Source organism: Chaetodon auriga, chromosome 5 (assembly GCF_051107435.1).
Source record: "Chaetodon auriga isolate fChaAug3 chromosome 5, fChaAug3.hap1, whole genome shotgun sequence".
NCBI lineage: Eukaryota > Metazoa > Chordata > Actinopteri > Chaetodontiformes > Chaetodontidae > Chaetodon > Chaetodon auriga.
This window is the reverse complement of record NC_135078.1, coordinates 21,450,426-21,522,514: the sequence shown is the minus strand read 5'-3', so window position 1 is coordinate 21,522,514 and position 72,089 is coordinate 21,450,426. Positions and strand designations below refer to the sequence as shown.

The 72,089-nt window shown below is 41.7% G+C and overlaps 3 protein-coding genes across 7 annotated transcripts in view; 1 reads left to right on the top strand and 2 right to left on the bottom strand.

Moving 5' to 3' along the window:
* The first annotated feature begins 8,002 nt into the window (after positions 1-8,002).
* Positions 8,003-10,419, top strand: cmklr1 (chemokine-like receptor 1). Its single transcript, XM_076729877.1, has 2 exons — positions 8,003-8,075; positions 8,213-10,419. Exon 2 carries the CDS (start codon positions 8,247-8,249, stop codon positions 9,291-9,293), a length of 1,047 nt encoding a protein of 348 aa, XP_076585992.1. The 5' UTR covers positions 8,003-8,075; positions 8,213-8,246; the 3' UTR covers positions 9,294-10,419.
* A 1,922-nt stretch (positions 10,420-12,341) lies between these two features.
* Positions 12,342-54,138, bottom strand: wscd2 (WSC domain containing 2). Of its 3 annotated transcripts, XM_076731359.1 has the most exons (10): positions 48,907-49,433; positions 46,348-46,436; positions 27,770-28,694; positions 23,943-24,057; positions 20,909-21,093; positions 18,641-18,762; positions 18,384-18,558; positions 17,440-17,604; positions 17,145-17,345; positions 12,342-14,209 (listed from the first exon to the last, which is right to left on the bottom strand). In XM_076731359.1, the coding sequence occupies exons 3-10, from the start codon at positions 28,155-28,157 to the stop codon at positions 13,857-13,859; spliced, it is 1,704 nt and encodes a 567-aa protein (XP_076587474.1). In that variant the 5' UTR covers positions 28,158-28,694; positions 46,348-46,436; positions 48,907-49,433; the 3' UTR covers positions 12,342-13,856. The 3 variants fall into 3 exon arrangements, with proteins under 3 accessions (XP_076587474.1, XP_076587475.1, XP_076587473.1); XM_076731360.1 differs by lacking the exons at positions 46,348-46,436; positions 48,907-49,433 and adding an exon at positions 54,048-54,138; XM_076731358.1 differs by lacking the exon at positions 46,348-46,436.
* An 11,855-nt stretch (positions 54,139-65,993) lies between these two features.
* Positions 65,994-72,089, bottom strand: part of LOC143321401 (sodium- and chloride-dependent GABA transporter 1) — a 17,658-nt gene continuing 11,562 nt past the window's right edge. For all 3 annotated transcript variants that reach the window (XM_076731712.1, XM_076731713.1, XM_076731714.1), the window contains 7 exons: positions 70,932-71,056; positions 69,551-69,663; positions 68,440-68,580; positions 68,186-68,285; positions 67,904-68,004; positions 67,621-67,788; positions 65,994-66,317 (listed from right to left, as the gene is read on the bottom strand). In XM_076731712.1, the coding sequence (XP_076587827.1) occupies positions 66,204-66,317; positions 67,621-67,788; positions 67,904-68,004; positions 68,186-68,285; positions 68,440-68,580; positions 69,551-69,663; positions 70,932-71,056 (862 nt within the window). In that variant the 3' untranslated portion in view covers positions 65,994-66,203. The remainder of the gene's footprint in view (positions 66,318-67,620; positions 67,789-67,903; positions 68,005-68,185; positions 68,286-68,439; positions 68,581-69,550; positions 69,664-70,931; positions 71,057-72,089) is intronic.

Sequence of the window (72,089 nt, the reverse complement as noted above, 5' to 3'; positions counted from 1 at the left end):
AATTCTGATTGTTAACAGTTGACACAGCGTTTATCTTTGTAAACACAGACTAATTAAACAGACATGCTAGCACACCTGAGCTAAATGCTACAGCTAAGATTAATGGGAAAATCAATAGTTCTGCAGATATTTGAAAGCGAAGTTTCAGGCAAATTGAAATGGAGACCTGATGATGGTGCTAAATGAAAGGTCAGGGGATTAAAGTCTTTACAATTCATCCTCTGCAGACCATGAATGTTATTTCCAAATTTGACAACACTCCAGCCAGTAGTTCAGATGTGAGTGCTGTGGAGAGGTGTGGGCTTTGTTTCCTGTGTGTCCTTATTTGGCAGAGGCTGGGCGTGGTTCTCCAGGTGGCTGGGAGCTGGCACCTCCACAGCTGGGACTCATCACCATCAAGCACAGCATGTCCCAATTCAGGGGCTGCATCCTTCGGAGGATGGATTTGAAGGCCGATTACGTCATAACGTTGCGCGAAGGCTGTCCCAATTCGTCCAAATTGGAAGGATCCTCCAAATGCAGCCGACAAATGCGTCCTCCTTTTCCCTGTATTTGGAGGATGCGTCGCTACTATCCTTCACGGTTATTTATCACAAGGGCAAGACAGTAGACAACATGAGTGATTTTATAGTTTCCTTTAACCACATTTAATGATCAGAGTGAATGGTGGATAATATTTCTTGCAATAAAAATGATTTAGGAAACTATCTGTGGACTTTGAGTCTTTGAAACAAAATTTGGCATCATCCTCTGGACACACACAAGCGGTAAGAGGTGCACTTGCCCTCTGAAATGATACTTTGTATCACGTAACATAACGTTAAGCAATCATGTGACTTCCCTCCACTGATTGGTCTAATATAACAGTTGCGCCGACCGAGCTGCAGGTTCTGTGGCCAGAGCCGGTTACCTTGGCAACGGGTCACAACGAGCGATATTAAATAGTCCACTCAGCGGCCTCTTGTTAAAAACTTACGATGTTAACGGTAAAAAAAAAACAACATTAACGTATTAATAATTGATTTCATATTTATTTCTTTTGTAAGTGACCATGGTATAAGCGGGATAATGCCCTTCGAGGTGTCCATTATCAGAAATGAATGGACGACGCGGAGGCGTGAACCGTCCGACGCGAAGCTGTGAAGATATTCACATCAGGTAAATTTGTAAGTTGTATAATAAGCTACATTTCGCGCGTCTCTGCACCCCGTACGTGTGTTTTTCCCGGGTTAGGAGGGAAGAAGTTATGACGTCGTGACGCAATCAGGACACGCTCGGAAGGCTAGACCGTCTCATTTACCGATAGTTGATGCGGCCGACGGAGGATCCTCCGCAGGACCCAGCCTCCAGAGACCGCGTAGGCTGGGTCCTCCGAAGGATGCAGCCCCTGAATTGGGACACACCTAAAGACTGTGGACTGCAGAGGACTCGTTGCCACATTGTTTCTGCTGCTCAGTGGCATTGTTGGCTGTTTACCTGTGTTACAAGTTGTAGTTATTATCTAGTTTTGTGTTCTCTTGCTATTGTTTTTTTTTTTTCTTATAGTGAGCATAAGAGCTGCAAAACTTTAGGGGCTTTTTTGCACAATATCAAAGTAGCAGCCACTTTCCAAGAAGCAGGAGAAATCAATAATTCTGCAGTCAGTAGTGAGCTGGGATCTGGTGATTGACTTGCCCACTGAACCTGCAGCTGTGTTGATGACAGGCTCCAATTAGTCACTGGGGCAGTCAGTCAGACATGAGTGCAATAATATATGTGTGCACATAAATCTCAACATTTGTTTGTCCTCAGTTGGAGTGACCGAAAGGTGGCAAACACATCAGGGAAATTCATATACTGTCAATTACAAGAAAAAGAAATAAAAAGACTTTCAGAAACTTTCCTGTGAGTCTCTGAATTCTCTGTCACTCCTTTAACACTGATAAGGAAGCTAAAACGAGCCACAGTAGACTTAAAGTAAACACAGTAGACTTAAAGTACGTGCCAATTTCAAGTGAAAGAAACTCAAATATTGAACAAAATTACTTGATGCGGGCAAGAAAATATTGCATGCTACATTTATTTTCATGCCATTTCATTCCTCATTCAGGCAAACGAAAACTCCAAAGATCTGATACACGTAGTTGCTGTTTTCCCTGTTGCTGTAGTGGCTGTTATTTGCCTTGTGCCTTAATTTCATTGCACAGTTATTAACTCCGCTCTGCTGCAGGCCGCCACGACCCTCTCCCTTACGATGAACTCCACAGCAGACATTTCAACTTGTCATAGCACGAAAAGCACAAATTTCATGAACGGTGGTTCAGTTCCACCAAGTGTCCCAGTGAGCCATGACAGTGTGACAGCCTCCACCACGACCCTGGAACAAGCTCATCTAAATATAACAAAGTCGCTTTTAATGTCGTCAATTACATCTGCGCAATGACAAGGCAAAATGTCCGCCGTGGAAAAGGTCTGTTATTGCCCAGCTGCTGTACATGTCCAAACATGCAGCTTGTAGCTTCGCCTCACACAAAAATCCTGCGAAATCATTGTGATTCTAATAATAACTGGCGTATGATTTGAGGCGTATGAAGTTACAACACGACTTCCTGAGGTTAATGCCACTGCTCTGTTCCACAGATCATTTCAACACAATTGCTATCTCTTTCTGATATTGTGACTCAAAAACTCACTCCATTTTAATCCTGATTGTGGAGGTAAACAGATTTACGCTGCTGCCGCTCTGCTACACTCTAATCTATATAATGGGTTTCAAGCAGAAGATACTAATGTAGAGATGAAGTTACTTTAAAATGCGATTTCAAGAAGCACACTGGCTGGCAGGAGAGGAACGTGATACTGCAGGGCACAGGACCCTCCATCAACCTGCAGGGGAGGAGGGGGAGACCAGTCCTGATTGCAGGGATAAATATAAATTCAACGGCTTGTTGCAGCATTTGAAGAACATGGCCGTGGCTGACTGGCATCCAGAGGGAATTTACACAGGACAGCTCCATAAATGAGGACATCTCGTGTATGCTGCTGGCTTTCATGGCCAAGCTTGAGGACAAATTATTCAAAGCAGAAATTCTGCCTATAGATGACTAATGTAGTCTTCAAACTGTGTCCATTCATCGGTGGGCCTGAGTAACTGGATTAGTGTTAGTATTATTGTAAACCATGATGGCACGGATGCCATGGAAACAGCAGATTTAATGCCATGATGTCAGCAGTTGTAAAATAGAAATAGTCACTTTCATTTCCTGAAAATGTTTAAAGCCAAGATTCATCATATGACTCTTACAATGATGCAAGACTGAACTCATCATCTGTGGTGAAATGTTTTTACAAACTTGATGCGTAACAGTTTAAGTGCACTGAGGCACAAAATGAACATAACCTGTGAAAGACTGATCGGACCGTTCATGACTTTTCAGGTGCATTTCATGGAAGGCATTTCCAGTTGTGGCTTACTGCTGATGATAAACATCAACAGTTTGTTCCCACGTCAGCAGTATGTGTTGTGGTATCCTGCCAAAGTGTCATTGGACCACATCAGCTGAAAGCCTGAACACATACTCAGTTCCCTTTTAGACAAAAGATGTTTCAGAAAACCTGTGCATGTATTTCACAAACCGTGAGAGGCGTTCAGTAAAGTGACTTGTGAAAAATCCTATTAAAATTCTATTTTCATGGATATTTATTAACTTTTATTTCAGACGCGAAACTCATTAAAATCCTGGAATGCAAGGTTTGTACGCAACAAAAAATGACAAATCCTTCATTTTTACTTTCTTTATGGGAATGTAGAAATATCTTAAATTGCAGGGAACAGTGAAAAAGAATAAATGTAAATGACAGAGACTGTTTTTTCTTGTTGTTCTTTTAATTGGACAGACTTTGCAAGAAAGGTCAAAATGGGGCACATCTATAAATAACGATAATGACAAAATTTGCTGTAAAAAAATACAAGAAGGATTCTGTGCTCAAAAGTTTGCATTTGGAGAATTTGACTCAAGGATTTAAGACAACTTGAAGCTGAATTTTGGATGTTACAATACCTTTGGATTTTCTCAAGATAGACATTTATCGCCACAAGGTTCTTCTCTGTGCGAAAGGGAAAAGTCATGTAATTTTCTGTGTATTGAATCTTTTTCTAAACAACCCATTTCAAAACTGAAAAATCCTCCAGTCCCTTGTGGCTTTGATGACAGCAAGGTCATCTTACACCTCTTTACACTGAATCTTTGCAGGAATACTGCAAATAATCAAATAAAGAAATGCTTTGGGGGAGTTTTCTCCACAGCTTCTCTCCTCTATAGAGGAGTCAGATCGCAGCACAGCTGGAGCCTCTCAAGGACGCTCCATCAGGATGCAGAAGGTGCTTGAACTGAAGTCATCTGTTGGGCGACTGTCTCCTTACTTTTCTGTGCCGCCCTGCTGACCCTTGGGTGTCACTGGTGCATTCAGTGTAGACACAGCGGACAAAAAGCCGCCTGTGTGTATTTTATAATGCAGAATGGATGAAGATGAATGTGAATTGAATGCCAGTATTAATTGCTCTACACTCCAGTTGTTGTTCATTGTTAAAGAACCCCCATTGCAGGTGAGAATGAATAGTCATGCTCTTTCTTCAAGTACCGGGACGCACAAATGATGCACGGTTAATTTGTGGCTTGTTTCACTAAACCTTTGCAAACAATAGTAAACAGAGTGTTTAGCCAATGTGCTGACTGCATTCTTGCCTCTCTGTAGTATCACATGGTGTTTCCCTGTCAGTCATAGCAACTAAAGGGGAGATGACACCATTGACAGGCAGTGACTGAGATTATGGATATCTCTGGGTCTGAACATTGCTGGAAACATTTGAGGTAATGTGACACACAACTCAACAAAATATATAACATGGATATAGTTGTTTTTAGACACTTTCGGACCTTAAATCACCCTCATCCTAACGACCTCTTAACTCCTTAAATATTTTCCTGTATGCTGAGTAGAAGCAGTGAGTGAAATCCCCTGTAGTTGAAACATTACATGTTACATGTTTCTTCCACAGGACCTGCAGTGCATTTAGCAGAGAGAGACTTAATCTGGTTATTGTGTACATTTGATTATTTATAACCTCAGCCTTCATTAGGAAATCTAATCTACAGGGCTACAGCAGGTCTGTGTGTCCTCTGCAGTGAAATTGATTTTGCTGAAATGGATCTAATTTGGGTCAGGCATGCTGCACGCAATTAAATATTTCCTAATTTACCAGAGAGCCGCATGCGGTTCAGGATTACACGCTTAAGCTCGTTTCCCGAACATGTGAAATACGCTTGCTCATTGTAATAATCAAGAGAACATGAAGACGGGAAACTCAAAAGAAATGTTTTTCTCCACTGAACATGTGAGGTGAAATGAGGCGCCTTGTTATTTCCTCCTTTTAATGTGTTTTCATGTGTAGAAAATCAGTTACTTTAGAAGTTAATTTGAAAAACAATATTCATGTTTAGAGCAAGGTTGTGTTCATCATAGAGGAGTAAAAATGTAATTACCTTGTTGTTAGATGACCCAGTGTTACACTTAATCTGGTCTTGTTGGACACTAAGTTCACTACATTCAGGGTATTTAAAACACACTGGGAGCCGTTTGTAGAAGTATTCACTTTGTTTCTCAGTAATCACGGAAACACTCCAACAAACATGTTATTTCAGTCAACAAAATCTCTTGATTCTGTTTATGTTTGTAGCTGCAACTTCCTAAATTAGATTTACAGCTTTCCCTCGTCTCACTGATTTGAAAGACGGCTGTGACAGAAGAGAATATACTGTGGAAGGAAAAGACAAAACACAACCCTGATTGTCATTCTGCTCAGGAGAAAGTAGGCGGTGGTAGGCTAGAAATGATGTGAAATTAACAACACCAGACTCCATCTACTAATAAGAAGGACGAAGGTGTCTCTGCTTCCAAGCGCAAGAATGCTAATGTCTGTCGTCTGTACATACAGCTGAGGTGGGGGGACAATAAAGGTTCCATCTCAAACTACACTTTCATGCTGTAAATAGTCCACAAACTCATGCACAACAGGACTTCCACATTTCTTACAAGCAAAAAACAGAAATGACTGTGCATCTTTTAGATACTAATAAAGTCGTTTTCAGTTAAGTGAAACCTACAGTCACATCAAATCACAGGAAGAAATAGAAAGTGAAGGTCAACAGGAAAACTGGAAAACTAGCTCTCAAACAAATTCTTCATTTCAAGATATTCCTGTTTTATCATTTCTGCCTCTGATAGCAAGCCTTCATCCCTCTAAACCTCATCGGTTTATTATTCTCTAGAGATGTGGGAGTTCAAGATAACGTCAGGAATCCAGTGTTATTTCTGATCCTCTTCCCTCATTATAACATTTTTAACCTGAGGAACGCTGCCAGCTGTGCTTCATCTTCCTGCTTTCTCTTCCTCCTCGTGTTCAGGAGAAACACTGAGCGTCACGTACGGATGCGTCTGCCTCGATGATCATGACTCCGTGAAGCTGGAGAGCCACAGAGAGCCGATCCAGTGGTCGTGTTGGCAGCGATGTTCTGTGGCCTGTATTTACAACAGCTGTTGCTTTTCATGCGTCTTTTTTTCCACAAACATCTGCATCAAAAGCTGAGGCTGAAATATCAAATTAAAATCAGCTTGTTTATAGCCTGAGAGTGTTGTCTCACCCAGTGCTTAATGTTTTATGAATACTGTGGCCTGGCACGCTTTCCTCCTCTGAGTGCTTTGAATAGTTGCATCTGGCAAATTACATGCAGGGTTACATCTGGCAAGTGACATGCAGAGAAAAGGGAAACATCAGAGCCATATCACAAAGCTGTGACAGAGGGGAGTTCATGAATACTTCTCTGTTTCACACACCAGAGGAGGAACATGAAGGTTCAATACTGTACAATTAAAATAATTGAAAGCCTTACTGACCAACAACAGTTCAAGAAATTAATGCTTTTGATAACTCAGTGTTTATTTATTCCCTGGGAATATGGCTAAATAGGGAGAGTTTAAGAGTTTAGGTTTGGTGTTTGAAGCAGTGGTGTAGGAAGTATTCAGATACTGTGTTTAAGTTTAAGTACAAAAACCACCCTCTAAAAATACACTGAAAATGTCGTCACTCCTGTATTAATATGAAAGTAGGTTTTACTGTTGTAGTTGGTTGAGGGGGAGCTCCTTTTGAACATTTGTATGTTTATTCCCTCAATTAATAGATTGATTGGTTTGTAAAAAAATATATTTAAAATAAACCGGAAAGCTGGGACCATTAACTTTTTTTTCATTAAAAATGATTATCAAAATAAAAAATCAATTAATTTTTTGTCTGCTGAGTAATCATTAAATCAACCACTCATTTCAGCTCCTGTAAATACTGTTGGGCAGTTAAATTTACAAGGCATCCTGTTTTAGAAACTCGGTATCACGCAACAGTCATGAAAATTACTCTGTATCTTCATGTACATGGACATAAATTTTCTTTTCATTTTGTGACACTCAGCAGGACTTTCAGACGGATGAGAGACAAAGTCCACACAGGACGTTCACACAGGAGACCTTTGGGTTTGATTCGCATGATTCTCCAAATCAAATACTTTAGTTAGAAAGTCTTGCTGAGACACAGAAAGACACAGAAAAATACGGAAAATTCGTATCCATGTACACAAATCCTATAGATTAAATTTGGAGACTATTTCACAAACGGCCATGAAACGATATTGCTGCATGTTTTCTGTTCAAAACTGTCTGATAACTGTAGTAAAAAGTAAATGCGGTGGAGCAGAAGCAGGGAGAGGCATGAAAAGAAAAGAATCAAATAAAATACAAGTATCTCAAACGTGTACTTGAGTACAGCTCCTGAGTAGATGTTATACAACAAATGTTCTTCATGACCTGAAAATGCAGTACTGAAACTATTCGGGGGATGGAAGTGTTGAGAAACCACTCGGTCAGCTGATTGTGAAGCTGATGGGTTGAGTGGTGTCTCTAACGTGTTTAAAGGAAACAGCACAGCTCTGTTGACACTCAGCTCTGGACACCGTCAGGTCAACAGCAGTGGAAGGTCTGCGCTGCAGGTAAGGCATTAATCACCGAATATCAGAGGGGCGTTGATTTAGATTCAAATGTGTTTTCATTTAATAACTTTGATGAAAATTCATATCGAATTTAATAAAATACAGATCATTTCAAATGTTTTCCTTTGTTCCCACAGAAATCTCTAAGACTGTTCTGTGCTCCCAGGCAAAATGGATGATTATTCGGATTATTATCTGTATCATCAAGACTATAACTACAGCTACGATGGCAATTTGACTCCAGCTGAGGAGCCAGTTTTTCAGCACAAAGCGACGTGTTTAAAGGAAGTCTTGTGCGTGGTTTTACTTGTGGTCACCGTGGTCATTTTTCTGTTGGGCTTCTGCGGAAATGCTTTGGTCATCTGGATTTCTGGCTTCAAGATGAAGAAGACGGTCAACACCACCTGGTACCTGAGCCTCGCGATCTCTGACTTCGTCTTCTGCGCCTTCCTCCCGTTCAGCATCACCAACATGGTGATGGAGGAGTGGATCTTTGGCCTCTTCATGTGTAAATTCGCCTCCTGCGTTATGTTTCTCAACATGTTCAGCAGCATCTTCCTCCTGGTCATCATTAGCGTCGACCGCTTTGTGTCAGTCGTGTTTCCAGTTTGGGCCCAGAACCATCGCAGTATTAAAATGGCCTCCGTTGTTGTTTTGCTGGCTTGGGTTCTCGCCATCGGACTGAGCGTTCCCTCCATGATCTTCCGGGATGTTGGCACTCACTTGGGGAGGACCGTATGCTTCAACAATTACACATTAAACCAATTCAGTCACAAGATAGTTGCCGTGAGCCGCCTTGTCGCAGGGTTTGTCGTCCCTTTCATCATCATCATCATCTGCTACTCTATCATCATCCTCAAACTTCGAACCAGCAGGATGGCCAAATCCTCCAAACCCTTCAGGGTCATGACTGCGCTCGTCGCTGCTTTCTTCATCTGCTGGCTGCCCTACCATGTGTTCGTCCTGCTGGAGCTGAGCCACCAAGACTATGACCACAGCATCTTAATCACCGGACTCAAAGTTGGCACTTCTATGGCTGCGGCGAACAGCTTCCTCAATCCAGTGTTGTATGTTTTCATGGGCAATGACTTCAAGCAGAAGTTCAAGAGCTCTGTGCTCTCAAAGATGGAGAACGCGATGGCAGATGAAGGTCGCACCACCAGCCGATACCTGTCCAGGTCCAGCTCCATGGACGGCAGAGCTTCCACACACATCTAGAGGTGTCACGTTACTCCAAAACTGTTGCACTCAGCAAAAATACTGTTTTCAAACATGCAGTCAATTCCCATAAGATATGAGTCAAGTCCATATAGATTCATAGTATGGATCGTTGCACCTTTCAACTGTTGGCAGCGTCAAGAAAGCTGTTGCCAATTTATGCTCAGAAACACATAATGTGGTTGAAGAATCAGCGAGCTTGAGCCAAAGTCTAAACATGTACTGAACTCATGTTGCACTGCAGGGTGACGTCAGTCTCATCCAGAAGAAGGATTGTTCTCAGGGCAGTGTTTTGGAAGGTTTTAGGCATTTGTGACTGTAAAATACAAGGACTGTAAATTATGAGGTACATTTTCTGATAATAAACATAAAAATGTATAATCATCACATTAACCATTGTCTGAAATGATATTAAGCTAAATGAACACTGGAGGGACTCCTCGCAGCATCACGTTTCACAAACATTTGTTGGTTTCAAATTGCAGAGAAACGTCAAAATTAAGGAGCGGAAATAATCACAGCTTGTATGTTGCAGATTTGGAGGAGCGGGATCCAGGAGCATTTACTCATTAGCTGTAAAATTAATTGTTGTACACTTTTAATTTGCTGTTTTGCCCTCCGAACCGAAACATAAGCACAATCCCACATGATGGGAAATAAAAAGAGAAGACAATGAATGCACTCAGTGATGGACAAGAGCCAAGATTTGATTCTGGGTATTTCTTTTCGACGAACACAAAACCTCAAATGTTCTTCCACATATAGCAATGTTCTGGGTTTTTTTTTACTGACACCTACTATGTTCGTATTTCCGCATATATGTGTGCTGCATCAGACTGACCTGAATACCGTGTGCAGATGGGTGGAGGACTGCTGCTGAGGTATGCACTGTGCCTTTAGTTGTCATGAATCAGAGAAGTAGAGAAATAGCTTCTGTCCTCTGCATTCATCTGTTTATTGTGTGAGGTGAATGCATCTCTCTAACAACATGATGCAGTACAAATGAAAGACTGCCAGCTGTCCTTTCCTTTTGACAAACAGCGTGTTGAATAGGCCTGTGCTTTTCTTATTTCATGTATGGGAGCTGTACGGTCAATGTGGTTTGTGCAATAAATGTTTATTTTTCTCCTTGTTTCTGTTTTCTGAAATAAAGCAGTAACTATTCCAATAAACTCTGATGTATTAATCTCTCAATCTTGAGCTGTGACTTGCATTTTTAAGTTAGTTCCCTGAAAGCAACAACTTCTTGAAAATTAATTCATTTATAATTTATGCACAGCGATAGAACGATCACGTTCACAGAAGAGCTGATATTTGTTAAAAGACTGAAGTGAAATTGGGTGAATTTGACTATTTCATTTGTTGTTATTTGCATTCAAAAAGTGTCAACAAGCATCAGCATTTTATTGACAGCATCTATTATTTCATTGATGCAACATTTCCAGGATCAAAATTGCTCTTCTCCTGAAGATGTACAAAAAGACACGATTAACGTGTATCTGCTGTGAAGAATGAACCTTTGAATGGAATCTCTGTAAAGTAAATCACTTCCTGCTCAGTAACATATGAGGAATCATAACAAGAAGAAGAGCAACTGGTGATTTTTTTTGATGTTGAAACAGTGGAAGGCAACAGGAAGAACCACATTGCAAAGGTTAGATGAGACACTAGCAGTGAGTCACATTGAAACTCTGGTCAGGGTTTAATTTGAAGCTTTATTAATGGATGTTTTCACAGTAAACACTGGATCACGTGTCAGTGTGAAAGGGCTCAGCTGAAGTGACGAACCAACAGATCACTCAGATCTGCAGAGCATTTTAGTATTTTTCAGCACCAAATAGCGGACAAAGTTTGCTGTGTAGCTGGTGAACAGTGACTAAAGAGACAGATATTTCCATCGTTGGTGGAGACAAAAACTGAGCTAAAAGGCGAATGACGAACAGATTCACATGACTCCAAATGAATGCTGATGTTGCTCCATAAGTGCTGCTTGTATAGACAGACAACTGCATACTAACATGCTCTCCATATCAACTTTTAAGATGTTATGTTTACGGCTTGTTTCACTGCCCTCAAAGAATCCAGTCCTGTTTGTGCATCAGGATGAACTGTGGTAACTTTGGTGATCCTGACTTTTCATTTCACACCATCAGGTCCAAGTTATAATTTGTCCAGTACTTTGCTTTACAGCCAAATGCCTGCAAAGCAAATGACATTTCCATCAGCCTCAGCTGCACTTTGTGTTTAGTGCTAATAATAAATCAAGCCAACAACAATGATTAAATTCATCATGTTTATTGTGCTTCCCACAATAAAGGAAGTGCTATTCAAACATCTGCATTAACCCTCCATGAAATCATTTCATTTACAGACACAGCACACATACTTCCTGATTTCTGACAGAATATTAACTGTTATCAAAAATACAGATTCAATAACTCCTCTAACCAGAAAAACAAAGTGAGAGGTATCCTTTGTCATCCCTGTGTTGTGTCTGCAGGTCTGCAAAAAGGACCCACAACACCACCCGCTGCTGCTGATCTGAGGGCACAGTAATAAAGAATAAGGTGACTCAGATAAAAGTATCACCACTTTGATCAGCTCAGATCTCTTATCTGGACAGTGTTGGCTGGACAGTACGAGAAGATTGTATTAAGAGAACTAACGTGAAATATTAAAAATGAGGGGGACATGTCCACCCCACCCCAGGTGGAAATTACGCTCTTGATCTCCTGGCTGCTGATGTCTGGAACAGGAAATCCTTCACAGGGTTTAAAGGTTTACAGGAAATCCCGGTCTCGCACACTGGACCATTAAACCACTGCATGTGGTGATAACTTTACTTGTAACTGAGTATATTTACAACTGTTTGGCCATATTGAGGATAAGAAGCAAACTTAGCTATTATGGCTTAATAATGGAGGAGCCTGGAGAGACTGTAGTGAAATCTACAGCACATTTTCTTTGATGTCCACAAAGACACAGTCACCTTCTTAAATCAAACTTTTCTTCAGACACAGTTCATAAAAAACAGTCGACCACATCCCATCAATTAATGTACTCATTTATTGGGCCATTTCACATTACATTCATTCCATAGAAAATACATTCAAATGTGACACCTATGTTCAGAAAGTGCCGGCTTGTCAATGAAAGCAACAGCCAATAAAGTTTAAAGCATGTGTTAAAAATAGAAACAGCTTTTCCCATTTGCTCGTTGCAATACAAATATTGTTGATGTGTGAGCGCACACTATAAAAATATATTTATATCATACTGAAAATGGAAGTCAGTTCATGTTTTCTGGCTCTCAGTCACCAGTCTGTCATGTATTTATTTATTTCTGTCTATATTCATGTATTCATTTATTTATATATTTGTTTATCTTTAAGCATATGGCATAGCTCATTGAGTACCGTTATAAGACGTGCTGTTTAAGTCTGATTTTTTTTTTTTTTAATCATGAAGAGTAAAATGATCAACAGCTTTATCCGTTTCGTAGCTCTTCTTACAACAAAGCAATTTAAAAAAAAAAAAAACAGTTTTCACATTCAGTATGATAAACTGTCCTAAAATAAATCTAGAACGATCACTACTGCTAAAGGTAACCTCCAATCTACAACACATGTAATGTCTAATTCCTCAGTGATCTTTGGGGCAAGTGTTGCACGGCGAAGTGCTTTTTGGATTTCTGCATCGAGTCCAGTGTTAAGAAAACATACTCACAACCAAATTAGTCAACATGTGCACTGCACACCAGAGATAAATAAATGCTGTCGAGATAAATCCTCTTCTCTCCTTGAGTCAGTGCCTTCAAGAGGGATTATTAATCTCCTTGAATACGAGGAGCTGAGAGTTCTTTACCTCGTCATCATTGAAAACAGGATTTCTCTTACATACAGTAAGTTGAATAACTTACAAAAACTTGGAAACACACAGTATCATCGTCAGGTAGTTAAAGCCTGCATATTGCATTTTTCCCTCTGACATCGGACCGAATGTTTTAAAGTTCTCAGTGAAGTTCATGTATAAAATAGTACTGTTTTGTATCTGTGATAGCAGCAGCAGATTCATACATTTTAATGTTTTTATTTCTCATAATCGTTATATCTCTTTTGCAAAAAATAAGCTCGTACAACACATTTTGCAGTATTGTGTAGTATCTTTTAGGTCAAAGGTGTGTTCACTGGCATCAAATCAATAGTCACAGCTATTGTACCTTCTTAGTGTTAAGGCATGTGCACATGCCCACAGAGCACATGTGCATAGAGCAGGATAAGAAGTGCTTTTCATTCAACGAAAGAGGAAAAACAAGCCTCCACAGTTCAAACTGCCTCTTTGATTAATGCGTGAAGCTGCTGAAGTTCAACAGAAAATGAAAAAATGAAAACAGGTGGTTAAAGAAACTGATTTCTTCTCACTACAGCGTCAACCTACCGTGTGTGACTTCACAGAAAAATCATTGAAAAAACTATATAAGTCACGTTATGCTATAAAATCTGTCTGTTGACAGAGGAGTCCAATTAAAGAAGGGAAAAAAGGGAAATTAAGAGTTGACATTTATCATCTTGGCATATACTCCTCTGGAACTCCAGACATCCGCCCCTTCTTCAAGGCGGCGTCTACTGTTCTGATCAGTTCGTTGATGTTCGCTCGCATTTCGGGAGTGTAGGGGTCGTATTCAAGCTTTCGTAGCCCCGATCGCTTGAAGTTTCCATCCTTCTGGCCCTCGACGCAGAGCAGGCGGTCCTCGGAAACCTTCAAACCCAGAAACTGGACCATCGCCTTCAGCTTGGAGAACAGGTCCCTCTTCAGGTCCTCAAAGTGGACCACATGGACGTTCTTCCCATAATTCAGCCAGTCCAAAGTGTGGGATGCCCACCAAGGGGCATAGTTCCTCACAAACTCGGGCCACTCTGCAGGACAAACGAGAGGACAGGAAATAAATAAGGACTTGACGGTGCCAATGTACTAAATAAAGTCCATTATATTATGCAAATTGAAACACAGGAGACAACAACAACCACTCAGCTGAACTCAGCATTACACTTTAAAGTTCTTCTCCTGGCAGATTAAACCCTAAAAACTCAACTCTCTTCATCAAAATTACATATTTTGAAGACTTTGAAGATTTCAAGCACCTGGCTTTTACTTAAGTCTAAAGTTTCCCGTCTATATATATATCTCAGTATAGCAAGCTATAAAGTCAGTGTGGGGGCTGCATGAAGAGGAAGGGACAGACATGACGGCCAAACGCTGATGTCACTGAACTCAAGAGGTCTGTTGCAATTCATGGCAGGGTACATTAAGTCATAAGTCATTCCTGAAATGTTTGGACAGTAAAGTGGACATTCTTGGTTGTCAGTCAAACTGTGGAGGTACTGCAGGAAAATCCTTTGCTTGCATCTTTTACTCATTGATATTCCACTGGCCCATAAAAGCAGCGGCTGGCAGGAGGTGTGCTGCATTGGCATGTCTCTCTCCTGTTAGGAGAGGCTGTTAAGGTTTAAAGCCTGCTAAGTTCGAAGGCAACTTTAGCACCACAGTGGACAGAATATTATACACTGCATATAAAAACACCACCAGCTGCACAGAAACGCTGAGGAACTGCATCTCTGACCACACTGGGTCTGTTCTCCTTATTAGGCTTTCAAAAGAAAACTGAGCTTCAAATAAGAAGAAGCAACTGCAGCTTGAACATCCTGTCCTGCTAATGATTCGCTGAATATCAAATTAAGTTAAGATACTTATGATTTTGTTATCATAGGCCAAAATACAGAGGTTTATCTCGGAGCCTTTAACAGACGACACTGTGCTTTATGAAATGACACGCCCTTCAAAGTAAGTTACATCTGCCCCTGAGCTGACTTTACGGGGTCGCACTGGAAGGCAGCGTCTGCAGCATCATCTGAGCCCCACAGTCTCCCTCTGCAGAGGTGAGCGCATCACATGGTACCCGTGGCGCCCCGAACACAATGTCACGCCGACTCTCAAACTGGATCCTCTGTCTGTATTCGAAGTGGCAGCTGTCATAAAGCCTCTCTGCTCATGATGTCACTGCATCATTTCCCCAACAACACGAGGAACAAACATTCATCGGAGACGGCAGGCCGAATGTGCTGATGTTTTCACAAAGAGAGACAACTGCTGGGTCGGCAACTCTCCAGCCTCTGGAAAATCGATTAAACCTCACAGAAAGTCAGAGAGACGATACGCAGACGAGACAAAACCAGTTGCCATGGTTACTGAGACCCACTTTGGTGTACTGACAAAAGCAGAATATGCATGAAATGTAATGATGTGTTGGCAAAGGGCATGCAGTTTTACAGACAAAAAGTTATTGGACCAAAAGGATTCATTTCTTTAATTACTCCATTAACGATGACCTTATTAACTACCTTAATAATCAAGCAGACTTAAGAGGAATCCTACTTTGACCAAGCTGTGCTGACACAGTACCAAATGGTTGCACAATGCAGGGCGTCAGACAAAATGTCCAAATCTATCATAAAATCTATCAAAAACGGAGAGATTAAGTTTGTAAAAGTGGCTTAATATAATATATTAACATCAACTTTATAAATCAAGCAGCTAATTGTTACATAAACCAGAAGATGATTTTTTTGTGACTTCTTCAACGTAATCTTAGAGCAAGTTCCTTGGATGCACATAACAAGCTGTAACATGAAGGATCCCTGACAAGACTTAAAAATGTCACAGCTTCTTTAAAGGAACATTTTGTGAAACACGCTTATTCGAGTCAGATGAGAAATTAGAGCCAACAGCTAATTAGCTTAGCTCAGCACAGAGACCAAAAACAAGGGGAACCAGCTAGCTTAGCGCACTACCAGCACCTCGAAAGCTTAGTATCTCATTTGTTCAATCCCTTTAAGAAATAAACATGACAATTACAAGGTGTGTAGCTGTTTCCGGTCTTTGTGCTAAGCTAAGCTAACTAGCTGCTGAATGTATTATTCATCATACATTCCATTGTATGAACATGTGGCTGGTATCAATCTTCTCGTCCAATTGTCCATCAGAGAGCCAATAAATGTATTTCCTCAGATGAAGCTGAAGTTTCCAATCATTGCAACCGGGAAGAATAAAATGAAATAATGGACATATTTCAATACAAACAGTCCACACACACATGCATTTCCTAATTAAATGGGGCACAAGTGTCTGAGGAACCAGCTGGTTTTATCTGGCGGCTCGACTCATGATCTGACCAACCGGACTTACTGTGGTTATGGTTGGTTGGCTGTTTCATTTCTCATTTTTAAGAACAGTGTGCCTGATATCATGTACGAAATGTCTTCCAATCAAAACTTTGCTCAGCCACATTGGTTTATAAGGTCACAACCACTGACACAGCTCTGGGCTTACTGGCCCATTTCCTAACCATTCTACTCAGCACCATTTCCCAGTTCATTGAATAATACCACAAACTCTCTGTGAGGCCAATGGTAACAAATTTAGTTTTCAGTTTAATTTTATTCGGGGTGGGGGAAGTTTTTTTTTTTAATGCTGTCTCGTATGGGTTGCGAGTCCATCTGTGACATTTAAAGGATGGTGGCTTGTTTCGAAGGACTGAGGCTCAGCAAACCTTCAGTCATGAGTCATTTGTCCTTCAGCTGATGATAGATTTTGGCCATATGCTCACACATTCTTACATTTTGCCCCTTAACTAAACTGAAAAAAGTCTACTTCCTATTTTAAGTGTCTTGCTTTGAGTTACCAAAAGTTGCTTGGTTCAGTATTTTAGTTTTAAAAAGTTTTTTTTTTGCTTACATGACTATGCACGATGCATTCTTACAAATTCTGTACAATACAGAGGCCACAGCATCTCACCTTTCCCTCTCCAGTGGGCCTGGGAGGCAAATCCAATATGGCCACCATATTTTCTGTTAAATTCTGCCATGAGGGCTTTGTAGGGGTTTCGGATCATGAGGATGCTGGAGTCAAAGGCTTCGATCTCCTTCCTTCCACTCTCATGTGTCTTAATGCAGATCGTCCTCCCACTCCGCCAGTGGTCCCGCTCTCCTTTAAATCCTGTGATGACATCCCACAGTGAATATATTTAATCCACAGGTGCACTCGTGAATGGATATGTTATGAATCAGGCCAGATAAACGGCGATGCCTACCTTTGTTGTAAAGGGAGCCATCAAAGTAATAGCTGCCGGTGTAGAAGCCAGTGGCGAGCTCTATCAGGTGGCGAGCCCAGGTGTTGCCGGCTCCAGGGAAACTGGCGAGCGCCACCAGCTGCTTGGCTCGAGTGGGGAGGAAGTGCCGGTCCATGCAGCGGTTATCTGATAAAACACAGAGACCAACAGGCTATACTATTGATTTTTTTGTTAAAAAAAAAAAAAAAAAGAAATCTACAGTGATGTACAGTGATAAACACAGCCATGACGTAGGTGATAGACAGTCAGACTACAAAATGCTGGACAAGTTACTCAACACAAAGACCTGAAGTTAGTCACTTCCTGCTTATTAATTAAGTTTTGCAATAATACAGGCAAAAGGAAAATAAATATTATGTTGAAACATCGGAAGTTTGCGGTAAAGACATTTAACACACTGGAGAAAGGTCAAAAAAGTTTTAAAACAGAGATACAGACACGTTATGGTGCGATTTCTGTGTTGTGTGGGGGTTAGCTTGACTCCTCTTCATAACAAATTGCCTAATAATTCCCACTCGCTGACGTCAACGTGCTGCTGACGTCAGTTAAAAAAAAAGAAACAATGGGTGCAGATTTCTGAGTTGTCCTGACTATTTTCATGAAGTTCACTTCCTGCTGTGGCTTGTTTTTGTTTTTTGCTTCACAGTATTAAACCTCCTTTTCTGTTTATTGGGCTCAGCTGTTTGGTGCATTGAGGAAACACAACAACTTAGAACGAGACTAAAAAACAAAGGCATTTTTTGCAAAGACGCCTGAAATTTGATTATCAAAGTGTGTGATAAAGGTATGTGAAGTGCGTGTTTATATTTCCTGCATGCACAGCAAGTTTCCTCGAGTTTCCTCACATGACTTCCCACAGTGCACTGCTGCGACTGTGCTGCCAGGTGTTAGCCTCTGAGCTTTACCTTGAACCTGCGTCTGGTACACCACAAAGTACTCGTCGTTCCCGCAGCTCTCAAACTCTTCCCCGTGGCAGCGGTGGAGACACATCTCCTCGTTCTCCGGCTCATGGAGGGAGAAGAGAGGAGTCGGGAAGCCGCAGTAACATCGATCTCCAGCCAGGACGGCCAGCGATTTCTCCTGAAATACATCAGCCGTTACACACCGAAGACACGCTCACGCCCTCAAACTTACAATGCATGAACACACACATCCCCCTCACCCTCTCCGTGCACATGTCCACACACTTGTCCACAGACATGTTTTGGATGACCGCGCTGAAAGGAAGTGCCAGAGTGACATTGTCTGGCCTGTGGAAACACCCTTTGAAAATGGCGCTGCCATCTGAAACAGACAGAACCAAAATGTTACACCCCAACAGGAAAAAGAACCATAATATACTCCAGTTTTATGGTTACTGAGCACAGCTTCCATCAGATTGGCCTCTGTTCACTGACCCCTGATGAAGAGATCCCACAGAGACTCTCCCCGAGTCTACCGAGGCCCTGACATGCCAGCAGACTCGACCAATAGCAGCACTTACATCCCTGCAGTGTGTTGATGACCTTTAACCTCAGGTCCTCACTCTGGTCTGATGGATTGACCAAATATCACAATAGAGAGGAGCTGCTGCCTTATCACACAGGGTGTTTTTAGTTTATCTGCCAGATGTTTCATGTTTTGGATGTTTGATTTGCTGCTTCTGCACACGCATCCTACCTTAATTACAGAATGATTGGACAGTTATTACTTTTGAGCCTGAAGACTTTTTGGAATGATTAATCGATGAAAACGTTATGAGAAGAGAAAGTGGACTTAAATAATGGTTGAGCTGTTTATCATATGCAGCCTGTGACAGGAAGGTCGTGAGCAGCACCAATTTAATAAGAGAAAAAATCTGAACATCCATTTCACATTTACGTCAGGCTGTCAACATGTCAGCCACGCTGATACACATATAAGACCGTCTCTGCTGTCTCTCTGCATATGAAGCACTGATAACAGAGGAGGGAAACCAAACACTTGAAGCTTTTTACTCTGATAGATGCCACGATGAAGACAGCTTGCTTACTCAAACATCACTGAATAAAACATGCAAATGCTTCTGCTGCATTTCTTCCTTTTTTATGTTTACGCTACCAAAACCAGCCACTCACCAAGACTGCTGAGCTAATCTATCAGTGCTGTGAGGCTTGTAGCACCGCTTGCAAAGCCACATGTGGGTATCTAATGTTTTATTAATTTTTTGACCCTTTTCTCTAACTGAAGTTGCATTTTTAATGTCATGTCCATGTTCTCTTTATTCCACTGCAGTATGAGTGCATCGTCCTTCCGTTTCCCTCCTTTGCCCTCGCATGTGCCACAGCTTTTCAGATCAAATGCTTTTTTAATCCGGTTGACTCACACATATGCAGCATTCAAAGATATATCACACACAAAGCCTTGAGGAGCAAACAATAGATCATCGATTTTAACAGCCAGCTGAGGGAAATCTTCATGCTTTGCTTACGAATGATTGTATATCAATGAGGCAAAGGCAGAACAACATCTCTGCAGGATCATAGCTGTTAACTTTTACTGAAAACACTCAATCGTGTGACCGTGATGGTCTCTAAGTGGCAAAAACCGCAAAACAGCCACCTCAACACATTTCCTGCATTTCCTCTTTGATGCCCTGTGCATGGCTCACATGATAGAGATCAGGGTCAGAGGTGAAAACACAAACATGAAGAGCTTACTCAGCAGTCTGATGGACAGCAAAGGGAGGGGGGAAAAGCAGAAATGAAAATAATAACAATAAACTTGAAAAAAATAAACAAACAACATTGAACTGGACTGGGAAAGCGAGATTTAGATTCAAGAGTTGCTCAGATATTCGCCACAGATGTGTGAGCTAAAGCCCTTCGTATAAGCAGATAAATTCGTATAAGCAGTGGGCAGATGAGAAAAGGGAAGAACAAGCAGGGCGTGAAACGTTACCTCACCATGTGGCCGGGACTTTTTAAAATCTCACAGCAGAAAGTACCAAAGAAAGGAACCCGCATCTTGCAACAATTTTTTCAGTAAACTACCTCAGCACACAGTTCTTTTTCACTTCTGATAATCAGCTCTTCCCTCACTTCACTTCAGCTTTCCAGCAGCAGGCAGCGAGTGTTTATGATGCAGACCACGGCTGGCTGGGCTACGTAGGTAGCACAGCTCTCCGGGGGAAAGAGGTAAACACAACAGAGCAGCCCGCTCCCAACTGTGGCATCAACCCAAAATAAAACAAATATTTTCCCTCAAAATAGCATCTCTGTGCCTCAGCGGAGACTGTCGGTATGCCCGGCTATTCTTTTTTTTTTATATAAAATTCAGTTTTTTATTGAAAGAAATGATTCAAATTTGAAATGTGACACCGCTCTCTGGTGTTTACTTGATAGCCCCAGTGTGCAGCGGCTTCCTATGAACCCAGGGGAGTTTTGTTGTTGGTGCAGAGCGTCAGACTCACAGCGGCGCGCTGACTCCTGGCTCAGCTCCAGCCTATAGATGGACAGCCGGTTGGCTCCTCCGCACAGGTTGCTCTTCTCTCCTTTACACTCCATGTTGCATTCGCTCTCTGAGGCGTTGGGCGCCTGGATCTTGTGGCCACAGTAGCACTCTGCTCCGAACTCCAGACCCGCGTACATGTAACCTCTGGAGGATAGAGAAAAGAAAAAGGATTGGCATCGTTAGCAAAGGAAGACAGCTTGAGTGATTGCTCCATTATGTGTCTTAATCCTTCACCGGCCAATAGAGATTATCAATCAGAGCAAACCAGATAAGCAGAACCAAACACATGATGCACAGAAGATGCTGAGAGCACATCCAAACATTACTCTGGAATAACACGAAGATGAGAGAAATTACACTTGCTGTGAAGCTTTAAGGCAAAACCAATTATAAATATACTTGACAACTGAATCCATCACACAAGGTCTCTTCTCTGCTTTCTGTTTCTTCTCAGAGGATTTGACTCCCAGGAGGCCTTTCGGATGCAATTAGACGTCTAACACACCCCTCACACAGGACAAATCCCCTGGGCTGTCAATCAAACCCAAACCTCCATGTGCTGCTATGTGCTGTTGCCCCTCATTTGTTTGTCTGTTTTTATTAACTGGCTGCTCTGGGAGAAGCAAGAAGCAAGAGGAGGAAGGAGGCTGAAAACAAGCATATCTCTCCGTTCCTATCCTCCGCTCTGAGAATCAGTGATGGGTGTAATTCAATGCATTCGATAGTGCCGTTCCCGGGATTCCACGGGGAGGAGGAAGAGGTGAGAGAAAGATGGGTGAGGCAGCAGAGAGAGGGAGACGGGATGTGAGGAAACAGGAGACAAATGGAGGAGAGGAAAAGAGAGATAAATGCTGGAGCAGTCATGACATGTTTTTTATGGGCACTGGACACTTACACCGATACAGACATCAATAAGCAAAAAAATTGGATTCTAGAGTATCAGCTGACATTTTTTATGCACATATAAGTAACGTAATAGTAAAATTAATTAATTATGAAAGTGTTCTACTTGACTAAATATATGACTAAGTGTATGTGGACCCCGGAATATTACACACATATGGGACTCCCGGTCTGCAGGTATTTGCTCCCATTAAGCCTCAAAAGCATAACCGAGCTTGAACACTGACGTTTGGCGATGAGACCTGGCTCACAGACGGTTCTCCAACTCATCCCAAAGGTGTTGGATGCAAAGCCGGACTTTCAACCAGGCAAAGCCGGCAATTACCACAGAGCGAGAAAAAAAGGGTTTGTGCTCTTGACTCCTGGCTTTTCAGAGTACAATGTCAGGTGTGTGTGGCCAGGATCCACGGTCCCATTTCACAGAAGAATTGCACAAAAGAAAAGTGGTTCTTGAGATGCAAAACGAATCAGTTTATTTCATGTGTGAAAGTTTGACACATGTGTCACTCTGTGGACATGGAGTAAACTGATTCTCTTTGCATCTCAGGAGTCTCTGCTATGTTTTTTCTGTCAGTGTGCGGCACATTTTTCTATGAAATGGATCTACCACAGGGCCCCAGAGCTCCGGGCTCCAGGATTACTGTGTGTCAACTGGTTTATTCTAGTTTAATCAACAATTTGTTTGGGAATATTCAGCACAATTTCAGCTGACATGATGTCGGCCTTAAAGTGTGCCCTCCTTTATTACACAGGCCCTGTCGGTCGAGCTTATGATTTCAGTTTTGTGCGCTCATGTCGCATATTTCAAAGTTAATGTGTTTAGTCAAGTTATGACACAGAGAGGCTGGAGCCAGTCAGTTTTCCAGCACAGAAAAACAGCTCACACTGGACAGACAGCAGGAGAGAATGGGGGGTTAATAGGAGTCCAGCAGCTCATTTTTTCTCCTGAACAGGTTGATCTGGTCATGGTTGGACGGAGTTCAAACAGGGACTCGGCAGGCCAGTCGAGTTCCTCCACAGCAAACTCAAAAAGCGATTTCTTCATGGGCCACAGGGGCATTGTTGTGTTGAAATATAAAAAGGGCCTTCTCCGAACTGAATTGGAAACACATGTCTAAAATATCATTGAATGCTGTAACAGTGAGATTTACTTTTGTTGATACAAAGAGACCAAACCCAAACCCAGAAAAACTGCCCCCACAAAACAGGCGTGTCCACATACTTTTAGCCATATAGTGTATTTTAGCTGTATAGTTATGTAGTGTAGTGTATGATACAACCAATGATCGACAGAATCTCACCTTGAAGTGTCTTTAATAGCTGTTCTGGAGGTTTCGATCATATCACATGATCTTCATCAGCACATGTATTCTGCCCAGTTGCCATAATAATATGTCATATATACAGTAGATGGTCCAATTTCCGTTTTAAGTGGAAAAGAAAGCAGGACATGTCCCTTGAATCGGGTTGTGGGTTGCCAGGTTGTGGCGACAGATGGATTGAAATTGTATGTAGTGAGCAGATTGTGTGTGTAGATAATGTTTCATACACGTTTTGGAAACTTGGATGATGTCAGACAAACATACAAAATTTATGGATCTGTGTATGATGATTACTGATAATGAAGTTTGAGGGCCATGCATCGTTTGTGACTTTCCTGGGAGAAACAACAAATGCATGGCCTTAAAATATGAGGGGAACCCAGAAAAAATGCAAGTGTTGGCAGGTTCGCTCGAGAATATTAATGAGTGATAATATGACATGATGAAAAACTGAAGCTGTTTCCTCAACTGCAATTGCTTCTTTGCTTTCTCCAGAATCTGAGTTTCTCTTTCATTATTTTGTACAACAAGATATATGTCGACGTTAATATCTGTGACAAGCCTGCGTTGGTGAAGAATCGGCCGCCAGATCTTTGATCACTCTGGTTCTATGAAATACCACAAACGAGGAGGTACCGTTTAATCACTGTCAGCATTTTTAATATTCATATCAGCTCTCCTGCTCGTCTACTTTATTTCTGCCAGCAGAGATAAAAAGGAGAGAGAAGTGAGGGATGTCTAATGGATGTTTTTTTGTTGCTGTCGTACCTTTCTGCACAGTTGTCTTGGCAACGGAATACAGTCATTTTTTTGTAGTCAAAAAAGGAAACTCCTCTCAGTGCTCTTTTCTGCGTGTCGTCAACGTAGCAGCCGATATACTTTGCTGAAAAAGAGGAAAAATGTAAGTTAGTCATGTACACAGACAGAGAGACACATTTTTAACATAAAACACAGAGTTTATTAATAAATACAGTGTTTGTGGCAGAACAATTGACTTCAGCTCACTGTCAAAAGAATATGTGAAACAGCTGTTTGACAAGCAGTATCGTCTTTATGCCGGCACAGTGTAGTAACAGAGCACATGAGGAGTCCAAACTGGGGCAGAGTCTTTATTTATTTATAAAGACACACATCCCCTTCTAGTGGCATGTAACTGTAGTGGCAGTCATCGCTGCATTATTTCAGAAGTGAGTGGGGGTTGGGCTTCAGTGAACCTCTGCAGAGGCAGAAACCCTTCATCGGCTTCCTCCCTCCCGTTAAAACTCGGCTCCCCTGTCTAACCGAGCTGCACAGGCTCTACTGTACCTTTAACAAACAAACCTCTCGCCATCTGTGCTGTGCCATTACCCCTCTGAGCCTCTGTTAATAGCTAAATGAGTCCTAGTCCGCTGCATTACTTTAATTGTTATGGTCTCAAGGCCTGCATTTCAGCAGCATGTGGTGTGCTGCAGGATTCCACTGTAATCTTCCTCCTAACTATTGTTTAGCTGGAAAATAATCTGCTTTATGATGAAGGGAAACGATTTAAATGAAGCTGGAACCTCTTAGCTGAATAGTATATTCCTGCCTAGTATGACATCAGGGTAAAGGATGAAACTCGTGTGTCCATATTACTGTCAGCTGCTCTGCTTTGACACACAAAACCTCCCCGTACCCGGAGGAGCATATTAACTAATGTCAACAGTGTTCCAGCTAGATTCTTTCCCCAGTCTACTCCTGTTTGGCCTTCAGTACAATATGCTTCTGTGCAGACTGCAGCATACAGTACAACTGTGTACATGTGCTGCAGTCTGCACCTTATGCTGCAATATTTTGTCCACATTAAATTCATATCCCAGTGAGACGGAGTGCATCTGCAGTGAGAGGAGAGGAAGGAAAAATATATAATAGGGTTTTGGAGATGGTTTAGACTGCAGAGTAATGAGTGGTGCTGGATGTATGCGAGCAAACAAATGCTTTGAAGCTACTAATTACTCTACGATCACTTCCGCTGCAGTCTTGCAATGTTAGCGTTTCAGAGAAGGGAAAGGATGGGAGGAGAGGAGGAGAGGAGGAGAGGAGAGGACCGAGCCAGACTGAGAGACCCTCATTTGATCAGCTTGGATTTATATTGTTAACATGTTTGCTTTGCCGACCTTGAATTGGAAAAAAAAAAAAAAAAAAAAAAAAAAACCTAGCTTGAGACTGTTCTTGCAAATCATTGTCCTTTAATATTGTACACTGTACTGTGCAGCAGGGTACTGCGTTGCACTGTGACTCAGAGATTTCATAATAAAATCACTTATTTATTTTCTCTTCGGGCTCCCAGAGGCTGGCGTCTGTCCCGGGGCAGAGGGAGTTAAAAATCAGCAGCCTCCACATTTTGTCACAGCGCTAACACAGACAGAGCAGCAGTCACTCACACTTATGTTTCATATTTATGGGCAGTTTAGATTCTTCACCTGCCTGTACTGCACTCTGGAGGGAAACCAGAAGCCCGCACAACCATAACAGAGTCATCGTAAAAATCCTGCAGATATTTATGTCTATTCAGTGTCATTTTTAAGGTGTCATGGAGATGAATAAATAGAAACATCCATATGGAACGAGCTGGTTTCCAGTCGTCTCCCTGCCAGCCGTATATAGACAAGTTTATAACTGCTGAACTGAATATTTCCCATAATACCTACTTAATAATAACCACTACTCACTACTTTAGATTTCTTCTCCACTGCACTTACATTGTACTACATTTAATTGACAACTTAAGATTTAGATTTTACCTAGACAAGGTGATCAGTTTTTAAAATATGATCCATTATTATAGATTAAACTGCCCAAATGAACATCAAGTAGTTAAGCTTAGCTCCACTTCTATCAGCTACATAACAAAATGCTTACTGTCTAAATCATTAGAATAAAATTGCACTGTACAACTTCAATGTTGGACTTTGGATATATTCATTTCATGTTACTTTATACTTCCTTTTCATCACATTTCAGAGAAAATTTTGTGCCTTTTACTCGACTACATGTATCAACAGCTATAGTTACTTTGCAGATTAAGATTTAAATGCAAAAAACACAATCAGTTTATTAAATGAGACTGCCAAACTGTATGCAACTTGTTTAAATTAACTTTAGCTACAATATCAAATGCTACTTAACATGTGAATGCATCAGTAATAATAATCCAACAGTAAAAAAGATGTATATAGTATTTCACTCTGAAAGGAGCTTTTCTGTATGAGTTATTTTGCAGTTTTGAATGAAGGACATTTCTTGGTATATTTTTTTATTCATTTAGACAGTGACAGCTGGAGAGAGACAGGAAAGGCAGGGGACAGAGAGGAGAGGACATGCAGCAAAGGGTCCAGGCTGGAACTGAACCCGACCCGCTACGATAAGCACTCGCTCTGCCGGGCGAAGGACATTTGCTTGTTACAGAGTATTTTCACATTACTACGTTTCCTTAACAACAACAACTGCTTCTATTTTCTATTGTGTTTCATTGGAAGGTTTGGACTAACAATCAGCTGTTTCCTTGAATACATGTTAGAGATATCCAGTGTTGGCTGCGTTTTTAATAATTTATACTTCATCCAGGAGTGCAGAGAGTGTTTGACAGGCTAAGAAAAGCAGAGAGGAGGAAGAGAGAAGTGTTGCCATGCAAGTAAATGATATCCTCTAATCAGCTAATTTGATCGTGTTTCATTTGAAGAGAAATAAGTGCAAAGGAAATTCATGCCATCCAAGGTCAGAGACATCGGCTCTGGACACAGACTTCCTGTCCTCGCGCTGGTGTTATCAAAACATGGTGTGATTTGATAGGACGTCAGATAACAACGAGGAGTTTACATGTAAACGTCCTCCGACAGGACTGAGCAGTCGCACAGTTTACAAACCGAGCAGATAAAAGCGTAAAGGCAGCGATTATGATGTTGAGATGTTGTGCCTGTGTTGCAGCTCGAGCGTGGCTGAACATGTGCCGAGCAGCACAAAGCCAAGCTGCAGCTGCAGCACTGTGGGTGAGACCCTCACTCTGAGACAAGACAGAGGGCTTAATCATAATCACCATCTCTCTCCACTCTCGAGAGATTCCTACATGACCAATTACAACCAGAAATTCTGAGTCATTAACATGATGCAGTTTGTAATCAGAGACTACTTTGAATCAATTTCATATTAACATGAAGTGTTGGGATAAGTGCTGCCTGTGTGTTTGCCAGTAGATGTGCATTATAAATCAGCCTGCACTAAAAAGTTTTAATTTCTAACAATTTGTTGAATATTTTATTCTGACAAAAACAATGATATAACAATTGTTCTGATAATATTTTACACAAGAATCCAGTCTTGCAGACAGAGTGATCATTAATATTTCAACGATGCAATTATTCTTGCAATGGCGGGCACGTATTGTTATTATTCCCTCATTTAAAATTAATTTATTGTGCCAGTAAATTTTATTTATATGTTTGCTGATCTGCACAAATGCACACTGCAGCTTTATTATGTGGGAGAAGCTGATGGTCACCACAGACTATAAGGTCAAATCTCATCTTTTATAATTTACCATAATTTTTCTTTTTGAATTTTGAGATCAGTGTACCCACCTCTTCCATCGTCCATGTCTTTGGCATTGCGTCCTTTAAGTGCACGGTTCCAGTTGCTGGTGTAGTCTCCCCCCCTGCTCACCGTCCCACGGCCCTCCTGTCTGACCTTTTTCATCCACGGAGGGCCATACCTCCGTCCAGACCTGCGCGTCTCCTTAAACACTCGACTCATGATGCCAAGCCCCCGAGCGTCTGACAAAGTCCGGCTGCCCATCTCCGAAGCTACCACAGAGTCCCGGCCCCCCCTGGCTCCGGGGCCGCTGTCCCCGACGAAGCCAGAGTGCAGGAAGACGAGGCTCCCGGCGGTCAGGTAGAGGAGGATGAGGGAAAAGAATCGGACAGGTTTCCTGCGGAAATAGCGCTGTATCTTCAGCAGAGGCTTGGCCATGCTGGCTCCCCCTGCCACTCAGACACAATCTTCCAGTAAAGAAAACTCATAAAGCAGAAGAATCAAGACCAGCTCTCAATCTTTCCACCACACAGCCCCACAGGGCCCCAAAAAAAATGAAGAAAAAGTCAGTTAGAGTGTCTTAATCCTGAATGAAGGTCATCCAAACAATAGCATGACTCTTCCCTCATGTATGCCTCTTCAGTCTCATGAGGATGCTGCTCAGTTTACACCTTTGCACTGTGCAGCTCTGCAGACTGTGTCCACACGAGAGTCTCTCTGCGTTCCCTCTGACAGTTCTGCCCTGAGAGCCGGCTCCGGGGCCACGGCATGAAAGGTGAGCGGCTCAGAGGGAAAGATGATCACCCAACACTGCTTTCACTCCAATTATCAGCCTGTAGAGATGCCACACCAGCGCAGCAGTGGCACTTTCTCCCACACTGTGCAGAACGAAGAGGGTTTTATTTAGTAGCTTCGTCTTTGTGCGGCTGGCTATTCACTGAGACGATCCGGGAGAGAGGGGGTGTGACTCACCATCTGCAGTAAAGACACACACACACACAAAAAGGAGAAACAAGTGTACACCTGAGTAAGCTTTATCGCACATGGAGGAGGAGAAACAACATGAGCAGGTTACAAAAGGACGAAGTCAGTGCATCACCTGCAAGGGAGTACATGTCAAACTTCCTGCTGAGCTTTAACACCATCCAAGAAGAAACTGACTGTTATAAGTTAAACCATCCTCGTTCTTTTTTCTGTAAAACTCACATTAATGAGAACATAAACTTAGAGCAAAGATTAGCAAAGGCATAAATCTAGGATTAAAAGCAACTATCTGGGAAACTTATCTGTTGTTATCTGTTGTTAGTTTGTGCACCAGTCAGAAAAGCTTCACTGCAACAAGCTCAGAGCTCCACATTATCTTTAATAAATTAGGTTAAGCCGGAAGGGGAAAAACAGAAACAAAGCTCTGCCCTGCGGCATTTTCACTGATGTCTTTTGGAACGAATGTGTGTGGGAATAGAGGGGAATTAAAAACATTATTCAGGATGATTGGAGGTGGTGATAATTTGCAAGAATGTGTGACAGGGAAAGAGCAAACAGCCTCACTTGATTTTTTTTTTTACTGAGGTGAAAAAACTGCGAGTTGCGTCTACTCATCCATTAAATTCAGAGCTTATGCTGTAATGGGTTGTCTTTTTCTTATCATAATTCTCTTCAAGATTTTACACTGATTACTGCGGTTTCTTTGGGATCCTGACTTCCCAATTCCTCTGCAGCATCTCTCAAAGGAGTCTCTGTTCTGGGACGAGCCCGGGAGGCTACAATTGGAAGGTGTAATGCAACACTCCTCAGGGTCAGGGAATTTTCCAGAACATTCGAGGGGACACTCGCCCTTGTGGCTCTCTGTCTGCCCCGGGACTAATCCGCAGAATGCTTGTCACCTGAAACCTCAATGGCACCGCAGACCCCCCTTTGGCTTCCCGCCCCTCTACTTTCCCTCCGGTAGTCTGGGAAGAGTCTGGGCCTGCAAGGAGAAATGGATCACATTCTGCTCATGAGCTTCAGTCTGCAGCGTGTGAGCACAAAGACAATACTCATCCTGTCTCACTTCTCAAAACTTTGCCTCAGCGTCCTGTTCGGGAACTTCTAAATATCTGCAAGGACAGGTTTCATTACAGACGTCTTTGTCTGCTCTTTAATTATTCAGTGTTTTGCTCATTTTAAGATCAAATCTCTTTTCCTGAGTCAAGTTCAAATCATAAGCACTAAATGTTCTGAGGTATAAATGAAGGGTGTTGCAGCTGATGAGTCAAAGTTAATAAAGACACAAAGTGAATCATATTAGTGGGGTTCATACTCAGGACATAAAAGACATCATTTGTTCAGGCTTCACTGTTTCAAAATAATGAGAAAATACTGTCCTAGAAATAAATCTGTTCTGCTGTCTAATTGCTGGAATAAGGCTAAAGCTACAGTTCAGAGCATGCACAGATAAATCTGCTTGATTTTGTTTGAGATTTTGAGAAATATTTGTTCACTTTCTTGCAGCGAGTCAGATGAAAAAAATGTATAACATTGTCATGTCTACACACTTAATATGAAACTACAGCCAGTGGCCAGAGGAAACAGCTGGCTAAAAAACCTCTACAGCTCACAAATGAACACATTATATCCTGTTTTTTTAATCCAAACACAAACAGAAATGTAGATGTTTTACTGGGTGTTAGTCTATGTACCTGACTAATTCTTGGCAGTCTTTATGCTAAAGTAAGCTAAGCTAATCAGCCGCTGGCTTTACCTTTATATTTAGGGCAGAGGCTGGAATCAATCTTGTCATCGAAATCTCCACAAGAAAGCAAATATTTAAACAAACCATGCCTTTAAACATTTGTGTGTGAAAAGTCAGATAATATCAGTGATTCCCATGAACAGCCTGTATTCAACAGGGAAAGCAGTTACACAGTGTAATAATTCCTTAGATTCATTTCCTCGGTGCAACAGCTGCATAAACAATACTGAAATATTGAAATAGTGAAAAGAGACTCCTACGGTATCCATAAGCACAGAGATTTTTCAGTCCATTTTCAGTATTTTGCTCCATGACGATGGAGAAACGATTCATCTTTCAGGATGAACAAGATGCAATAACTCTTTAACAAGCAGGTCTGTGTTTCAAACTGAATAATTTGTTTGCCTTAGAGAAATTAATCATATCTAGGTTAAGATCCCTACAGGGTTTCGAGGTCTACATAGAAAAATACAACTGTGTATTTCAACCCGCCTCTGACTCCGAGCTCACTGTGGAGGGAAACACTATCCTGAAAATGTGTTGTGGCCTCTTGATGGGACTGACAGAAAAGATGTACAGGAGAGCATTGTTTTAGGGCTGTGTGTGTGTGTGTGTGTGTGTGTGTGTGTGTGATGTCATGGTGGCTACAGCTAAAAAGCAGCACGGTGCTTCTGTTCTGATAACCCAGTAAACAGATTTATGAAGGTGGACAGATGGAGAAAATGACATAAGGATACAGTGCATGTGACACCCACCCAGGCTGTCTCACAACAGGGCCACACACAGGTTGATTACTGGTGTTAATAATTCAAACCCCCCCATCATTACAAAAATGAAGTTGACCTAGTGGCTATTTTGCAGGTTCAAATGACAAAGAACAGTGTGGATGGAGTCTGGCTGCACCTGTATGGATCCTTCATATTGTATGACTGGGGGTGTACACTGTCACACAGGCGGCTCTGTGACACTGTGCTTGAAGGCACAGCAGTGCACAACATGCTCACGATGACAATGCTAACATGCTGATGCTTCAAAGGTATAATGTTTAACATGTTTGCCGAGTGAGTTAAGTGTGCAACTATGCTAAAATTTGTTAATTAGCAATACACAAAGTACAGCTGAGGCTGATTGGAATGAGATTAGATCTACAGGTAATAAACCAAAGTTTTGCATGAATTAAAATCTTCACTTGACACAAAAATGGAAAGAGGGAGGAAAGAGGAAAAGTTGGGGGGTTATCCATCATGAATGTGTGTAAAAAAAAACTTAAAGGCAATCCATGGAACAGTTCACATTGGATCATAGTGGTGGACCATGTGACTGGTAGAGCCATCCCTCAAGCCGTGCTGCTAATGTGGATAAAAGTCACACCATCACATAACAGCTTCATATACTGTAAATTTCTGCAATTAAGAGCCACAGCAGGTGAATTTCATTCACAAGTGGGTAAAATTCAGATGTGACACTTGTAAACAGAGGAAAACGAAATGCAACAGATGACAGATAGGAGGTGCTGCAGAGGTCTTTTTGCCAAATCATGGCAATTACTCATGTGGAGCGGACATGAACTCACTGACTGACCATTAATTCACATTCATATTAAATGAGCCAGCAAATATTTAATCACAGCGGATTTAGAGGAGGAAACGTCAAAGTTAATCTTTGGCGAGCAGGCTGACAGCCAGCTCAGCTTGTGCTGCAGGCAAATGGCTCCACAAGTCAGTCCATAAATATTCTTCATATCTGTCCTGGGACACATTGACCAGAGAGAGGGTTGAGCAAGACGGAGCTGTGGTCAACACTGTGACACCTCTCGAGTTCAGGAACAACACTTAACTGTCAGCCAGCAGGGACAACTGGTGGGTTCGACAAACACGGAGTCACCTTGATGCAAGAGAGACCTGCTGTAACGTGATACCAGCAGCGGAAAGCTAACAGAGTGACTATGTATTACTTTTTTGTGGTTTGAAGGAAAGAAACTGCTAAGAAATAATACAAAAAAGAAAACTTTGTGCAAGATGTAAAAAGACAATATATCCTCAGATTTCAATCGAAGAGGTTGGATATTTAGGAGCTGGATATTTTCACGATAGAAGCAGATGAAATCTTCAGTGTTGTTACTCGGTTCTGCAGATGTAATCAATTTCCATTCCCCCGTCTCTCGATTGCCAAAAAGCATTCATTTCGCTCAAACGTGGGTGAGGCTTTTTAACTGCCAGACCTCAAATCTCCACTGCAAATCACACCAGCTGAATCAAATTAGTTGTGATATCCTCCCACAGTTTAAAATGGGCTTTTCTTGCTGTGTTTTCACTGTGGTAAAAGTTAGAAAAATACAGGAAACCAACTGTATGGCCAGCGAGCTTATCTTTGGTGCACAGTAGAAGCAACACTGATAGTCATGAACGGTGGGCTTTTACAGGGAAGAAACACTCATTATTGTGACAGAAATGGTCCGCGTTAACAGTGGCAGGAAGAAGAGGTTATCCGGTGCACGGCCACCAGCGTTGGTGGGAAAGGAAGCCATCTGAGTCTTCTCTCATTGTCCTTGTTTTCTAACCCGTATTACGTGCATGCACGTTCGACTTTAAGCCCCATCCTGTAAAAGTACTGTACTGTACTGTAACATGCCCCCAGTTCTTCGGCAGCAGAAGGGTTAACGGCGTTAGCTGCAGCAGCCCTGACCCTCCCCTCACCCTGGGGCCTGTCTTTCCGCTCTCCTAGTGTGTTTGGCCTGCCAGTGCGCATTAGCCATGTTTGTCAAATCAAATCAAACGAAAGATCACATTCCTCCCCCGGTGATAACACTGGCCATGCTTGCGTTCAACTTTACAGAGATTGCTCCACGGCATCCTACTCACAAAGTTCTGTCATTACAGGTCGGGGGAAAACTCAAGACCCCCAGAACGCAGCAAGGTTGTTGAGAACACGCCTGAATGACGACTTAATACATAACACGTCTACATGAGTGCAAAAGTGTGTTGCAATGCCAAATTGATGTAAATTATGATTCAGGTGTAACAATAAGATAACATTAATAACTATAATATTTGTAGACATTTACAGCCTAGAAAAAGACTGCAATTTATATGTAAAACTCAGACAGCTCAAATAATCCAGTTGGATGCTTCTCTTGCTGCTCTTCAAGCGGCTCGCTCAGCGCAGATGGGAACTCGTAGGAGCGCGTGACCCCTGAAAACTGGAGTGTGAACATGGCTGCTTCCAATAACAACAGGATCGCACCGCCAAATCCGTTTTCTTTGCTTAGTGTTTGGCAAAAGTTACCACGGTACGCGCTACAGTTTTGGCTGCCCGTTTTGGCTTCAGCCATTTTAATTAGACCTGTTTTTGATCTCAGTGTGTGCCTGCATTAGCGATTGGCTGAATGCCCAATATGCTTAATTACTGGTGGCTGCTGAAAAGAAAGCTCATCAGCAGAGATGACTGCAAGAATCTGAAATGTGCAGTGACAGATTATATGAAGCTAAGACAGCAGCAAGGAAGCAACAAGACACCTCCACCTCTGCTTCTGTGCTGACAGTTAAAAGACTCTCTTCACATACCTTTTGATAAAGTTTCCAAAAATAAAGTTCCACTGCACACCTTTACTGTACCTTATTTATCACTAGATTAACTGTTTCTAAAAGCTTTGTCTGCAATCTGTCACGAAGCCTCGAACATGTGGAACAAATGTGATGGAAGTAAACACATCTGTGCTGGAACAACTGTAGACAACCTGCAGACTGGTGGCAAATAAGATATCCAGTGCTCTCACTCTGCTTTCATTAACCTCTCATTAGTGGCCTGCTGAGAGGTTAATGACACAAGATGTTAATGAAAACGTCTTATGTTTCATTTTAGATTTGTTTTAGATGGCCCGTGTGGTTTTATTTTATGGGATCCCTCAAGCTCAGCCACTGAAACTGTGTGTAATTTAAATGCACATAACGCAACTGAACAGTAGTTTGTATGCACATTAGCACACAAAGTGGTAGATGTACTGTGAAGCTCTATTTTACTGGTCTAAGTGTAAATCCTGCCAGTTCTGGTCTGGACAGAAAATAAAGGAAAAATAGCCCAACTGCTGACTGTAAAAACAAAGCACGCAGACGTATTTTTCCACCTCCGAATGGTTTGACAGAGCATGTAACTTACAAAATATGGGGTTTTTAAGCCGAAATCCATCAAAGGTTTTCACCACCTTTTCCATGACACAGTCAAAGCATTTGGATGGTTTCTTTATTCTCCGTATTTTCTTTCAGCAGTTGAGGAGCCAATCACGACTCTCGGTCGAGACGGGAATGAAAATGGATCGGACAACTTGCATCATGTACGTAAGATGCCCAAACACTGCAGGAGCGCTGCACATCTGAGTTCACCTCTTGTCATATGTAGTAAGGGAGTACACAAGCGGCCTTTCTATATTAATTTTAGAAAAGGTCAACACACACCGAGCAGCGATTTCATCACCGTATGTCAACCAAAACTTCAGTATGCTTGATAGTATTGTCTGATTTAACCTTTATTTATTCAGGAAGTTTCACTCCGAGATAGCCTCTCTTTCGCTGGAACACCCTGATCACGTTCACACCTGGAAGCTGCCCAGTGCAGCCACAGTCTCATCTGCCGGCCAGTGAGCAGCTTCACTGGAGCGCCTGCGGTTAAGGGCCTTGCTGAAGAGCACCTCAGTGGTGGTAATGAGGGAAGGACAAGTGCAGCTTTTTCACTTTTGACACCCAGATTTATCCTGCCAGTCCACAGGGGATTGAACCAACGACTTTGGGGTCACAAGCTCACCTCTCTAACCTCAGAGCAGCAGTGGCAGATAAATCACAGATATATGAGTCAGCAGTAAGTAAGAACTGCAGTTCAGACACTGCAAAGATATAATTGAGTTAATCAGCGACAAATTTGCACTTCACTTCCAAAATGTCCCCCCTGAACTAAACCTGACTTCACTAACATACGAATAGAAATGCAGCATGACAATAAGAAACTGATCAGTGGTGACGGTGCAGTGATTTCACAACAAACCAACCATTTGTCAACAGGCAGATTTCAGATCCTGTTCTCATTTTTTAGGGGCATATTTTGAAACAGGCACTTACTGCAGAGATTCGCTGTCTATTGCTGTCGTGATATGATTGCTGTGTTTAACCCTGCTGGTTACGCCCTCCCAAAGCCTTTGGGTAATTAGAAATACTAGTGCATTTGGCATTGGAGAGATTGAACTGACCAATCACTGGAAGAGTTTTTAAGCACACCCTATGAAGCTTAAAATTAAGCCCTGGATGGCAGGGAAAAAGCTCATTGTAATCCTGATGATACTCAATGGTCCATTAAGCTCAGTGGTGACCTTTTACTCTGAAAGAGAAGAGGTAAATTAAAGGGTCTAAAAATAATGTAATCCTTTTCTTTGACTGGTGCACAGTAGCATTAAGCTGCAGCACTGTAATCGAGTGACTGATGATCGTGACCATTTCCACCAGCGTACGGTGATAAGCAACTGACACAGTCGAAAAGCAAATGGGAGTGAAGCAATAATAGCTCCATTGTGATTGTGGACACAAAGAAGCAGAGTTCAATTAGGCATGAGCAAAAACACAAAAACTGAACAAATCATTTGCACAAAATCTGAATTAGCACTGATTCTTCTACTTGTGCACTCGCTTGTCATGCAGTGTGGAGTCTGTTTGTAAATCCGAAGACATGAGGGAACGGAAGAAATGAAAGGAGAGAGAACTTCTACTATTTTGGGTAGAGAGGTGCAGAAAAAAGCTTTGATGCCAACAGGAAAGAGAGTCCTCTCGCTAATGATGTGTCACAAAGCTCTAAACAGAGAGAAATATCCCAGATTCCCGTTGTGGGAGTTTCAGACCGACCCTCAGTAGCAGCCACTCCCAGATCCCAGTTGGCCACATAGATGGACATTTGAGAAACAATCACTTGAGTCGGCCCCCTCTAATGGCTTCATAAAAGAAGTAATTATTCTGCAGCGGGGAGGCGCTGTCAATGGGAGATCAAATGATGTCTTCCACTATCCAACCTTAACAAAGCTCCTCTTTCACGGCCTTACAGAATATCTGCAGCTCAGTTTTTTTCAAGGAGGAAAGGAGCTTTTTCTCCCTTTTCTTCTCCCACCTCCACTAAGCACAGAAGATCTCTCTGCTTTAATTAAAAGTGAATTCTCCCAGCTCAGTTCTGCTGTGAATCTCAGTCCTCTCTGCTTGAATAGACTTAAGAGGGGATTGCGGTGGGTTTCAGCAAATGTTTAGTTGGTGAGGAGGAGGAGGGGGAGGAGTGATGGGGGAAATAGGAAATGCCTCTGTATGGATCTTGAGGCAATTTTCAACAACACATCAAGTTAAACTGTGAAAGCCCGACGCAGGCAAACACATCTTACCCACATGTATCTAAGAAATGTAGTTATCTATTAACTGAGAACAAGGCGCTTTCTTTTTCCATGTTGGACAAGTGCTCTCAACAGCAAAGAGTGGGCGTTTGGCTCGGCTTTATTTGAAACCACGCACTATCAAACCGTATTTTTAATATTAATGTGACTCAGTATTTTCTATTTGTGAGCTCATGCAATATTTCCATGAAGAAAGAGGCCAGAAAAACATAACTTCAATCTGTGATGTCGATGTGAGACCAGATCATGTCCAAATCTGAAAAATCATACACACATGCTGAGGGTTCACATCCTCAGTCACACGTGTTTGCCAGCAATTAGTTGTGGCACATTTTTCTTGAAACCACACATCAATGTTTTTACATTTCTGTTTGTGTACAGATGGAACGAATGAATATGTTAATTAGTAGAAGTGTCTGAACTTTGGAGAGAGCCGGGCTCGCTGTGTCCCCCACCTCTTCAGTCTTTATGCTAAGCTATGCTAACCACATCCAGCTCTGTACTGGACAAGATTAATATTAATCTTCTCACTCGCTGAAAGAAAGCAAAAAAAAAAACAAAAACATATTTACTGAAATGCTGAATTATCCTTGCAAAACAGCCTTACCTGACTTCAGGTCAGCAGAAACAATGATCACCTTTATAAAGTTGATATGGTGAATTTGCTAGCAAAAGTTGCGTATTTACACATCCAGCATCATTGAAGCAACATTCATTTGGGGTGATGCTTCTGGCCAGCTGGCAAATGTAAGTCCAATACTGTGATTATACACGAATGAAAAAATACTTATGAATATCATGTTCCATCTCTGCCGATAGATCCCTCTAAATCTTTCACACTGGTCCTGTAAATCCTGATACCACAAAAAAACTGTTTTAGTCCTGCGTTTTTGGCCAACACCAAAAATGAATACACTTGTATCTTATAATTTTCACGTGTTGTTGGGGGAACTTATTCACAGAGGAAGATGTTGACACAACCGTCCCCCTGTATCACACAGCTTCTTCTGCTCTGCTGGACAGAGTAAGAACAGAAAAACAGCCGAGTGCTCGGCGGTGCAGTGAGAGGGGAGACAGACCCTCCACCGTAGGATGCACATTCAAGCTCCTGTGTCAACGAGCACCCACTCTGCTGAAGTGTCCTTAAGCAAGAAGCTGGATCCTCCAGCACTGTTGTTCTGCAGCTAACCCTTCACCTCCTGAGAGAGACGTGAAAAGAGCATTTTACATCTATTTTTAAAGCACTGTAATGAATTATGGTTCAGTCTGAGCTTACTTTGCCAAAGGCGCTGACCACTGCATTACAGTAAATGTGTGTTTCAGAACTTCTGAAGACAGCTGAGGTGAAATAATATGGTGTCATGTTCAGGCTGGTTACATTTGAAGTGATGAGTATTGACAAAAGCTCACTTCCCCTTTGCTTAAGTCCTTGTTTTCGTTTTAGAAAACCATAGTGTGGCCTCACAGACTAATCCCACACAGCTGAATCCATTTTCAGCTAGAAAATCATTGCACATGCCCTTTGCCTTGTTGATCCATTGTGCTTTCAGGTCAGCATCAACAGATTTAACACTCAAGATTTGGACGAATGTATATACTTGAGAGCTGGATAAGTCTGCACCGTTCAAAGCTGGGAAAAGAGAGGATTAGAGAGGCTACTAATGATGTCTGGAGTAACGAGGTGATCTTGCCCGAAGCACCACATGCTGGGATTATTTCAGACAACACAAGATCCTGAAACTGCAGGCTGTTGTCTCAGCATGAAGCACAGTTAACAATAGGTGTTCAGTAAACAGTCAAGTATTTTCCATTTTCCAGAAATACAGAAGCATAATCAAACTGATCCACTCAACATGTTCGACGTGTGTGTGGCAAAACCTGTTTTTCATGGTCATGAATGAATGGTCATGTGGTTAGAGACACCCACCACATCACTACAACTTCCCTTATTCAATTGGAGCCAAGGTGGTAGGTAAGTGTTGAAGGACTGACATGAAAACTGAACTTACTCATAATGAATTGTATTATATATACGTATTATATGACTGCATTATTATTCTTGATGCATTTAAGAGTCATCAGTATTTAAATGTTGTCGATGGTTAATGTTGCTCCACTTTTAACTACTTTACATTATGTTGTGTACACTTTAATCCATAAAAATACATAAGAAGTACAGTACTTGAGTAAATGTACTTAGTTTCTTTGCACCACTGACCGTAGATTACATTGTACCCAAACTGGATACATGTGACAAAAGAATATTGTTTGTTAGAAATTGGAAACATTCTGCTGATTTTGGATTGAAAGCTGATTTGAATGCAGAATAATCTGCCAGGAGCCATGTTTACAGTTTTAGAAACATGTGGGTATTTGGTTCTCTTTGGTTTGCTGACGCTTGGGTATGATTGTGAAACTAAATAGTTTCATGAAAACATTTTGAGCCTATTTCCTTACCAGACTGCAATGACGGTTGACAGTTATATGAGGAGAAATAAACCACAAAAGCAGTTTTCATGTTTTTCCACAAACTGTGGCCTCAACTGAGCAGAGTATAAAAACATGTGTTTTGAGTCATGAAAAAAATCTTATTTTTTTAATCTTATTTGTTCTTTCTTTATGCCATCTATAGTGCTTTCACCCCCTTAACATATAACCGACAGCACGATCTAAAGTATTTAACACCCATGTTTGTGGAGTTGTTTGGGAAATTAACACTAGCTGAAATGAAGGAACAAGTTGTAGGAAAGTACGTACAGCAGGCAGCATCTGTACTGCAGTGGACATCATCACAGGCTGTTACTTCATTTTCCTTTAATGGAAAGAGACTGAAAACTTAGCATGAGAGCGGGCAGCTCGTCCGTCGCTCTGAGTGTTGTTGTACACAAGCTATTTAGCTGTTTTTGATGAGCTGTTCAACGTGCACAATCACGCAGCGCAGCGAGCTGGATGCAGCGGATGCATTCATCTGAGGAGCATGAAGTGTGTATGTGGTCGGGTGCTCTGTAAGCATGCCTTGCAAAATGTGTACTGAACCATGGGCCTCATCAGCATCACGCAAATCTGCCTGTAAAGGTCAAGCAGCACCAGAGGCCTGCTGTCAACATATCCTGTCCAATTAAATATGAACATCATTAGAGGCCGTGTTGCTCATGCATCCTATTTTTAGTCAACTGTTGTTGTTGTTGTTGTTGCTGTCATTGTGTCCTCATTGTTAGTCCCATCAATTCTATACCAGATGACAAATCCATGACTAAGTAAGTTAACACTTTAAAGTCTGTACAGCTCTATTTGCAACATAAGATGACAATTATACATATTTACAATACAAGTTTACAAATAGTTTACAATATGTGCATACACAGACACCTGTGTATTTGTTATATGCATGTATGTGTATGTTTGCATCCACTAAATGCCTCTTTCACACATAGGTCAATTACTGGGGTAGCATTTTATGCACTGCTAGCGATTTTCATTATTCATACATGAAGCTACATTCGGGAACATTTCTGTCTTCAGCCTTTTCAAACATGCCAGTGTCAGAATAAAAGGGGCGATGGACAGTCCAGCAGATGGTGGTAATAAAATGCTTTTGGATACCAACGACCATAAAACTCAACAGAAGAAAAGGGCGCATGTGAACTCCCTTATTTCTGAATCTGTCCATTTTCCATTTTTTCTTGAAAAAAGGAGCTAGTTTGCAAACACAAGAACCTTTATTCGTTATCAAATCATCCTTAAAATCGTTGGCAAGGCAACAGTGGACGAGTGGCTGATTGAAAAACATCATCAGCGGAGTCGTACGACTCCCTCTACCAGACGTAACCCTTGTCCCTGCAGTGTTACTGCTTTCATTCACAATACAGCCATACTGCCATTTCCCCTGAACTGTTCTGACGTCTTGAGGTGGGAAACTGGCACCACAGATTACCCTGAAAATCGATCTCTGCTCCCATTCACACGCGACCCCATGCAGGAACTGTTCCTGAACATTTCAGGGACGGACTGCATACGTGAAAATGGTGTAAGAGAATTTGGGGTATGCCATTTTCCCTATTTTGTTTATCTATTTTACATTTTCTGCACTCAGTTGATAGCTTTGTTTATACCTCCTCATATTTCCTTCTTTAATCTATCTGTTTGTTTTTTTCAGCAGCAGGATGCCCTTAGATAAAGGACAAAATCTAGTGTCAGTAGACACTGAAAAAGCTACTGTTGATAATGTACTCACTGCAAAGATCAAGAAAAGGCTTTTCTTTTCCTTCTGTAATAGCATAGTTTTCCTGCACCTGACATTGTTGTCATCAGTTACCACATGAAGCTAAAATCAAAAGGTAATTTCTGCAATGATGGAAAGGTTAGACGTATATGTGCACACAGGGGAGCACTGCAGTATGCAATCAACTATGCTTGTGTGTGTGTGTGTGTGTGTGTGTGTGTGTGTGTGTGTGCAGAGGTAGAAATGGGCAAAGTATCCGGGGATTCAGGTTTTCTGACAGCTGCCTGTTTCGGGCTCACAGGAAGGACTAAGCCTCACTGTTGCAGCATCTTCTAAGATGAATAAAATATGACGAGCATGCAGTCGTGCCTCACTGTTGCTCTGATGCAACATGGACAACATCTCTATAGCGATGGAAGAAAACACACGGCTGAGTGAGACAGAAAAGCAGAGACCTCTGAAATAACAGAGCGAGATAACAGTGACGTGCTCGATAATTTTCACACTAGAGTCCAATATGGATGTGGTTGCATTTACTGAAAAGGTCAGTTCACAGATGCCTCAAAAGCAGATTTTCGCACTTCCCTCTAGTGGCATCTTGCCATGCATATACCTTTGGTTTTATGCGCTCAGGTTTGAATTTCTGCCCCTGAAACTTCAAGGGACTCTTTCTTCAATAGAAATCAGGTCCTAAGAAAACCTCTCAGTGAGCTCTGAGAGGTTTGAGAGTATGTGGGACAGTATTCATGGAAAAACGTGTTACAGCTGACCTCAGTACTGTGAGTGCCACAAAACAAAATTCCCAACACCTCAATTACATCGGAGTGAAAAGAGAAATCTCAGAACTTACAGATAAAAGGGAAATTACCTGCTTGGATAGATCACAGTAATGGGAAATGGAAAAATCAGTCTTTTTCTGAATTGGGTGAACTGATAGTTTTCAGCTTCAGTCAGCACAGAATTCACAAAATGTATGATTTTTAGAGGAAATAGGAAGTTTAGCTCATGCGATGATGATCTTTAATGAAGTTATTGTCACAATTAGCAGGAGCCTTCCAGCTATGACACTTCTTCCGTCAACCAATCAGTTGTAACACCTGAGCATCACAAGCTAATGAGCGGAAAAGCCAGAACTGACACCTACAAGTAATAAATAAACGGATGAAATGTTCAACATCTGCTACTCTAAAGGAAGTAGTATGGATGTAAATTTGACAGAGAGAACAGATGAACAACAGCCTCTCTGTGTTTTCTTTGTGGTGAAATCTCCCATCTAGGGAGGTACAGTGAAGGGGTGCTTGAGCCCGTCTGCAAAGTCAGACAAAAAAACAAGAAGGTTGGGAACCACGAGACTCGAGAGTCCAACACTGCAAATAATGCAGCCTGTGTTTTGGCCTCGACGGTTCAGCCAGACCGTGTTTAAGTCGCCGTGGTTGACTGAGGAGAGGGCTGCGCCCGGATTCAGTGAAGCGCTGAGCGGGAGCTGAGTCATCTCACCCTGAAGCAACCTGGGAAAGACATCTGCACAGTCACCGAGAGCGCGGCGGTGATGATGGTTGACAGTGCGTGGCAATGGGCTCGTGGCTGACCAGGCGTGCTTCATTTACTGCATGTGATAGCTCCTAACATCACGGCCAAACCTGGGCAGCTCTGCTGACAGATGGAGAATATTAGCGCCGCGGAGGAGCTCATGTGTGTGCTCTACTTACTGCCAGATTCAAAGAAGTAGCTGATAAGTGGATAGACTGAGGCACTCATCCAGCTTGCTGCTGGAAATTAATGGAACAACATGTAATGCTGACTGTAAAAATAATAAGCCCTTACTTTAAGCGTGTATAAATAGAGGGTTGGTTACCGTTGCACATCTTTCAGATGAAATCCCAGTAGATACAATTACTGAGCGAAAGACTATCATGAGAATTTGCTACTATTTACCCTTTAACGACATATTCCCAACAGGAAATAAGCAAAAGTAGTTTATCCATTTAAAAGCTTGAGCGTCGTGTTATTCCATGATAATCACAGCGGTGGAGTTGTGGTTTGTGGAGGAACACAGGGATGCATATCTTGATTTGTCCAAGTAGTTCATTTCACAGTAACCTGACAAATTTCTCAAGTCAGTGTGAGAGCACAATTAGGGCCCAGCATGCTGAAAGGAGATCTGACGCCGCTGCTGACACTGACTGCACAGGCTGACAGACCCAGAGGGGACTCCAATCCTTCTGATTCTTTATCACACCGGGGCTCCTGCTGCTGTACTGCAGTATTGTTAGGGCAGGGCTTATCAAAATCTCCTGACATCCTCTTTTAAGAAAAAGCCTGTCTAATTCTTCACAGTGCAGTCTGGGTGTGGATAGATGTGTTTTCACAGATCCACTAACACTGCTTGAAGTGATGTTCTCTAAGCTGAGAAAACACCACAAGGCTGCTCTCTAATATGCATATAATGTCTACTTCATCAGCCTAATAGAGCTTATAAAAGACTGCTTCGTGCCTTTGCTGTCACTAAAGTGTGCTTCCTGGTCAACGTCCTTGAAATCAGTGGAAACTTGTTATGTTTATTCCTACATTATGCAGTCTTTTTCGAGCCATTAGGATGTAAATATGTTTAATGTGGGAACTCATTTAGGAGTATAAATGGTGCTTTAGTTCCAGGTCGACCCAAAGATAAATGCCTCTCAGAGAGGCAGCACTCAGACCATTTTGTCCTCCGGCTCCCTAAAAGTGGGAGTTGGTACACTAAATTTCTCTATTTAAAGGCTCCACTGTTGCCAGGTTGGATCTCTGTTGGTGCAGCAGGTTCAGAAAACAGAGCCCAGCACTTTAACTCCAACAAAAGCCGTTTTGTGAAGAAGGGATCAAGTTGAAGAGAGGACAAGGGGGCCTGCTACTCGAGGTGAGCTATTACAGTGGTGATGTGCTAATCTTGGCCACTGGCACAGTCTCAAGGTCGGCCTTGGGCCACAGAGAATGTGGCTTTTATATTCACTGTTTTCTCCTTATCTTCTGCTCCTCATCTTTTTTTTTTTCATTTTCCCAATTGCCCTCACACTCTCTTCCCCTCTCTTCATTCTCTCCCACACACGGACAAACACACACACACACACACACACATACACACACACACACACACACACACACACACACCATGTCAAGCCTCTGCCTCCCCTGAGCGGTTAGTGTTGGACGTTCACACAGTTGTGAGTCAGTCTGACGGCGCTGAGGGCAAACAGAGACTTTGGGTCAGACTGAGGGGAGCCAGAGCTGATGCCACATCCAAGACCCTGACTGACCTCCTGAAGAACGGCAAATGTTGTGATAATCCACGTTTGGGGACAAAGTCTTGGAAGAAAGGGAGGTTTTTCTGCATAGAGTTACTATACTTTCAATTATATGACTTCAAAAATAAACCTGCTGCTGTTTGATTACAGTAATTATGTATTGCATATGCAGTATGGATTGATTTAAGACAGTGTTTCTCAAACCTGGGGAACATATGGAACGTATCTCTGAATCTGATTAATCAAAGTCTCATGCAGGCAAAGCTATGAAGATTCAGGCTGGTGAGATTTATCCAGAAATCAAAGCACACCGACATGAAAATACAAGATTTTTGACAGGGGAACAAATTAGAAATGTTGTTCTTTGAGGAAACCCATCAGTCAAATATGAAATATGACGGATATTATCTTGCTCTCAGGTTTGTTTTCAGCATAGAGCTTTGTGTCTTTTGTGTATGAAAACTGGAAATATAACAATTTTTCAAATGCATGATCATTCAAGAGTAATATACATCAAAGAAAATGCAGTTCATGTTCTAAATAATGTTATTTCAGTGAAATTCAACTTGGCTGTTCTGAAAAAGAAGTTTGAGAAAACAATGACTTAAGACATCAGACAGCAAACAGATATTTTGTTGCACCACAACAATTATGACCACTCACCAGATGAAGACATAAAAATGATAAATTAATGATATCATCTAATGACTCTGCTGACTAGTTTTAGTCTCCGTGCCTCCAATTAAAGCACACTTGAGATGGGGTTGCATTTGCATCTCAACACATTAGGAGATGGACAAGATGCAAGCACACAACCACCGACACACACACACACACACACACACACACACACACACACACACACACACACACACAGTCGTGTATAGATAATTTATGATGACTTGCATTCATTTCCTGGAGACTTACTCTAAACATAACCAAAACCACTACTTGCCTTGCCCTAACATTACTCTAACTCAGCCCAGTCTTCATCCTAAAATGTAATGATTCACATTATGGGAACCTGCATTTTGTCCCCATAAGGATGCTGAGTCCCCGCGATGTGACTGTGTAAACGGATTCCCCACAATGTAAGGAATACATGGTACACACACACACACACACACTCATATTAGCTTTGGTAGGATTAAACAGCATGCACATCCTCAGCAGGGTGTCTGTCTCTGTCTGAAAGAAAAGCCGGAACAGCAGGTCTGAGTATCTTCCGTATCTTTTCTGAAGTCAATGCTGTCTTCATGCTAGCAGTCTGAGAAGTCTTCTTTAAACAACGCACATAATGATTCGATGATTCACGCTCCCTGTGACGATGACAAAAACATTGCGGCTAGTTTTTGGTTTATACACTGGATGGATTTTAATGGAGCATCGCCTGCGAGCTAGCTCAGGCAATCAACCCGAGCTGTGCTGCATATACACATGTGACACGCCTCGCTCTCCACAATCATCCACCAAACACGTCCTTCCAATTCTGCGACCTATTTAAGCTGCAAAACTTCCCATCCCTCCCTCTGCTCTGTCAGTGCCGCTGCTGCCCCGCATCAGTCTCGCTGCCTGCTCTTCCTGGCCTACCACCACCCCAGCATCCACCTGCAGGCTCCAGCCAGCGGGCTTAAGAGGGATAGGGGACGTTCGCTTATCACTCATTAATATCTCAATGTAAATATATCTGCAGGGAGTGATGAGGTTGGAGCCAAGATGCAAACTCTAACTATTCTGCTGCTGTAATAAACATTTCAAATGTGAGCTGTCTGACTGAAATACGATATGTCTTGTAGGATGTGGTCATTGGTTTTCTTTGTCAGTTAGATTTTGATCCACTCAAGTCATGTGACGTATCTACAGTTAATATCTACCAACAGAAGCCACACACTTGAGTTAAGATTCAGGTTTTGGGTTTGATGTCTACCACCCTGTACTTCCTTACCACCTGTCTTCATAGTGATTATCTGGATACGACTTACGGAAGAGGTCCGGTGTTGTGAATAATCCTCCTATAAGCTGAAAAGCTGGCTGAGACGTCCATGCAGCGAGGCTGACCCACTCCTTGGATCTGTGTAACCGGAACACAGTTTTAAAGAATATCCTCTCTCTAAAATCATCTTTTCTTTTGAGGAAAAGGAAAATAAGTTATTCCGAAATATAATATATATAGTAAACTAAGGCTTTTGTGTTTTGACTCGGCACCAATATGAACTGAATCTGAAGCCACTGAGCATGAAACTGCCATTCTGCTTTTAACGTCAGACGCTATAAACAGTCCGAAGACAGTGGAGTATTTAATGCCAAGCTATTTCTGTAAGAGCTCTAATGAGGATCTTGACATCCGTTCTTGATGGTGATTTATCAGGAGCGAGTGCGCCACACGACCTACACACATCTCGCACTGCGCCACTGTTATTTCACTGTAATGGCTAGCACAAGCGTGCTAACTGTTAGTTCCTGTCAGTTCCTCTGGCGATCTTCAGAGCCCTCGGCCAATGGATATGATCCACGGCACGTCCCTGAGAGGTCGCCAAGAGGATGAAGAGATAAGCTCTGGAAGAATTCAAAGCCTTCTCTCTCTGCTGCCAGCCACCCTGTCGCTACACAAAGGACTTCATAACTGAGCCACTTTCAAGTTCTCCTCTGCAGGCGGAGCTGAGCTCAAGTGTGGAAAAACTCCTCCGAAATTCAAAATCGAATTCAGAAAAAAAATATTATACTTAGGTGCAATCCTAAAGGCTGAGGCTCCACTTAAATTCCAGAGGTGCAAAATGCTGCGACCTTGACTATCTGATTATCTGATCATTCAGTAAATCAGCAGCAGCAGCAGGATCAGCACTTTCATTCTGGAGCGAACAAATATGAACTTCAGTTGTTGCCATATTTCTCTGACGTGAGTTTACTTCTGCCTCAGGAAACAGCACGGCCGCTGTTAGCAACAGTGAAATCTATGTGATTTTATTTTTTAAATGAGTATCCAGAGACTTCTGTCAAGCGCAGCTGAAACTGCATTACTATATAACGTGATGGAGATGCCCATTGCCAGAGGGCTGAATTAGAATAAGGAGGAAGGGGTGCTTTAAGTCTTTATTTTACAGTGACGTTCACGGTATTGATCAGTTCTGCCTGCTCTGGATTCATCAGCTATGAGTCTCCCATCGCCATAACAAGTGGTCTGTCATGTTTTTTATTTACCGTCATGCCAAGTGCTGAAATAGCAGCAGCGTAAGCAATTAGTGCCGTTTGGATTGATTTTAACAGCAGTGTGATCAATCGTAACAACCATTATGTTGTTCTTCTGTTTCGACTTCACACTGAGCAGGCGGTTCAGTGCAGTGATCTCGTACACGGAGGTCATCAGAAACAATGAGGGCGAGAAGAAGCTGATGATTTGCATAATTTCATTAAATTCATTAGGAGTTACCCTGTAATTGATAAGCGTGCACAGCTGAGGATAAATATGATAAGGATTATTTCCATTATCAATTGATCTGCATATGTCACTGATTTGCTGTTTTTCTAGAAAATATCAGAAAATAATAAAATACGCCCATGAGACCATGCCGACATCTTCAAATGTCTTGTTTTATCCAACCAGCAGTGTAAAACTCAGATATTCAATACAGAAACAATTAACTGATTATAAAAACTACTGACAAACACTGTCAGGCAGAGTCGGTGAACTCTTGGTCTAAAACCTTAATAATAAATAATAATTAAAAAAAAAAATAACGAGGTTCTGTTCATGCTAGAATTGACACTAAAATCCAGAAAAATCTCTCAATTAGATTCTTAAACTAAAGACACAAATGAGGGGAGGAAATGCAGGTTAGGTGCTGCCTGTTTTCTCAGTCTGATCTGCAGCTCTGGTTAAAAATTAGCAGCAGGGCTCTAATGAAAGACCAGCGACTTCACACTTTGGGGAGAATGACTCCACCAACCGTGCACCTGGTTAGAGACTAATGCATCTTTACTGCCCACTGAACATGATAATGTACCTAGCCGAGAGCAGGAACACTTTAACATCTGTCACACAAACACTGCAGGTGCAAATATGACGGAAAAATATAAGCCTCTCAATTGGTTTAACCCACCAGGAGTCAGATAAATAATATATTAGGATTTCACTGTGCAGTGTGTAGGAACAAACAGGGTAGATGATGGCACAGCCTCTAGTTCACTCAGGTATTTTTATCACCTGAGGCTCAGTGTGACAAAAACATATGGCCTTAAATAGACAAAGCCTGCTGCAACGCCTGTCCACTCTGTCCTTTAAGTGGCAGCTTCTTTATTCGCAATCGAAACGGTAAAAATACGAAAATACACGACAGAAAACTGAGAATTGGGTTTTTGGGTTTTGATCTACTTCAGAGATGTTAACCAGCAGTGTCGTTAGCGGTGCAGCTTGACTGTGAGTTTGTGTTACACCACAAACATAACCAACCTGTGTATTCACAGGATGATTCCGAGCCGCTGAATTAAAGCTTTCCTCCTGGATTTTGTATCAGATCAGATGTAATGTTTGAAGTTCACCTTACCTTCAACACGAGTCAAGAGGAGGCTTCAGCAGATGGTTTGATGTTGCAGTTCACAGGACGCAACTCAGCAGAGGATGGTAGTCATGATGTTTCATCTCCACGATCATTCAGCCAAATATGAGCATCAGCATGCTCTCTGATGAGCTGTTTTTTTTGCTTTTAACCGCAGATAATTAACGTTAGTTTACCAATCTCACTAGCTCGCACAGTCTCTCAGCGCTGCTCAATGATCTACTGTACAGCACCGCAGATAAACCGCCACGCACTTCTGGCTGTCGGTCGGAGAAGGAGGGAGTAATGTCAGTGGCCCTACAGGCTCACCAGTCCACATCAGCCCCGCTAAGACAGCCCCCTCTTGGTTTCCCTCGCTCCAGTGAGCTGTTCAGGTGAAAGCGCGGATGTGTTGCAGGCGGTGGGTCGACCTGTCGTTTCTGTCGCCTGTCCGACGTGAAGGGAAGGCTGTTTGACGCTGCGGAGAGGCAGCGCCGCACCGTGCGCCCTGCGCTCCCACACGGACCAACAGCACTGCCTGCTGTACTTAAAGAGACACAGCAGAGCTCACAGAGGCGCAGTGTCCGCCGCACTCCGCGCTCCGCTCTCTGGGCCACGCAGGGCAGGTTTGGCGCGGTGGCACGCTCCCTGCTGATGGACCAATTGGAGCCTGATTTCACGTGAGGCCTCAGCGTCTGAACGATTGGATTTGTGCACGCAGGTTATCTTCCACAGATCTCATCAAACGACAAATCATCTCAAAATGTCTCTAAAGCAGTCAAGTAGTGTTGATTTAAAAAGGGACGTTGGGCCACGTGAAGTCTTATCAGTGGGCATGGCTCTCTGTTGGAACCTGCTTCGGGGACAGCTATAAAAATATGTGATAGCAGCAATAAGAAGTGATATTAATAATTACAGAAGTTGGCTCAGGGTGGTTTAGAGTGCAGCTGGACTTTGGTTAATTCCACCAGACTGTGTGGAAAATATTTGTATGACTGGAGAAAAGACATGTGCAGCAGCAGCATTCACATCTAATGAAGCACCTTGTCATTAAAGACAATTTTCAGCAGACTTACACTCACCATGTACAAACTATTCCCACTACTACCACTTCAAAGATAAAGCATGGTCCCAGTTTTCAGTTTTATTTCATTTATTTATTTATTTATTTTTTATTATTTATATATAGTTTTATGAACCTATCTGAGGGTCCTTACATACTAAATATCACTGGAAAAAGTCCTGATAATGTGAATCGTTAACATTTAGGGTAAAGACTTGGGTTAAGGTTAGAGCCAAACACGCACACACCACTGTCAGGTTTTCATGAACACAGAGTGTTTTTGCCCGCTCTGCGTTCTGATTTTAATCCTGATTTCCATTTCTGCTTCACCCCTCTCAAACCCACCTCCAGATGTTCAGCTGCTGTGTGTGTGTGTGTCCCTGCTGCACGCAGGATTTCCGGCGTCAGATCTGGGTGATCATCTATTCTGTTTAACTGCAAATCTCCTTGTGTGTAAATTGCACGCTTCAGTCTGTTTTATCATTCTGTCCCTGACAGTCACGGCTGTTTAATCGATGACTTAGAGCAACTGCATTACACAGATCTTTAAAAGGGCATGTACACAAAGAGACTTTCACACGCAAGCAGGGAGCACTTGAGAACACATATTGATAGTATGCAGGCAATCCACCTGACTGGATGGCAGAACATCTAACAAAAGTTTTAATGAAAATTATATGTGTTTGTCTCATCTGTAATGTTATTCAAAGCCCACTTAGTCCCTTCTAGCTCCAGCACCTGAAGTCTGAATACGCCACTCAGTTATTACAAGATTAACGCTGGTCTGTCCCTAAGGGATGGTGTGCTGACACAACAGCTATGACTCTGCATATTTCAGCAGCATCAATTCACGGGTTGGTTGCTGTCTGTGCTGTCGCCCATAGCGCTGTCACCCACAATTACTCTCCTCTACATGGTGACTCAGCGGCGGACTCCAACTTCGAGGGTCACTCTTGAAATCACCAGTGTGCAGCAGTGATATTACTCATGCTGAATCAGGCAGACTGGATGGGACAGCGGCCAAACAACAAGATCCTAAAACTCTGATTTTTGAGGAAGGCGAGGGGATTTCGTGGGTTTGTTCAGACAAATTGTACTGCAGATCAATGTAAAACATCTCCCTGATTTTTATGTCTTTTTCGAGGGTGTACCCACATGCATACATTGTTAGATGTCAGAGTGGGTGGTAAATCATGTGGTGCAAGAGATAAAACTCCAAGCCAGCCAACGCAGCGTCAAAACCTCGTACATCTGCATCACAAGCCAGCAGTGGCTTCAGTGTGTGCATTGTGCGTTGGCCTGTGTGTGACCACCACTGGTTTATCTACCCTTCAGATGCAGAAAACTGAAGTAAATAGACGATAATGGGCTCATTGTGTAAATCCGCTCTCTCGAGGGGATATGTAGGCGGCGGTATGAAAGGGGAATGGAGGGAATGTTCCTTCATTTTTAGACTGTGACCGGTTAAATGGTTCCTCTGATGGTCCTGTTTCATGTCATGATCTGAGAAATGGGTCTTGTGAGCAGACACAGCACACAATCCAGAAAATAGCTCGCGTCATGCTGGTTCTCCCTCTTTCAGCCGAGTATACATATACACAGTGCAGGACCACATACTATATCTAAAACAAAGCACGAGACCAAAGCCCGTCAAAGACAAAGGGAGGTTTCACACAAGATACCGTGTGGATTTTGTGACATAAACAGAGCCTCGTGAGAAATCTACAGTATGGGACAAACTATGAGAAAAAGGGTCGCTTGTCACTTGTCACATGTCTTTGCAATGTGACGGGTAAAAAGGAAGATGCTCAAACTCTTACAAGCTGCTGAAAGAATGAACGATATTCCCTTTAGGTTAGCTGTCAACATCACATGCAGAGACCTCATTCTGATGTCAACATGTGCTTCAGTTTCAGGTTTCTTAATGGAAACTCTCACATAACGAAAATCAAAAACACCCACCGCTTTCAAAAACACTATTGTAAGAGATCCATTGTTCCTGCTTTGAAGCGCTAAGACTCTATTAATTGTCACATGAGATCAGGACCAATAAAGTGCACTTGTGAACGTCACTGTCGCCTCCAGCACATCGGGAACAATCGGCTCCGTAACTCTAGCTCATCATCCAGGAGAGCAAAGACATCAGTTCTGTACGTAAACATCCTTTTGTGGAGGTGTTTGAATTTCACGTATGCAACAGAGAGGGAGTGAGGAAGAGGTAACTGCTCCGTCTAACACCTAAACTGAGTTCTACCATCGCAACTACACGTGACACGGATATCATCTTTTCACTGTCGTAAGGCCTATTCGCATGGGACAAGTGCAACCTGGGAACCTGCGGTCATTTTGTAATAATACCCTGTCATGTTTTGCCAAACACGTAGGTCATGTGATAATAGTAGTCCAGTGCAAATCAGCATCTCAGTCATATTTTTTATTTATTTATTGCAGGGTTTTTTAAGTTTTTTTGCAAGGTTTTCTCTCTTCCTGTTTTCAGCTTCTTTCCAGGTCGAGAGGCCGCGTTGGGAAACATAATTTTAAAATTTGTCCAACTAAGAGTTCAAAATGCAATGATTTACAATGATCTGAAACAAAAAAAAGCAGCTAACACTCAAATCAGAGAAGCTGGAAGCAGCAGTTGTTTGACATTTTTGCATAAACAAGACTTTAGCCTCCAGCAACGCTAGTAGCTCTTTGAGGCTGTACCAACACACAGCGGTGCTTTGAGCTAAATGCCAACATCAGCATGCTAACATGCTCACAGTGATAATGCCGCCATGCTGATGCTTAGCAGGTCTAATGCTGACCATGGTTTTCATCTGTGTTTTGTGCTTATGCATGTTAACATTGCTAATTAGCACCTGATCCTGATAGAAATGTGTGTAGTTTTGCATGCATGTGGTCATAAAAGAAAGTGTTGTAATACCACAAATGTCAACCTTGTGGTGGCACGAGAGGAAAAGTCAGAGTCACCAAAGTCATTAGGGTTCATCTTCTGGGGAACACGAATACAAAACTTATGGCAGTCCTTTCAGTAGTTATTAAGATATTTCTGTATAAAGGTGGTGGATTGACTGACTTAAACAATTAACAGATGATTGAAATAGTTGTGGATTACAGCAATTTTCTGTAAGTCAACTAATGGATAAATCAACCAACTGTTTCAGTTTATCAAACCTTTTAGATTTGATTTGATCTGACTTGTGAGTTTCATATTGTAGGTATTTATAGTTTGGTATAGTTAGACACTGTATTCAACTGCACGCACACGTCTGTCATCTAAAACAAACATTCAGTCACCGCTTTGCAGGCCAGTATCAATACAGTTGCTGCCAATTGACACACACTAAAAACACAATTGATTTAATTTTCCGTCTCCCATTTTCAACGGGGATCCAAATGACTGTGTTACTTTCTCACGTCAGTCAGCTGATAATCACGTGTCATGTTTATCGATCTGCATAGTGATTTATTATTTGCCTGGCGGCTGTGTACCCGTGGGACCGATCAGTGGCTCGATGAAACCTCCGCAGTCTTGCATGTTTTTAAAAAAGACATCACTCCCCTGTGTTTTCTGCATCGTAGGAATCATCTCTGGCTCATGAACAACCTTAGAATTCCTTTCTGGAATAGTCCTCATCGATTTTCCACAGGAATAACACGATCAATAAGTGTAGTTGCTATGCTCTCTGTTTGACCTTTAAACCAATAAACACTTGCTTCCCACTCCACAGGCAGCCTTTTGGCAACGCTTGCAATTACATAAGCAAGTTTTACAGCTTTATCTTGTGAGTAATTCTTTCGGTTGAGCGTTTTGAACATGTTACATAAATTTCCATTTACTTTGCTGGGATTCAAGGACATTTCTGAACATTTTTCTTCTTGAGCACTTGAAGGATCTTAAACTCTTCCTGCTGAAAAACAACATGCAGAATTTCTCTTCAACAGTTCCCACACGCACATCTCATCCACATAGCCTGAACAACTTTAAATCTAACTGTGTGAAAATAATTTTTTTTTTTTTTTTCCTTTCACTTCCTTCTGAAAACAAGGAAGGAGTATAGCGGCAGGTCTTTGTTGCTCTTACCTTGGTGTTGAACCCTCTGAGATTAAGACACAGAGCGCAGAAGCATAAAATGCTGCTCCAACTCCCAGACTGTTTTCCTTATGACCCTGAAGTGACATTATCATTATAAAACACTTCTACTCATGAGTCGCATGATGAGTGATAAAAGAGCGATATTGCTGCCGTCCTCTTATGACTGCTGTCTGCTAATCGTAGCACTTTCATCATCTCTCTGGATTGAGCAACTAATGTGAAGAGACGGTGGAGGATGAGGTTTCACACGCACACATTCTCCACTTCCTGTCTGCATCATATATAGCACGATGGCCTGGCTGCACCTGCACGAAGCTAGATGCAGCCTGTACTTTAAATGTTTGTCATGTGGTGAAGTGAGTGATGATTTTATCCATCTGCGCGACTACATCACTGTCATTCCATATTCTGCGTGTTGATGGTGACAGTCTGGATAAACTGTAATGCTGTGACTGACTGGAAGTCGTACATCAAGTGCCAGTGACAGACAGCGACACAGACTTATTTTCTGACAAACTGTGTCCTTCGGCGAAGCTGTGTGGGCCAGGACTGGACTGATAAGCTCTCTTTGGCTCCATTAACACAAACGAAAGTCCTTGTGCTGGTTGCCTGAAGATTTTATCTTAATCATGACTGTCAGATTCTGTTAACATATGCAGCAGCGATCAGGGCTCCATCGGGTGGCAGCATGACATACTGGGTTGTAGTATAAGGAATGGCAGTAGTGGAATATAACAAATTAGATTTACTCAATTACTTTTACTTTACTTTTTTCCATTTCATGCAACTTTATACTTCACTACATCTCAGATGAAAATATTGTACTTTTCAGATTACAATGTTTCATACCCTTCCTGTCCAGTGAAAACCATGTATCTCCAGATTTGTTGATTTTCAATGTTTCTGACGAACTGAAGGATGAAATGTTCCTTTGGGGGTTGAGAACATTCTTTGTCACACAGCTGAGAACAGGCTGTTTTTCTGAGCTCATGATAAGCTCATTCTTTGGAGATACGTGGTTCTCCCAGGACAGCTACAAACATATGACGATCTTACAGGATATCATGCATGGCTGTGATTCATCTGCAAAGTACTACACTATTAAAATACAACATATACATCAATGCAGCAGTAATATTAATCCAAACACATCATATATAATAGTAAAATAATGACAGTGATCCTTTTTCTGCTGAATGAGTACTTTTACTTTGATACTTTGAGTACATTTTGTTGATAATACTTACATGCTTTTACCTAAGTACGGTTTTGAATGCAGATTTTTACTTGTAGCGGAGTATTTTCACAGTGTGGTATTAGTTCTTTTACTTAAGTAAAGGATCTGAATACTTCTTCCATGACTGATGAATGGTGATATAGTCGACAAGGGTGTAAAATAAAGCAGGTTCCGGCTGGTCTATTTCTTATTAAGGCTGAGAGGAAGGAGCAGGTTTAGCAGGATTTACTGAGGCAGGAGTCTTCTGTTAAACCTGGTGATGGATGCTGCCATTAATAATTCAGCAGTCTCTCCAAAAACTACCAAAAAATAGATCCTGCATTATTTAAAGGGCACACTGAATTAATTAGAAATATGAATTAATGATGAGATTATCCTGAGCATTCAACTTAAATCCCTGGCAGCAGCACTCCAGCAATCAACGGATGAATCAGTTTTTACTGTAGATTTTACACACACACACAAAAATCTTCTTGGAAGACTGAGGCTGTGAAATCAGCCACGCACTGTAATTGCTATTCAAGCAGTGTCTCAATGTCGCTGCCGCAGCCCGGGGTAGTATTACCAGAGACCTACATCTTTGAGTCACCATAAAAAAATAATGATTCTTTCACTGAGTTTCATTTGATCCTTTTGACTCTGCTGCCTGCCGTATCTCATTAGACACATCTGACACAGTTTGGGATGTTTTGGCCAGTCGTCTCGTTTCCTTGCTCGTGCTATCGGTGTCTCGCACACAGTGCTTCATCTTAAATACGATGACGCTCTGAGAAAAACATATGATTATGTTGTGGTTTTGATGACAGCTGTGTTTTCTTCATTGGTTTATAAGTGGTGTGGAACTTCTTGCCTGCCGATCAGGATCTATATTAAGTACAGAGTTGCTTGTGTTATTAAAGGATCTAATTTCACACTCCTGTACTATTAAAAGCAGGGTACATAGATGTTAACAACAGCAGCCACACCTTAGCTACTTTCACCAGCTAGTGCATTAAGATCTTTTGTTTAAAGCATAACGAATGAGGACGAACTGCAGACATTGACTAATGTGAATGATGTGACACACGCTTTCAAGCGGCTTTGCTGCAGTCCCTCATATCTGCCAAAGTGTCTGAAGGCTCCACCTCTTCTATTATGTCTGCGCTGACTCTGTCTTGTATTATTGATGACTGCAGAGTGAGTGATGAGTGACAACAAAGACAAAGCAGACTCGTGGAGGATGGCTGTGTGTGTGTTTGTGAGTGAAAGAGAGCTAGCGGAGGGATATTCAGTTTATCTCTTTTAGAAACATTACAGGCACAACACTGCAGGAATAAAGAAAGTTTTAAGAACAGACTGTGGCGGATATTACGTACAGCTGCTCAGTAAGTGACTTGAATATGTTTGGATTCCCCCATCTGAAACTGTCTGATATCACTGGATAAACTCCAGCGTTAAACTGGGGATAACACCAGACAGCAACTAAAAATAAACACTCATAAACACCAATTCAAATACAGCACTTTCTGACTTTCTGTGCAATTGTGAGATTAATCCAAGAGGTCACATCATACATGTACATCTTGAATTTAAAACTATGAGCAATAATGTCAAAACTACTAAACAAACACTATGTTTAGCAAGCAACATGAGCCCCGCCTGAGAAAAATAATGAGGCTCGACAATTCTTAACACTTCATGTGTTGTGAAAACTAATTGCAATGATGCTTTCTGATCCAAAACCAATTCCTTGAATTTAACACATTTGCCAACGCCTAACCTACAGTGCATTAACCTACTTTGCAGAGAAGGATTTTCTCTCTGCGCTCGCTGAAGCCTTTGTTTGTTTTTGGACGCCATGTAACAAAACCTCATTCTGGTAATTGGAGTTTGTGTCTCTTTAGGAAATTGCAGGGTGTCAAACTGTTTATCCAGGCCCAGAACACCAGCCGTTTACTGATAATTATACATCACTGAAAGTCATTCACACACACTCACCCACCCACACACAAACATGCCCAGACACATGGCAATACAGGCAAACACACTGATCTTGGGTGCCTAATTATAAACTTAATCACCTTGATTTTGTTTGAAATTGCTTTTACTGACTGGTCAAAGTCAGCGTTTTTGTTCTGAGCCCTCACACTTCAGTTTCTGTGGGTGTCTGTTGTTTATTAATAGTGAATGAAAAAAAATATAGATTTGGAGTCAGCTGTCAAATGGCAGCTCAGTTGTGTCGCCATCATCCATTCTGAGCATGCCCAGGAGAGTTGACCCACTTCATGGTGCAATTCGTCACAGTGACATCCTCCTTCACTTCTGTCTTTTCCTGCCACTGTCACCATAAATAAATTCAGATGACCTCAAAAAGGAATCAGAGTTAACTTCTGTCTGTACTGTAACACTGTAAAAATCAATAAGGATCAACAAGAATCGACACTGCTGTTTGTTTGACACAGTTAATGGGTAGTGCATCCCTGGCTCGCACCCTATTTTAAAGTCCAACTGAAGAATAATTGTATTTTTTTTGTCTGCTGCAGCATACATGTCTGCTCTGTGCAATCACTTCCTCTGTGTTTCCCTACGAGAAAAAATGAGAAATCAAAAGGGAGAAATTTATATTGTATATTTTTTGGTTTTCACAATGGTGCCTCCTAGTTTTGCATTCATTTGATGGAATACCGGTATCCATCTCCATACAACAACAACACAGGAGCAGCAGATTTCAGCTGGAGATATACTTGCGTTAACCACACATTCTTGTGCACATGATGGCTGCCTCACATTTTCTACATTGCAGCAATGGTTGTGCATGTCCTCAAAAATTAATGCTGTGCCTACGCAAGATGAAATATGCACATCATCCATCATCGTTATCAATTGGTCACATTGGAGCAACAAGAAAATACATAGTCGCCATTGTCACACTGTGCTTGATTTAGGGGTTTTACATACAATCTGCGATGGTGCCGCTGTCTCGTTTTCTGCTGTGATGTCAGAATTAACATAAATAACCTCCTCGAGTGCCGCCATGTTTATTGTTTACATCATGCAAATCTGGAAGTTCTCTATGGTATGAGTTTTCTGGTGTGTCCTCTCATGGTGTCCTCCAGTATCATTCATAGCATAGAATGTGATTCTATGTGATTTCATTTGGACTTTCATTCTTTCAGACGCTGGCACAGATTCTAAATGGACTGGTTGGTATCAATATTTATGCTCTTGAATGATTTCTATCCACTCTGTGAATGAAGTCGATACTTACATTGATGAACTATCCGATAAGGGCACCGATTCTGTGTGTAGAAAGAACTTTACAAATAATATAATAAATAAAAAAACCCAAACATGTTCATTGTTTACATGTTAGCATGCTGGTTAGTTAGTTAACTTACGTCACGTGAACATTGTTTAACTTAACCAGCCTCTATGTGCAGTAGCAAGATTAGCAGCGTGCCAACTAGTTGTTTCAGACAGAGGGAAACAAAGTACTGGTGGTATGTGGAAGCACACACAAGAAAGGCAAACTTTTCTTTGAGGTGTCCCCCAGGGCTCAGTGCTTGGACCTTTACTGCTTTTACTTTTTATGCTAAAATGGCTCAAGATTTGCACAAGATGCTGCAACAATATATAGCAGGCTTGACCTTTAAAGGCCCATGGAGACCAGTCATCTGTGTGGGGCCTTACCAAGCCCTGTGGTGTGTGACTATAATAAGCAATCAATTCCAAAAGTGGAGATTACTAGCAGCAGATGACAGTCGTGTTCACAGTGAGTGGAGGCAAAGCAAGCTGAGCGTATGAGATCAGACGTCAGGAGGATAATCTCCATTAAATGAAACAAAAAGATAATCTCAGTCACAAGTATCATGTTGATATCCACTTACACTAATCATCCAGTACAAGCATGTTTATGACTTAGAGAAAAAAACTATGATATCATTATGTGACTGATATAAATGTTAAATGAGATGTTAGTGTTAGTGAGTCCATTTTAAGATAAGAAATCACAAGAAGGAGGCTAACAATGCCAACAAGGTGCCATAGTTAGGGAAAATGTTGTGGAATAAGACAGATTGAACTAGGATGCAGTTATACAAAAATCAATTTAAATCAAATGAACGCACAACAGCACCATCAATTTGAAAAGGGTTGCAAATGTCAATCAACCTCAGGGCCAAATTCAATTCTCTGCCAGCTTCATGAAAGCAAACTAGACACTGAAATTTCTGTGCAGCCTCGTTAGTTTAGTATGGTGGAAGCAGTGTATAGTCCTGCATCCAAAGACACAGAGAAAAGTCCAGGCATACTCAGAGAGATGTGCACAGAAATCGCATGACTACAGATTTGGTCACATTCAGCCTCAAGCTCAATCATGAGAATTTTTGAGACACAATATATCTCGCTGTATATTTATAAATAAGCCAATTCATTAAGCTGAAAAGGGAAAGGCAAAACAAGATCTGCCACAAGTTAAACATTATGAATGGAAGAGTTTGGTTCAACATATTCCCATCAAATATTTCATATCTAAAATAAATGTCCACAATTCAGTGAAGTCTTGCTGATCTACCAGTTAGTTTGCAGTTTTAGAAGTTAATGTTATCTTTCGCTATCGTTTGGATGGTGAAAATACATTTCCAGAAAGCAAATATGAACACGCTGTCCTCACTGTTCCTTGAAAAGAAAACGGACTCTCCATGAGTATATACCAGCAGTTCATTTTTGGGAGAAAGGCCAACTAATGCCGTGAGCTGTGGCCTCATTACCAGCAGGAGGTGAGCTCTATTTAGGGACAGACTGGTTATGTATGCACATCCCAAACAGCCTGAAAGAAGCTCCAAAAAATCCTCATTAAACAAAGGAAACTGGTGCAGCAGAGCACACTGTAGCATCCAAGACACAAAAGCTCTTATCTGCATATGAATAGTTGGCAAGATATACTCATTAGCATTTTAATGAGTTGAAATGGGAAACATAAATAAACAAATATGCTTATTCAGACATACTGGACAAATCCTGTATGCATGAGTAAAAAGACTGCCATGTTAAACCTTTGAATAGGCTGATCATATGATAGAGGTTGAATTAATTCAAAGCCAGTGGGATTCAAGCCACCAGCAGTTTACATCCTTATCCTCTGCTACGTACGTACATACAAACCTTTGAACCTTTATTTTACATGTTTTTCTTTGTTGATGGTGCTGCCTCGCTATAGGTAACTACCATCACACAGTTCTGCCCGGAGACTGTGCGGTTAAATGCACATCAAATAAATCACAATAGAGAGCGAGTCTATGATGAAAATGGCAGTGAAGAGATCTGTTTTGAGATGTTTGTGTAGAGTGGCAATGTGATTCATGCACGTCAGCGACCACAAGGAAACTAGATAAGAGTGTGTACGTGTGTCAGAGAGGTGCAGTGACACAATAATGCAGCTGAAGTGGGTGTTTTTTAAGGGAGGGAAAATACTTGTTTATGTCAACTGACACCAACACTGACCACAGTAGATATGTGATCTGTTATGTTGAAAGTATGATAATCTACCGCTGAGGCCGCTGGAAGAAGATCACAAGAAGATTCACAGTCTATGTAGTGGTGTGCATATGAGAGCTTGAGTACCAAAAATGTCATACTTCTTAATAACCTTTTTACATTTCACTTAACATTAGTTAAATTCATTGACTATGTCCATACTGGCTTTGTAACCCCGCTTATTTTAATGCAGTAGAAATTAATAGAAAAGAAGAAAAATAAAGATGCTTTCTTAATACTGTGAAGTCTAACAGGCACTTAATGCATCAGGACAGACAGGAAAGATATATGTGTACTACACACATATTTACAGTATATACACACATACAAATCTGAGTGAGCATGCATGACTAAACATATAATCACATTAGTACACATCCACCCATCTACATGTTCCTGTATGTGTATATTTCATACAGTAATTTAGAAGCTTATTGAGATGATGCAGGCATTCGTATTGTTTTTACTTTGCAGTTTTGGTTTACTCATACTGTAATTTTGACACCAATATTTCATCTTTGTTTGAGAGCCCTGTTGTGCAAACCACTTACTGAGGCCTTCCTCCTCCTGCTGATGTTTCCTCCAGGTTGTTTCTCCTTAATGACATGGCACAAACAAAGGTTTTGAACTAAAAACCACCCACTAAAGGTATTATTATCATTTATCTATCATGCTTCAGTATGTAATATTTATGTGTGGTGTGCTGATTTACTGAAGTGTCAGTGTCTCTTTTTTTCAGCGTAAGCTGGTGAAACGTACAGTGCTGCCGCTTCAGTGACAATATTCTGAATAGACACGAAAGTTTTCATTATATCTTTAGATGTGTGGGTGACATCCTCTTTGCAAGCGTATTAGTGGCCTCAAAGAGCTTGCAGACGGTATAAAACAGCAGCTGTTGATTCCTCGGATGAAGAGTTGAGGGCTATGTATGTGGGTGGAGTGGTTAATGATGAGATAAAACTCCACTCTTTAGATACAGTACTAATTCCCAGCACCACACCCTTGACCAGCAGCGTGCAATCAACCTTGATATTTGCTTCTTTGATTTTATCATCTTCACACACACACACACACACACACACACACACACACACTCACAGATATGCACTCTGGCTCAAATTAAAACAGATGGCATCGTCTTCCTTTCACACAATACAAGTAAAACACGAGCGTGCAGGAAAAGAGGAACAGCAGTAAGAATAACCTTAAACTGTCACAAGAGAGTTTCTTCACAGGCAGTTTTTGCACCTCCTTTTCAAACACACTTGTCATTACACACTCATGACACTGCATGTACAGTATGTGGAGCAGTGATCAGATACACAAGTGGATTTCCTGGACCACCGCACAATTTGCTTCAAGAAAGGTCAGGCAGGAACTGAAAGAGCTCCAACAGGAGGCTCAGCTGCTGGTTTAACTCTTTGCCTGGCACAGATAAGCACCTTCACACCCCACAACAGGAGTTAGACAGTGACCCAGCTCCCCCTTCACTGGCCACACAGGCCCTCCAACACTTTCCTCCTCTACGTATAACCATTAATTTACTGCCCCTTGGGCTGCACTGTCTATGGCTATTGATCAAACAGAGCTCCCAGCGCTAATTTAGTGCCCATGATACATTCTGTCATGAGGGAAGCAGGAAGGGAGTATTGATTAACGTGCAGTTCTGCAAAGGGTGCCACTCTATGACAAAGCTCTAATTAACTTCAGAACTTCTTAGAGGACTGCATTCAGATTTGTCTTGGCTCGGCTCGCTATTTAAGCTGGTGTTACTGGTAGATGTGGTTCACTTCCCAGTGCAGTCATCCACTCTGAAAATAAATGTACTGACAGTGCTGGCACAGACTTTAGATGAAAGCATCAAACCAATTTCACACTGACGTGTGCATATTTCTAAGAGCAGTGCCGGGCTCAGGCAGTCTGAGGGGTGGGGGCAAGAAGATAAAAAGGGCACCAGCAATGTGAAGTGATACATTTATGGTGAAACAGCTCCAATGATGACTACCTGTGTAATAAGAACACACAGGGAGCTATTTAAACTTGTAGAGGCAACTAAAGTTCTGCCATGTAGGGCATCATCTTTTATTTCTCACTACTGTGTGTGTGTGTGTGTGTGTGTGTGTGTGTGTGTGTGTGTGTGTGTGTGTGTGTGTGTGTGTGGTCGTGGGTGTACATATGTACATATGGAGGGTGGGAGGGATGGGTTTTCTCCGTTTTTATGTTTTCCTTTATAATGTTTTTAACTGTTGTACAGCACTGTGTTGCATTTTATTGTGCATGAAAAGTGCTATATAAATAAAGTTTGATTTGATTTGATTTGATGTACCACAGGGGCATCCAAGGCTCTGTATTTTCATACTGTCATAGTCTTATGTTTCAGACACTCTGCAAAATAAACAATGCACAAGGAGTTCACATTTATTGTGCCACCAGAGGACAGCAGATGAAGCAATTTTGCGGTTGTTGAATGGAAATACTGAAGCTGGTCAGTGATGTAAAGATTCCACACGTCTCCTCCGTTGCATTTTTTGCTGCTATGCTGCCACCCAGTGGCCCTCTGAGGTAGTAATCCAGATGACACAAACATTTATTAAAAAGATAACTCACTGACACCAGATCAAAAATGAATGCTTTTTATTTGTTAGACACCTGAAATCACAACACAGTAGAAATATGATAAAAAAAGAGGAAGAAACAAATAGTTATTGATATGAAAAATCAACTTTTGAAATGAGATGATAGTGTATTTGAAGGATTTTGTAAAACATGAAACACATTTTAATTTTGAAATTAAAAAAGGTCTTTTATTACAAATATATATAGCTGTTTTGTATAAAGTCTGATTAGTATGTTATAGTGTGTGAATGTGAGGCCTCTGCAGGTCTCACTGTGCTCACTAAGCTACAGTGGAATAGCATGCAGTTGTAACAAAATACACGGCAGCAATGACAGTTGACGTGTTTTGTGAGAGTAAGGGAGGATATCTGCGAGTTAGTCTTATTTCATGGAGCAAAGAGAGTCTGCAGGTCACAAACTACTGCAGCTGACGTCACTGATCAATCAGGCTTAAAGCAGAGAAGATCAGCTGGAACTAATCAGTGAAATCTACACATGAAAACCAACATGATGGTGCACGTTTTCAAAGAATGCAGACATATCATCAGGTTTTTTTAAACGCATAATTATGTTAACAGCCCATTAAAATTTGTATATTAGCTCATATTAGTCCAAATATTAAAAACTGTAAACAGGGACCTATTATGATTTAAACGGCTGATACGATTCATGACAAAGTAAAATAATGCATCTCACAACAACATATTCAATATGCAACATCTTAAAAGTTTTGATTACTAATCAAATATAGATTATCTAAAGATGGAAAAAAACAAACATGAAAGGCACTTCAGGCGGGTAACATTAAGCTCCATGAAACAAGAGGTTTCTCTTGTGAAACATGATTTCTTTAAACCCCAGATTAATTATTTTCTACAGATTCATTTCTTGCACAGACATGAGAACAAATACAAAACTGGAGTGACAGAAGATCCACCTTTAAACAGTGGAAAGGTGTAAAATGCACGTATCATTGATGAGAAATATCTCAAATTGTCCCTTGCATCATTTTAATCAATTCTTACTCACATGTTTTTATTATCAGAGCATGCGTTCAGTACTTTGGATAAAAGGCACTCCTAAATGAGGGACAGAGAAGGCCAATAATGCACTGTAGGACTCAACATTTTAGACATTCTGAGTGTATGAAAATGTGACTTTCCCATTTACAAAAACTCCTCTGGTCGTTTCCAGCTGAGGTAGAACATCTACATAATACGTGAACCCAAACCTCACAGCTCCAACACTGACTGAACCCGTTTCTCCATGTGATGGATAGAATCTGTCTTTCAAAGATCTTGTATAATCTAAGTAGAAACTTAACCTGCTCTCACAGACAGGAGGTCAATCATTAAAAAAAAAAAAAAAAAAAAAAAACATGACTCAACACTACTGTACAATTGCAAAGTTAAAGCTTGAGTTAAAATAAATGATGTTTCCACCAAAGTGACCTCTTGTCTGTTCAGAAGTGTGAGATAAAACAGTCAGTGATTAACTGCAGGTTTTGGGTCAGCAGAATATGAAACTCTGAATGGAGAGCTACCAGATTACCAGATATGTGTTGCCTTCCTGAAGATTATCTGCCCTCATTAGCCCAATTCAGATTTATGGACAGGGATCAAAGGCACCTCTTATAATCTCTAAAAAACTTCAAGAGTTGCCTGCTTTAATATATTTAACTCATTCCTGAACCTGCAAAAATCATGTCCAAGATCCAAGCACTGATTCTGCCTCATCTGAAGTCGGTACACATGGGTATAACTCCCTCCTCCCTCCTATTCAGGCTCATGTGTCCCAGTTCAGAAGCTGGATCCTCCAACCAAAATGAGACTGTCTAGCCTGTCAGAGGTGAGGAAAAAATGCCTCAGGAACACACCCAGGCTGCTATCAAGACCAAACAGTGCAGAGGTTGTATCAAACTCAGATTATTTACACATGGCAGTGTTAATTATCCATCTAGTTATGGTGATGGCCAACACACCCAGAAACTATGATAAGGCCATCGGATGTTTCTCTGCTTCACATGTAGAGTGCCTGAATGCCACATTAAGCAACAGAACAGCACAGTGTACGAGTCTGAGTGCAAAGATAACACAGTGACAAAGACGGCTGCATTTGGAGGAGACTTTCAAATGGGACCGGCCTCATGAGCCCCTTTGTGACGTATTTGGCTGAGACATGAGGCCTTTAAAGGAATCAGTCTACAGATGTGGCAAGATAAAAAGCTGATAGCCTCTGCCACAGATGAGTAACACTCACAAGCTCACTGACATTTATCACACAAGGCAAGAGGAAACGTCACTGCATATCATACTGCATATCTTTACTGAGTGATGGACCAAAGGGGAGGGAATAATCTTTACATTTCTATCTTTGGTTGGAATGAGCACCTGCATCCTCTGGACAAGATCACTCATACCTAAACTAAACTGCATTAACTTAACTTTGAGTTTGTGGACAAACATTTTTTCATTTTACACTTTGTACAAGGTGAAGGGGTGTTTTCATGCTGTTAAAGTCAACAGCAAAGAAGAAGTGGATGAGTTTTTTTTTTTTTGTTTTTTTTTCCTCAAAGTACCATAAATGTACCATGGGCTTGATAAGATACAGTAAAGAGTCCATCGTTTGGTAAGACAAATAGGTCAGAAATATAAGATTCATATATTCTATATTAAAGACTGTGAATACAGTTCTTTACATCACACCAGAGCATCTTTCATGAAACACCCTATTATGTGGTTTGGTATGTGCAGACATGGCTTCGGCTGTGTTCTTGGTCATGCCACTGAAGTAAACAAGGTTTCAGACGCTGGGTTGTCAAGGTTTTGTTTTTCTGGCAGGAAATCCTCAGCATCCAGGTCTACTGTGGAGGTCATGGCTGTTTTAAGTCTCTGGGGGTCGGAAAAGGCAACATTTTAGAAACAGCTCAGCCACTTTTACGAAGAGAAAAATGGAACAAAAATGGAGCAATGGACAACACAGACTACCGTTAAATTCTGTATGGATGTTAATGTTATCCTCAGAGGATGAATCTTAATGACTGTGATAACTCCTGACTTTTCACCTCCTGCCACCATCAGGTCAACACTTGGGTTGGATTGCCATTAAATTCGGCACAGATACCCATAATGTCCAGATGATGAATCGTAGTGTCACCAGCAGCTCAAAGTTTTCAGCTAATGACTTTGATGATGCCCTCACTTTTCTTCTCGTGCCACCATGAGGTTCATATTTCTGCTCTTAGTGAAATGTTTTTGGATCAGGACGGAGAGAATATGGCAAAATCTGTGAGCTGCCCAGACAGCGAGCGACTGACTGTGAGAATTGCACAGCTTGAAAACAAGACTGAAATGCTGCATCAAATACATAAGAATGAGCAATTCACTGACTCTGTCGCAGCCTCTATACATGTGGCTGAAAACAGACAGACTCTTATACACGCGGTTACGTCAGCTGGGACATTCAGTTATTTTCTGGTGTACTGTGGAGAGGTGTGGGCTTTGCTTCCTGTGTTTCTTTTCTTGGCAGAGGCTGGGCGTGGTTCTCCGGGTGGCTGGGAGCCGGCTCCTCCACAGCTGGGACTCATCACAATCAAGCACGGCATAAAGACTGTGGACTGCAGAGGACTCGTTGCCAGATTGTTTCTGCTGCTTTGTCTGAGTTCTCCTGCACTGATCTCCAGCTCCAGTGTCTCTGCCACCACCACATGCCCTCAACGCACATACTCGCACCACCTGAGCTCTGTGCACTACAGCGTATCCTGAACTGCTCTCCCATCTCATTCCCCAGCCACTAGTTTGCTGCATACGTGGAGTCTCCTTTCATTATCCTTTCAATAAACTCCTATTTTACCCTTGCTCCCTGTCTGCGTATCTGCTTTGGGTCCAAATCCTGCTGAAACATAACAATTTTAGGCTTTAGCCTTGTTTAATGTAAGATGGTAGAGGAGCATCTGTAAAAGTATATGCGTGCTTGACAGAATGGAAACATTCAGGAAGAAAACATGTAAGCACATTTCTGAACACAGGGAAGCAGGACACAGTTAGGCATAATCAAATCTGTGGAGGGAGGGCATAAAGAAGCAGTGTGCACTCAGATAAAAAGCGTATAAAACCCCCTCTACCTGATCCAAAAACTATTACCTTTTGCGCAATTTCCACAGTCATTTGTTCGACTAATGGTTCTTGTGCTCACCTGAAGAAAAGAACCTTTGTTGTTATACATCTCTTGAATGGCTCCAAGTGGGATCCACACTATGGAGACCAGTGAGACACCCCAGCCCACCCATTCAGCCCACAATGGGTATGTGTACGTCCCATAGCGAGCAGGAGAGTACTGGGCAATGCTGGAGGTTAGGATACACTAGGCAGGGAAAAGGATAGTCTTAAACCTATATCAATAACCATCATAATTAGTATTATTGTACTGATAATTGCAGGCGATTGTGGTGATTTTATTGAGCTAGTTTAAACCTCACCAGGACCAACATAGGACAGAGCACCAGCCAGCAGAGACGAAAGTAGATGTTTGGAGTTTGTCCTTGCATCCTCTTGATCATTAAGGCAATTCTTGGGACACCTGACAGAAAAAGACAAGTGCTAATTTAACATTTGGAATATCCTTATTCCTTATGGTGTGGATATGCAAGATTTTTAGAATTCAGTTTAATAATAAACCAGCCACAGCAAATCCTGGCAACTCAGACTCTAAAGCCTTTACCATAAACTATGACATCTTATGAACTTTATGAGGATCTTACCAAAGATCCAGCAGACAGCTACAACTTCAAAGAAAGCTAGGAACACGAGGGAAACCACAGCAGTGTAGTGGTCCATCAGCTGAAACACATAGATACCCCCCTGTGCAGGAAGAAGACGAGGGAGAGAGCAAGGAAGACAAAGACCGAGGTCACAAAATAGCTCTCAGTAGTGATATGCCTGTTAGAATGTAGGCTGCCAAATGTCCTCAAGTAAGTTTCTCTGAGTAGCGAAAGAGTGTTGTTACATACTGTACCTTAGTAACATGAGGAATGCCCAGGACAAAGCAAACCATGCACACAAGCAGGGTCAGCAGCTCCTCTCTCTTTAGGAAGCGCAGAACTTGGGGGCCAAACTCATCTTTTATGAATGTTATGGCGACCTCAACTGTGGCGAACTGTGGCACACACAAAACATTTACTGTGTTTATCATAGCAATCCCATTTGCTAAAAGAGAAAAAAAGCGGTTCCCTCTTGATTTCTTATGACTCTGAGACATTTTTGTATCTTTGTTTGGAGGGCAATAATCAGGCTGTGCAAAGAGCAGGGTAACCACGACATGCTATATTTTGGTTTGTGGCCAAATACCCACAGAACTAATGACATTTATGTCGAGTTATGACTTATTATGTTAGCATGCTAACATGCTAAACTAAGACGGTGAATATGGTAGACATTATACCTGCTTAACTTAAGCCATTAGCATTATCTTTCTGAGCATGCTATGTTAGCATTTACTCGAAGCACTGCTAACAGAGGCGTTAGCATGGTGGTCTGTTAGCAAAGGGCAGAATGAATGAGCTATCAGTCACCTAAACTCACCTAGATGATAACTTACTTGTGCCTTGAGCTGTTCATTAGAGAGGCAGTAAGAGATGAGAAAATAAACTTATAAGCTGTTTGAGTAGTTAGCTCTGCAGACCAATGAAAGGAATGGGATTTAAAGTATTTTAATGTAGCAGTAAAAATACGGAGGTCATAATCACAGTACCTGTATATAGTTAGTGTGCCAGTCAGTTTGGGTTAGCAGCACTTTATTTTTTTGACCACACAAACCTCCTAAATTGTATGTGTAATCATTTCCATGTTCATGGCCAAAAGACTGGACAGTTAGGTAAACAGTTACAGAGAAACAGTCAGCAGGAATGTGCACGGAGGAAATCTTCTGTAATATTTTTGCCCACATAAGTTGAGTAATGAAACATCCGCTTTGCCCTATTTCTCCACGAGTCTGCCTTCCTCCTGACAAACTAAAGTCTGAGGGAATAAAATGCATCTGACTTCAGTTTTCAGTGCAGTGCTTCATCGTCACAGCATTATCCTCCTCTGTCACACACTGTGTTTATAGGCCTATTAGAAATGTTTACCTGGCTGTCCAGGCCCAGACACAGCAGCATGAAGAAGAACAGAGGGGCCCACAGCTGAAACAGGGGCATGGTGGAGAGGACTTCAGGGTACACGACAAACACCAAACCAGGACCTGAAGCGTGACAGCGTGTGTTGTTAGGAGCGTTTGTAGCAGCTGCCAAGCATTGCACTTAAACAAATTAAATATTACATGTTCATTAGTGAGCTTTAGAGGTGCTGGTATGTGGACAGAAGCAGGACGGCTGTTTCTCTCAGCTGGCATGCTAAGCTAAGCTAACCGGCTGCTGGCTCTATTGCCCGTAATTTATCCCTAAGCTTAAAACTGTTCCTTTAAACTTAACTGGTACATCCAAAGAAGCTGTAGTTTAAATAGTTTAGCTTAGTCTGGGAATGAATTCAGTCTTTATTTTCCTTTATTTCAACTGTGGTTTGGTACAAAGCCTGGTATTGTAGTGTGGAAATAAACTGAGCTAAATTTCAAAAGACAAGTTCTGAGAAGTGATTTTTTTAAAGATGTAAAACTAAAAATTGTGGGGTTTAACTCTACAACAATGGATGTTGTGGAGTGATGACCATGAATATTTGCTGAGGGAAATGGGAAGAAAAGAAAAAAAAAAAACCCTACAACATCAAACACACCATCACTTTATGACACACCTTTGAATGACCTATTGGCTGATCTTATGCTTTCAACAGCTACTTACCAAAGCCAAAAATCTGACACGTTGACTAAGCAGGCTGCATAATGTTAAGTGACTCACAAGAACAGACCCATTACACTTGCTTTCATACCCACTGGTTTTTCTGGTTCTACTGGCTTAATAAGCTCCTGCCATTACGTTAAGACCAATTAAAGCTAGAGTACATAAAATCTTCAAGCCATTCATTACAGAATACTGCTGAATGACAAAGCTGCTGTTCAGGTGTTATTTGAGCACTAAAAAGATTAAAGAAACTTGTGTCATTCAGATAATCTGCAACCATCTGCTGACCCAGACATCTGATATCTTTGGTTACATGATTTCACCACATGTCACCAAAGAAGTGGACACATAAAGATTAGATTCACAACAAAACCAGTTTAGGAAACTGTACATTTTCACTACTTGTCCTTGAGTGACCCGCAGATGTCAAATATTCAATGCGGACGTGCACATCTCGAAATCTGCGTCATGTTTTTCCATGGAAAGAAGAAAAAAATGCTCCCAGGAGGATGAAAACAAAAACAAATTCTTAGAGCTGACGGCAGAGTTTGGGATCTACCGTATTTGTATGTCCGTCACTGTAACCGTAGTACTATTCTGTCTTGTTATTTAGATCCTTGAAATCAACAAAGCCATGAGGGTCTCGTGCGATGGACTCTCCGGGCTTGATGCTTACCATCTGTAGCTATGTTGTCCACTGGGAGGTTGTGTATATGCGCCATGTAGCCAATAGCTGAGAAGATCACAAAGCCGGCCAGGATACTCGTGAATGAGTTGGTAAATGATACAATCAAAGCATCCCTGGGATAGAAGGAGGGCGAAATAAAACATTTCAGAACAGTTCAAGACAGTCAGGAGAACAAAGGTTGTAGATTATGAAGCTGATGATTACACAAATTGGAAATAACAGTAAAAAGTGTCCCTGGCAGGTAAATAATAATAAGGGTTTTTGAGGCTTCATTGGTGCATATACTGTATTAAACACCTCATCTCCTCTTGTTCCCTCTGCAGAGAGGGTTATTTGGCCACGGTGGAATAAATGTGATACGTCTTAAAATTTAGTGGATGGTAGTAAAGTTCAATAGTGACAAAACATAGCCAACTGTAGTAATACGAGGACTCCATATCACAATCCACCTTCACAGATACCTGTAATCCTCCGGTGGAGCCGATACATGTTGCTGCTCAGACTTCATAAAGCAGTCGTTATGGAGCACTCGGGTTTCATGGGAGAACAAGTACAATTGCATAACCATCAGAATTGTAACAACACTTATTGGGTGAGGCTATGGAGATGTGTGTGTTTTGCATATGTGTATGAAGTATGTGAAATATTTCCATTGTGTGATACATGCACGGCTGAGGTGTTGAGGCTCCAGGCACAACCACACTCTCTCATCATCCTCATAGTTTTGGAGGTACATCCAGACGTACACAGTGGTTGCACTTGCACATTTGAATATCATAGAAGTATGGATGATTGGCCTTGGCAGAGGGTTGAGCTCTCTGAGTGCTCCTCCAGCTGAAAATGAAACTAGTAATTCTCAATTTCCGATCAAACGTTCTCCTTTTGCCCCTGGACGGCCATGCGGATGATAGTGAGTGGGGGTTCATTTCAGTTCACTGTACGTTGAGAGTGACCTTTCTAGCGAGCAGCTGTGGCGTGCGGCTGCACAGTAGATAGAGCAAATATAGAGAGAAGACAAAACTGGGGCTTCTTCCATAAACAGTTTGTCCACTTTGTTCCTCTGCTGCTGTGAGCAAAACATCTATATGGAGGCTGCTCTTCCACCACAGAGAAGTAAGAGCACTGCTGTTCAACTCACAGCACACT

What these genes read in the sequence shown, in the direction of transcription:
- cmklr1 (XM_076729877.1), top strand. Translation starts at nt 8,247, where the DNA reads ATGGATGATTATTCGGATTATTATCTGTATCATCAAGACTATAACTAC.
- wscd2 (XM_076731360.1), bottom strand. Translation starts at nt 28,157, where the DNA reads ATGGCCAAGCCTCTGCTGAAGATACAGCGCTATTTCCGCAGGAAACCT. An exon ending in TGGACATGTGCACGGAGAGG is followed by an intron (nt 18,559 to 18,640) that starts GTGAGGGGGATG and finishes GATGTATTTCAG; the next exon opens with GAGAAATCGCTGGCCGTCCT. An exon ending in TGGCTCCCTTTACAACAAAG is followed by an intron (nt 17,346 to 17,439) that starts GTAGGCATCGCC and finishes ATGTCATCACAG; the next exon opens with GATTTAAAGGAGAGCGGGAC.